Source organism: Lissotriton vulgaris, chromosome 12 (genome assembly GCF_964263255.1).
Source record: "Lissotriton vulgaris chromosome 12, aLisVul1.2, whole genome shotgun sequence".
NCBI classification, from domain to species: domain Eukaryota; kingdom Metazoa; phylum Chordata; class Amphibia; order Caudata; family Salamandridae; genus Lissotriton; species Lissotriton vulgaris.
The window spans coordinates 617,277,353-617,349,441 of NC_141700.1; positions in this window are offsets into that span (position 1 = coordinate 617,277,353).

Sequence of the window (72,089 nt, forward strand, 5' to 3'; positions counted from 1 at the left end):
AACACCAGTCATTGGAGTGTGCAGGCGTGCCCTGGAGTACAGGGCAGACAGCACGAGATATAAAAGTATTGAATTCACCCGTGAACGAGTAAAAGACTAAAATGACTACGCATACATACTGTTTGGGGGTGACAGCACTATCCTTGTACTAGACTTGCGCTACTCATGTTTCCCCAAAAGATAAAGGAGACTACTCACGACTGTAGAGAGAGCTTGGGGACTTTGGGGAGTGACAAAACAGGGTGTGCACAGACTCTGCTCAATAATAGCCAGAAACACTGACTTGGTTTCAGCTGCTAGTAGTGAGCAACATTGTGTATTTCTTTAGTAAAGTGCTTTCTTTCTTGAATAGATACGCCCTTAGCCGGACATTCATTGGGTTGTTGATTGATTGCTGAACTCTGAGCTCAAATACCCCCAACACTAGCTCTCTGAGAAAACTGTGACTGCTCATCCTCACTAACGTGAGAGTCAAGGGCAGAAAGGGTTGTACTTAGATTGTACATGGCTTGGATTGTAGAACCATAGTACGTCTGACCCTGGGACATCAGAGAAAAACCCCATGGTTGTGATTTGGTAGCCTCTACGTGACCCCTGGCCCTCTGAATGAGATGCGACACTGGCTGAGACATAAACATTGCAAGGACATACACTTCTTGATCCGAAAGAACCAATGAAGACAATGGAGAGCATATCAGAATTCCACTCCAAAACATGACAGTGGCATATTATTCTTCCTCTTTACAAAGCCAGTATTTCCAGTATTTCGTGCAACTTAGTCCCTTATTGTTATATCTCTATATGGCATGGCATGAAGGAATGCTCAACGATAAAAAAGGAAGTGTAGATTGAAATTGTGCCCTTTCCCATTTTAGACGGTATGATTATGAATATGACACTTTACAAAGCACGAGTAACAACGCATTTTTTACATCGCAAAATCCATTACAACGCATGTTGTTGCAGCGCATGTCATTACAACGCATAATCCATTACAACGCAATTACTATTCTAACTCCGCTGGGGCGTTACATTGGGGGATGTGTTGTAATGGATTATGGGATGTAATGACGTGTTGTAATGGATTTTGCGACGTAAAAAATGCGTTGTAATGACACGAGTTGTAACGCGTGAGTTGTAAACAATGTTTCCCGTATGAGGTTGGTTCAGTGAACCACAATGGGCTGATTGACAAAAGCATTTTGTAAGCACAGGAAGTAGTACTACAAGAGTGAGTACTCTTTAGTGTACTCCAACATGCCCTTGCAAATTGATTCGAAAACTCCAACACACTATTAGTAAAAGTGCAAAAAGGGCACACTACTTTCTACTTTTACAAATTGTATATGAAGACTCCATGAATATTATATTCCTGTTTCGATGTTTTGGGGACAATTCAAAGAGACAGTAATAGTTTGTAAAGAGCACCACAGGAGTACTATTCATTAGCAGCCCGATTCATGAAGCCAAACTGCGATCGCAATTGCTGCGAAATAGCAATTGCGATCGCAAATTGAGTTAAAGCAATTCATGACAGTGAAAGTAGCAAAAGTGCGGAATCGCTAAATAAAAATAGCGAATTCGCAAATAAATTCGCAGAATCCTGAAAAATGCCCATTTGCGATTAAGAAATAGCGAGAAACCACGGATTCTGCGAATTCATTTGCGAGATCGCTAAATAATCTCTATTGCCGTTCATGAAAAATCCCAGATTGCGAAAAACACGAAAATCGCAATTTGCGACGCGCTATTTAAGGAGAACCCAAACCAGGTGGTAACCAGCAAAAAAAAAAAAGTGAATAAAGTTAACTGCAAACAGGTGCTGGCCTGACCAAACACACTAAAGGACATGCAGCTGGAGACTGAGGACTCTCACAATGCCAGGACTCTACACGGTGGTCAGACGGCGTAGGCTGCAGCGAGCAGCACAGAACAGGCGTAGGATCCAGGAGCGGATATTCCGTCAGCGGGTCACCCTTCCGGGGCAAACCAGGGAGCAAATCTATGCTAAGTACCGCCTAAGTGGCTCAATGATCATTAAGCTGATCCAAGACCTAGACCCCCTGCTGCAGCATCCAACTAGGAGAACCAATGCCGTTCCCACCCATGTACAGGTATTGTGCAGCCTGCACCTACTGGCCTCCGGAAGCTTCCAGGGGATAGTTGCTGTCGCTGGGGGTATATCCTAGCCCACCATGTCCCGCTGCCTAAGGAGTTTCCTGGATGCAATGCTGACCCGGCTACACCACTACATTTCATTCCCCACCACCCAACAGGACCTAAATGACACCAAGCTGAAATTCTACAACATTGCACAATTTCCGCATGTTATTGGATGCATTGACTGTACCCATATCCACATCTGCCCACCAGCACAAACGGAATACATGTACCGTAACCGCAAGTCCTACCACTCCCTCAATATCCAGATGGTGTGCAACGCCAAGAATATCATCACGGACATAGTGGCACAATATCCAGGCAGCACACATGACTCCTTCATCTTCCGGCACAGCGGCATTCACACACGACTGGCAAGGGGAGACTTTGGCGAAGGACACCTACTGGGTAAGTACACATGTCCCCAAATACTACACTTTGAGCATGTATCTGCACAGAATAGGCACTCACCCTGTGCTTATTACCCACAGGTGACAGTGCCTACGGTCTACGTGAGTACCTCCTCACCCCATACCTCAACCCTGCCACACCACAGCAACGGCGTTACAATGCTGCACACATACGAACAAGAAATTGCATAGAGAGGACATTTGGCCTATTGAAGAGCCGTTTCCGCATACTGCACAAGACTGGTGGGGCCATCAAATACACACCTGAGGTCTGCTGCAGCATCGTGGCCGTGTGTGCAATACTCCACAACATTGCTACCAAGCGCAGGATATCAGTGGAGATATCTGGCAGTGAGTCTGAAGGTAACAACCGGCCGCCTCCACATGTACGTCATGCACACGGAGAAGATCCTGCTGAAGGACACAGGCGCCGCAACCACATCACTATTAACTGTTTCTAGTGCACCCATTCCCCTCTCACAACACTGCACCCATGCATGACAAATGTAATAATGACATGAGTGTGAATCAAGTTTGACCATTACACTTTATTGTTTATGCACAATAAATTGGCCTTTACTTATTCAACTGTCTGATGGAGAGAGTATTGCTCCATACCTCCCCATGCTGGGGTAGTGGGTTTGCAGGGGTTGCCTGCATGGCCTCCCTCAGAGTGTCTGAGTCCTCACAGTCAGTGACGACGAGACGCCCCAAGTCGTCTCTCCGTATCCTGAGGGACGGTGTTGGCCCTAGTTGCTGCTGTTGGCCTGCTGCTGCGGCGACGAGCAGGCATCGGTGGCAAGGATGCACTGCTGTTTGTTGACGCAGCCTCACTTGCGTCGTCAGCCCCCTCTGCTTCTCCATGGGCAGTGGCCTGGCTTCCGAGCACTGCTGCGGTGAGTAGATCTAGTGACCTGGCCACATCCTGGCAACACTGCACCATCTGGGCCTGCATGGCGAGTGACCTGCGTGCCAGCTGTGATGTAGCATTCCCAACTACATGATTGGATCTAGTGTAGGCCGATAGGCAGACCAGTAGTTGGCGGTGGCGTCGGCGGGTCATGTCCAGCTGGTTGTTCTCACGGACTGCAGCAGTCAGCTGGGCTATGTTTTGGCCGTTCGCCTGCATCTGGGTGAGCATTGCTGCCATGTGACGCGCCTGTGTGCGATGCACTGCCAGCATGCGGCGTTCGATGGCCAGGCCTGGATCTGGTGTTTCAAGTGCCCTGCCGGTGCCTGCTGGGCCCTGGCGCTGCAGGCGCCTCAGTGAGCTGGTGTGTGACCTGGCACCAGCTGTGCGCCTCGTCTGCCTCCTAGGCGCTGGTGGTGGAGCCTGTACCACTGCTGTGGCTGTTTGCTGAGGTGTTGGCTGCACGGCTGTGGCTGCAGGGGTGGCCCTGTCCGCACGGGGTGGTGGTGGTGGGAGCACTGCTGGTGGCTGTGATGGGCCGGGTCATTGGGAGGACTGGCCCTCACCCTCAGTGTCCTCCTGGCTCTCAGCGATGTGCAGGGCCTCGCTGTCTGTGCTGGCTTGCTCACCTGCACCTGTAATGTGAAAGGGTGCATGATTAATTTTATGTATCTTGCGCAAGCAACGTTGATACATGCATGCAGCCTTGCTTTCCCTGACTGGCTTTTGGATTTACTTTGCATAGAGTGCTCTGGCAGTGTTGGGCTAACTGGGGGTACATGATTACACTACAACTTCCACAATGCAATGGGGCTTTTTGGTGAGCATAGGCTGCATTGTTGGGGATGTCATATTGCTAGCTCAGAAGTTAAGGGCATTGTTGGGGGACAGGGTCGCAGTCGCATGGCACTTACCTTCAGGTTGTTGGCTGGGTCGAGATGAGTCCAGCTGAAGGACCCCCACGCAGGCTTCTGGCGCAATGGTGTCCTCTATCAGGTCCTCCAATGGGGTGTTCAGTGTGGCTACAGGTTCCCCTCCACCGGTGGCCAGTCGCTCCCCAAGCCTCTCAGCAATCCGCTCCTTAGAACGACCTCTCAGGTCGTACCAGCGCTTTTTTAGGTCGTCAATTGAGCGCTGGGCCACACCAACAGAATTGACCTTAGCGCGGATGCGCTGCCAGATCCTGCGCTTGTCTGCCTCTGGCACCCTCCGGGAGCCTTTTCCAAAGAGCCGGACATAATCCTTGCAGACCCCCTCAATTAGATGCTCCCGGTCTAGTTCAGAAAACGTAATTTTCCGCTTTCTCTCCTGCCCACTGCTCCCTGCTGCATCCTGGGACATCTTGGGAAACTTTTTTCTGGCTGGGGTGCTGCACAGTGTAGGTTTTGGTGCTCCTCAGTATCCTGCTGCCACTCCCTGGCTCTGTGTTCTGTTTGTGGGTGTGGTGAGCCTACTTCCTGGTTGTGATGTCATCAGTGGGCTCGAAATGCGACTTCCTGTTTTTGCGATCTTGCAGTTAGCGAGATAGCAAATAGCGATATCGCAATTTGCGATATCGCAATTTCAACATAGAAAATTGCCGATTCTGCGATTTATATGCGATTGCGGCAAGATCGCAATCGGCAATTGCGATCTATTGCGAATCGCTTTTTTTCATCGCATTTCTACATGAATTCCATTCTGCGATTCTCAAACTGCGATTCTCAAATTTTCGCAATTTGCTAATCGCAGAATGGTGCCTTCATGAATCTGGCTATAGGTACTGTGATAACAATACTGTTGAACTCGCTTACCACTTATTAATGATACTGAAACTCTTCTCTGAACTACTGCTTCGCCACTTTTAAAAACTAGGATATGACACCCTAATTTCTAGTGGGAGTGAAAATTGTGGCCAAGAAATCCTGCTGCCTGCACTTTTAGAGGAGGAATGACTGAGCAAGTTAACTTACTGTCATTAGAAGAACCATCACTTTAATGTACCAGTTAGTATTTTCTTTAACTGACCGGCCCTGATAAGGGAATAGTGCATGAGCTAGATACTTCTTAAAGGGACCCCATGTAGACTGTAGATCAGTGGCGTTGAAGGTTTGGAGAGAAAATTAGTCCAGCCACATCTGTATTGAAAATGCGGTCGTTTTTTTCAAAACGGTGCAAAATGGTACTTAATCTTCAGGTAATATAAGTACTTTGATTTACTTTGTGCTAGATGATGTCTCATTGAAATGGCAGCGACCTGCTCCGGGACAATTTAAGGCATGAGCAAAGTGGGCAATTGGCTTGGGCCCCCACCTTCCAAGGCTCCCCTCTTAACATGATTTTTATCTCAATCTATCTCACCTTGGTTAATTTCTCTATTAGAACCTCTTAAAGATTGTCGGGCCTCCAGACAAGATACATTTCAGCTATTTTTGTATGAAAGTTAAGGTACATTAAATGTTATTCAGCTTTAAGTAGGCGGCCCCAAAACATGTCTTCCAGGGCCCCAAAACTCCTTAAAATGACACTGGCACTGCCAGAACTATTAGTTGAACCGGAGTCATAAATAAATATATACCCACTATATTACATGTGCAATACTGCATGACAATAATATCGAATACACTTCATCTACCTGAATACTACATCACTAATGCCATGCAGTCCACATATGAATCCACCATAGGCCATCTGCATTCTATTGAAACCAAGAGTTTTCTTGGTAGGTGAAACTTAGGAAGCCTCAATGACACCTGAATGGTTCTGCTCAGTCCCACCTGCCTCTCATTGGTAACTCACGTGGGAGGCAACAGCACCATCTCTCTGCTGGTAAGTTTGCGTCTGCCAAATGGACTCTAGGGACTTGATTCATCAAGCTTTTTTGCGCTCGCAAAGGGCCAGATTCTGAGAATCCGGCCCTTTGCGAGAGCGATTTTTGCATTTGGGATTCAGCATCCCAAATGTAAAAATCGCTAATTGCGATCTCGCAATTTTGCGAGGAATGACATTTAAGGAATCTCTATTTGAGATTCCTTAAATGCAATTCAACATCCTATTTAAATTTGCGAATTCGCAATTTCTAGGCGCAATTTACCGCGAGGTCAGACCTCGCGGTAAATTGCGAAAACTCAGAAAAATGCATTTAAATGCATTTTTCTGAGTTGCATGTTACACACACACATGTCCTTTGGACATGTGTGTGTGCAACACCTGTGTCACAGATCATTTGAGGGGTGCTACAGGGTGTCCTTTGGACACCCCTGGCACCCTTCAAATCGCTATCTTATTTGCGATTAGCAAATTGCTAATCGCAAATAAGGAATGCTCACTATTCATTCCTATGGGCCTTTTGGCCCATAGGAATGCATGGGGAGTTTTTCCTTATTTGCGATTAGCAATTTGCGAATCGCAAATAAAGAATGTGTAGGAATCGCAAAAAATATTGCGATTCCTACATGAATCCCGTTTTGCGAGTCCTTAATAGCGATTCGCTATGAATCGCTATTAGGGCCTCGCAAAACGGGAGAATGATGAATCTGGCGGTAAAACACAGTCTGGTGGCAGATCCATAAATTGATTTTCTTACCCTGGAGATGCTTCATTTTGGAATATTTTTTGGATAGGTGCGCAGAAGCTGGACATGAAGAAACCCCCTGTCAAACGGTTGCCCCCGCAGCCCTGCTGCTCATTCCTGCTGCTCTGCTGCTGCTATCGATTTCCACGCTGTGTTTCTCTGAACAGTTACACTAATATGTGTCCTGTACATGCACCTTCAACAATCTCTACATAGTCTCCGGGCTTTTATAGATTTGATCTGTAATCCGATCAAAACACGCGATAAGGTTGAACACAGAGCTCGGAGAAATTGATTTAAAATGGGCAGGATCTCTTACCTGGAGATAACAAAGGCAGGTTACAAAAGATATACCGCCCCGATCCGGGGGAATGAATACCTGCCTGCACCTTAGGGACTCCTACGGGCGGACTAATGAATAATACCATAAATAAGAGACATGGAGGAGGAGAGAGCAAAGTCCGAAGCCGCCTCCCTTGAATGAAGGACTTGCTTGCACATGTGAACCCAACTATGGGGCAGATATACAAACGCTTTAGTCGCAAAACTTGCAATTCACAAAATCACAGGGTTTGTGACTGTAAAAGTGCTTTTTCCATGTTTTAACCCCCCATTTTGCGAGTCGGAAAAGCCTTTCCAGCTTGCAAAAACGGGTTTGCGATCCATGATAAATCGTAATTAGGAGGTGGTATGCAACGGGTGTCCCCTCGTAACTGGGAGTTGCAATGGTATGCATAAAAAGTGCAGTAACAAAACAGTGCTGATCACTTACTCACACCTTAAAGGAGATGGTAAATGATGCTGCCTGTTACCCCCCTCCCCCAATGTTTTCCGAAAAGAACAGTTTCAGAAAGCAAGTACCAGGTGGTTTACTTCTCCTTGCAGGTCACCATTCTAATGTTTGTAACCAAGCAAGCACAGGGGGGTCACAAATAGCGACCTGCTTAATTATTACTCACCAGGTAGGCCGTGCTGCGAGTCCTTGTCACTGGAAGCGACCTATTGGTGTATAGGTTGCATTTGCAAAATCAGAGGTAGGACTTAAAAATTCAGCACGCGATCTGCGACTTGTCTCTTACTACAGCGGGCCCTATTCCTCTTACAGGACCACCATACATTGGCAAACCTGCAGGAATCAAGTTGTCAAAGCTGAATAATAAAAATGAAACTGAAGTGTGAGCACATCTCCCTTTTCAATTTACGAGTAACCTAGACACAAGACTACTGTCAACAAAGGATATGATGTAAAACAAGATTAATGAAAATATGCACCTTTCATACAGCCCAAATCACAAGCTTAAACTCTGTGATGCATTAATAATCAATGTTTCGATTAGCAACAAAATAAATCATACCCATGTATTAACATCAGGAAGATGGAAGGGTGGGTCAGCCTTTCTAGAGGGCAAATTTGAGCCCTCTATGCTGGCAGAGACACCCACAGTGTTCACTCAGCCCATGTTAACCACTGTGTGTTGGTAGGACTCTCGGACTGATGGGCCCAGAATTACGAATACTGCGGGCAAATTACCACACAGATCGGAACTCACAAACGATGCAGGGTTTTAAGCGCCTGCAATTCCCTAGTCCCAAAAGGGCTACTCCCACATTTATTTTTAATGGGAACAAATCATCCAAATGCTACCTGGAGGATTATGTCTGTGTAAAAAGTCTGGAATTATAAGTTCACATGGAAGAATCACTGCGGAACCATCCATTCCAGAGTGCTTTTTCTCTGTTCCATACAGGGCTACACAGGATCCAGTTGTAACACCAGAACAAATGCTCTCGCTATAGGCATTACTGCTCCTTAACACCAGGAGACTCAAAATGGTGGTTTGGTGTGAAGCATTCTCTATGTAACAAAAAGAGTGGAACTGAGCAGCATTTAAAAGAGGGGGAAGATTCTAGGCTATGGATGTATATAGTGTGTCTGATTCTAGTTCAGGAATGGTTGTTATGGTAATGCGTATTCTTTAAAAGAGCTGCTGTGGGAATGAAATTAAAAGACTAATGCATAATGCTAGAATACGATCTTATAATTCAATTCTCTTCGGCCCACTAAATAGGAAACTTTTTGTCCCCATATCTGGTTATGGTGGTGTGTTATAGAAACAGCGATCTGCAGAAGACCCCTCTGAGTTAATTCAGTGGCTGGGACATTTCTTACACTGACATCTTCTTGTGACATGGGTAACTCAAAAGGGGTTTATTAGCCTTCTGATAGCAGGTACTGCTACACAGTATGAGCCAGATGGCTATAGATTGTTTAGAGAGATCTGATCAGCGGGGTCTTAGCTGAACCGACAGCCAAACATGGCGGCTGCACTGCAGTCGAGCTCCAACATACCTCAGCTGAATCCTGGCATAATCCTAGTGAACCTTGGCGGCAAGGTTGCTGAAACATTCCCCTGGCTGGATGCGGCTCCCGGGATGCCCAAAAGACCATCGCTGCCACTCTGTGGGGCTTGCTGGTGCTTGGCGTTGCCAGGAGCCAGGGCCATTAGCTGAGGCCTGCTGGATTGAGCCGGGAGTGTCTCGCAGCAAGATGTGGAGAAAGCACGGCCCCAAGAGGTGACGTGCTGCTGGCCCCGGCCAGGGGCGAGGGGGTGTCGTGTCTTTGTTGTTGAAGCACGACAGGAGTCATCAGTTTCAATCAGGTACCTTTATTGATTTCGATACAGCTCTCGATCTTGCGTCCTGCCTCCTGCCCAGTTCCTGGCTATCTGCCGTCCCCCACTCCTTGACCGGAAGTGGTGTCCGGTTCACTGCTCCATCCCACCAGTCGGGGTCCAGGGTCCTAGTGCCCTGTGCCCAGGTCAGAACATCTCCCCCATTGTTGCAGAAAAGACAGAGAGATTGTTGATGCCAAACGATTGTTGAGAGAGAGAGAGAGAGAGAGAGAGAGAGAGAGAGAGAGAGAGAGAGAGAGCGAGCATTGGTCCTCATCACATTTCTTCAATCAGTCTCTTTGGTCTTTTTCACTCTCTTCTCTGCTGTGTGTCTCCGTTGTCCATCTGTGTGTCCTCATACTGTCTCACGCCTGTGTCTCCTGTTGCGATCACTCCTCCGTCTTCATCCATGATCTTGAGTTCCTTGAAGTGTGAGCTGTTTCGCGTGATGTGGTAACGTCCTGCTGATGCTGTTATCATGGGCCCTTTCACCTTGGTCACCGTCAAAGGCTCCTTTGAGAACGGGATGTCTTATTTCCTCAGCTGCCACTGCTGCACCACCACTGTATCCCCTTGCTTAAGTTGCGCCGTAGTGGCGTGTCTCCTTGCATCTGCATATGTCTTAATTTTCTTCTTTGCCTCTTGATCTTTGGTGGCAATGCTGCTTTGCTCTGGCTTGGCTGCTGCTTCCATCTGCGGTAGCCTGGTCCTGCTTGATCTGCCCAGCATTAGCTCGGCGGGACACCGCCCTGTGGAGCTGTGAGGGGTGTTTCGATAGTCCCTTAGTACTTGGCACAGAGCCTGCCCTATTGAGATCTGCACCAGTTTTGCTCTTTGGACAGCCTTCTTAATGGTCCCCATAAATCTTTCCATCATGCCATTTGCTTGTGGTCACAGGGGCGTTATTTTCCTGTGATGGATCCCTAGATAGTCCATCAACTTTCTGAATTCTTCCCCTGAGAATGGTGGACCATTGTCTGTCTTTAGTGCTTGCGGGGAGCCCCACGCCACAAAGACGTCATCCATAGTTGGCAGCGTTTCACTTGCTGATGTCGACGATACTTGTTGCACAATGGGAAATCTGGAGAATTCATCAATTATCACAAGCAGGTAGTTTCTTGTTTCCAGGGGCCCGTAGAAGTCCGCTGCCAGTTCGGTCCACACTGCCCGCGGGAGCTCTGACATTTGTAGTGGTTCCGGTTTTGCTGGCTGCCCCGTCACTTGGCTGATGTGGCAGTTTGTGACTGTGGCCTCTACCATGTTGTCTAACCCCGGGAACCACACTTTTTCCCATAGCGGTTTCTTCGTCGCTACTATGCCTCTATGTGATTCGTGCACCAAGTTCACAGTCTGTCTCCACAGCGCTCTTGGCATCACTATTCTTGCTTCTCTAATTATTATTCCATTTTTGGTCTCTGATAGCTCTTCATGAATCTTTTTGAATGCCAGTATTTCTTCTTTGATCACTCTGTTTTCCATGATGCTGTTGTTGTTGACATGCCTCCATCTCTGAAGTCTTGTAACCATTTTGACCACCTGCATTGTGGCGTCCCTCTCTGTTTCTAGCTCCAACTCTGCCATCCTTATTGATGCCGGAGTATTTTGGTTTAGTACAAAGTTCAGGTACTCCTCCGCTATTGATGTTGCCTCAGGTGTCAGTGGCAAAGGGTGCCACGACATGTAGTCTGCCGGGTTGTGCTCTTTCCCTGGCTTGTGCACAATCTTGAAGTTGTAGTCCATCAGCCGAATGCCCCATCTCTCTATTCTAGGTGGTATTTTTGCGTTGGGATTTCCATAGATGGTTACTAGGGCCTGATGATCTGTTATGATGGTGAATGGTTTCCCATATATTAACATGTGATAGTGCTCACATGCCCATACTACTGCGAGGCTTTCCTTCTCCGGCTGTGAGTATGCCCTCTCAACGTCGGACACGCTTTTGCTTGCGTATGCCACTATATGTCTTGGCGACTCTTTGCCTGGCCTATGCTGTGCCAAGATCGCTCCTAACCCCACGGGCTCGCATCCACTGTCAGTTCTGTGCCTAGCAGAGGATCAAAGTACGAAAGGTGGTCTACCGCCATCACTACATGTCTGATGGCCTCAAACGCTTTGTTGCATTCTTCTGTCCACATGAATGTCTGGCCCTGTTTCGTCCGTTCTCTCAGCAGGGTGCTTACCATGGCAAAATATTTTATGTATCTCGCGCAGTAACTGGCAAGCCCAAGGAATTACTTCTCTTCTGCAACGTCGCTTGGAGGTTTTGCTTTTTCTAGCATTTCCACTTTGCTGCGAACTGGTCGCATCCCTTTTTTTTAAAAAGATGTGCCTGAAGAACACCAGTTCGTCTCTCCCTATTTTGCACTTGTCTTCATTCAGTGTTAGACCTGCTTGTTCCAGCTGGGAGCACACGTCTCGCAATGCTTTGTCTTGCTCGTCATCTGATCGACCAAATACCAGAATCTCGTCACTGTAGTTGAGGCTGTTCTTTACCGACCTTATCACTTGCCGTATTGTCTCTTGAAATATTTCTGCAGCCGATGAGATGCCAAAACTCAGTCGTTTGTAGCGAAAGAGACCCATGTGCGCGGAAAATGTTGTAATATATCTTGACTGAGGGTCAAGCTCTAGCTGATGATATCCTTTGCACAGGTCCAGTTTTGAGAATCGGCATGTGCCAGTTAGGCAGCTGATCATGTCGTTGAGGTATGGTCCAGGGTGTCTTCCACGTTCAATTGCTGTGTTTGGTATCCTCATGTCGACACAGATGCGAATTTTCGATGTGTTTTTCTTTGGCACTGCCACTATTGGCGACACCCATGGTGTCGGTCCCTCTGCCGGCTCTATGATGTCCTGGCTTAGCAATGCTTGTATTTCCTCCTCCACTTGCGGCTGTAAGTGTATCAGCACTCACCTGTGATGTTGAGCCACTGGTTTTACTGCTTCATTGATGTGCAGTGTTATTTGCCGTCCTTTTTGCTGCCCTAATCCATGGATAATTCCTGGATACTCTCGCAGGATGTTCTTCTTCTCTGACATGTGATATGTCATTGCTAGGAGGCCCATTACCTGCGCTGTGACGTTACTCAGTAGGCATGGTGCTGGAATGTCACCCTTTAGTACATGTATCTCTTCCTTTCTTGTTTGGTCTTTGTACTTCACTGTTTCTGTGAATTTTCCCATGTTTGTTACTGGTTTTCTTGATCCCCACGTGAATACATCAACTCTGGATGGCGCTAGTACTGGCTTTATTATCATTTTTTCATATTCGAATACACACATGATGTTGCATGTAGCGCCGCTGTCTAGCACAAAACGTGTTTTGTGTTGCCCCATATCTATGGTCACAGCCTCAGTCTTTTTTACTTGATGCTTCTCCATTAGGTGGATGTTTTCTCGCCCCGTGTCTTTTTCCGCAGCCACAGCATCGGAAATCAAGAATAGCCGATCCACGTTCTCTTGCACCGCTTCTCCCTTAGATTCAGCCGATGAGCTGCGGTTTCCATGTGCCTGGCATATCTGTTTGTCATCATTTGCGGTCTTCCAGGTCTTCCTCTCTTACTTCTGAATTGGGTGCCCAGACATGCGCTTGCGAAGTGATTGCTCCTGTTGCATTTCCTGCATGTCTGACCCATTGCCCGACACGCCCCCGTGTGTGGGAATTCCAGTCCGCATCTGTAACATGTTTTTTCTTGTTGTTTCCTTGTCAGTTGCTTACTGTTCTCCTTCTTCCAGGGGTTCGTGTGGCTGCTTCCGATCATGCTTTTTGCTTGTTCCATTCGCCTCTCCTTGCCCAGCTCCATCGCTTTGCTTGCGCCGTCGCCCTCGCTTCTGCCCTGGCCATCGTTAGAATTTTCTCCAGCGAGGTCGGTTCTTTCAGAATTAGTGTGCGAAATTCCATTGACCGACATTCCTCAATGATGCGCAGTCGAATCGCTTGTTCGTTGTCGAACTTGTCAAATTCGCAGTGTGTGACCAGTTTGCGCAGTCTTGTCGCAAAGTCATCAAGGGATTTGTCTGTGTGTTGAAATGCAATTGCAAAGGTGTATCTCTCAAAGTCAATGTTTCTTTGTGGATCAAATTTGTCTGAGAGGCACTTTATTAGCCCTTTGTATGTTGTGTTTGGTCATCTGGGAATGTCACTAGGTTGTCTACTTCATCACCTACAAGGTTTAAGAACAGATCCAGCTGCTTGGCGTCTGGTTACATCCGTGGCATGCATGTATCGTTCAAATTTGCGTATCTATCCCTACCATCTGATGCCTACTGGTGGTTCAGATAGGTTGAATGGAAGTGGTCTGCGGTATTGGGCGCTCTGCTTGTCACTCACTTGTTCTGTCATTTTTGGGCTTGCGGTGCCTCTTTCTTTTCTTCTCTTTTCCTTCCCTTTGTTTGTCTATATTTTCTTTTCTTTGTTCTTCGTCTTTTGTCTTAATTAGCTCTATTTCCACTAGTTCCTGTGTTCTCACTTTCTTCTTTGACCTTTATTTCTGCTGTTTCTTTGTTTTCTGTCTTTTGTCACATTTACTTATTGTCAGCCCACTTTATCGCTTCTTTTTGTCTTCTTGCTTTCTTTCTGTTCTGTGTTTTTGCCACTTTTTAGTCATTGTCAGCTCACTTTGGCCTTTATTGAACTTCTTTGGTCCTTGTTGCTCCTTTTTCACTTTTTTTCTTGTATTTCCTTTTTTTTGCCTGACCTAACAATGGCTGCCGGGGTTCTCCCGCTTCCGATTGGCTGGAAACGCCTGATCCTAAAATGGCCGCCCAAATCTCGCGAGATCGCGGACCTTTTCAGTTCACGCCTGACCTCAAAATGGCCGCCTGGTCTTCTGCGACTCTGATTGGCCGCTTTGCCTGATTTCAAGATGGCCGCTGGTGCTCTCGCGAGATCTCGCTCGTGATTTCTTTAAAGTCTCCCACACGCTCTCACTTGTTACTCGGGAAGTCGGGGGCTTCTTACCTGCTTTCTGATGCGGCCGGATGATTTCTTCCTTTCTTCACTCGCTGGTCCTGTTGCGGCCGGGGTGGGCTCCCGCGCCGTACTTCGCTCAGTCACTCGAACCAGGGTGGGCTCCTGACTCTGTGTTTCTCTGCAGCTGGGCACTGGACACACGCACAATCCCGTTCCACAGACGCTCGTCGCCAGTTGTCGTGTCTTTGTTGTTGAAGCACGACAGGAGTCATCAGTTTCAATCAGGTACCTTTATTGATTTCGATACACCTCTCGATCTTGCGTCCTGCCTCCTGTCCAGTTCCTGGCTAACTGCAGTCCCCCACTCCTTGACCTGAAGTGGTGTCTGGTTCACTGCTCCCTCCCACCAGTTGGGGTCCAGGGTCCTAGTGCCTTGTGCCCAGGTCACGACAGGGGGCTGGTTTTGCCTGGAGCAGGAGCCGCCACTTCTGGCCTGTTGGGGTCAAGCGGTGGGAGCTGTGGCTGTGAGGGCACGGGAGCCGCTAGGTCCTCAAAGGTTCTGCCCACGATCATCAGAGCAGCAATGGATCATTTTCTGCTTCCAGGCAGTGAGTGAGGGGTCTTTCCTACACCCCCCTTGAGTGAGGTAGCAGGGTGCGGCTTGCAAGAGCTGGATGTGGCAGCATTGGTGGCCGCAGAACGGGTTGGCCCATCCAGGACTGGAGAACCATTTATAGTGTCAAAAGCGAACAATTTAAGGTAAAAAAATATCTTGACAATTAAACAATTGAGAATCAGTGCCATGTATGTTTTACATACTCTGATATTAGCAGTCCCCAGCCACCCCAGCCAAATAACTATGCAATTGTGCAGCAATATAACTCTCCACCGCCCTTTCATCTCAACAATTCTGTATCTGTTATTGTATGGGGGATGAGCTCGTACAGACCAAAAGTCGGCGAATTTGCGGATTTTCCCGCAAAATCGCGGATTTTTTTGCGATTTCCAGCTACTCAACTGGAGTACTTTCTACTGGCTAATCAGTAAGTGCTACCTTGTTGGGTAAATGTATAGTGCTTTTCCTACACTGCAGCTGCGTAAAGTGCCAGAAAATTTGTCTCTACTGACCATGTGTGCCTGTAATTTTGCCACCGCGCCAAAAGGCGCCGAGGTCCCTTGAGTGAGCTGTCCATCATAGTTGGGAAAGGGCAGGAAGACATTTGATACTGCTAGTGTGTGGTGCGGGGCTTCTATGCGGGTAAGCATGCCTCTTGTGTATAAAGGGTCAGAGAGCGAGCACAGCAGATATGGGGTTAAAGCACACTTGCCCAGCCTCGACCGTGCTCACTAATGTTTTGGGCTGATTAAAACGTTACTGAATTTGAGCTTTAACTCGGGCACCTTCTTTATTTATATCTGTAAGTGCTTCCTGTTGAGGTTTATTTTTTGTGACAGGAGCCTCGTGCCAGAATGAATCCTGCCCTGCATAGTTATCCACGAAGATGCCACCGTTTTGTGCAATACCTCTACTCAACTGGAGTACTTTCTACTGGCTAATCAGTAAGTGCTACCTCGTTGGGTAAATGATAGTGCTTTTCCTACACTGCAGCTGCGTAAAGGGCCAGAAGATTTGTCTCCACCTACCATGTGTGCCTGTAACTTGCCACCACGCCAAAATGCGCCAAGGTCCCTTGAGTGAGCTGTCCATCATAGTTGGGATTGGGAAAGGGCGGGAAGACGTTTGATACCGCTAGTGTGTGGTGCGGGGCTTCTATGCGTGTTCACATGCCTCTTGTGTATAAAGGGTCAGAGAGCGAGCAGGGCAGCAGGTGAGGAGAAAGCAGCCTCCTGGTCAAAGGAACGAGGATTGCGCTCGAGAAACTGAGGGATGCAAAGACCTCCCTCGGGTATTACAGCTAATTTTCGATGGCAGATATGGGGTTAAAGCACACTTGCCCAGCCTCAACCGTGCTCACTAATGCTTTTGGGCTGACTAAAACATTACAGAATTTGAGCTTCAACTCGGGCACCTGCTTTATTTATATCTGTAAGTGCTTCCTGTTGAGGTTTAATTTTTGTGACAGGAGCCTCGTGACAGAATGAATCCTGCCCTGCATATTTATCCACGAAGATGCCACTGATTTGTGCAATACCTCTACTCAACTGGAGTACTTTCTACTTGCTAATCCAGTAAGTGCTACCTAGTTGGGTAAATGATAGTGCTTTTCCTACACTGCAGCTGCGTAGGGCCAGAAGATTTGTCTCCACTGACCATGTGTGCCTGTAACTTTGCCACAGCTCCAAAAGGCGCCGAGGTCCCTTGATTGAGCTGTCCATCATAGTTGGGAAAGGGTGGGAAGATGTTTGATACCGTTAGTGTATGTTGCGGGGCTTCTATGCGTGTTCACATGCCTCTTGTGTATAAAGGGTCAGAGAGCGAGCAGGGCAGCAGGTGAGGAGGAAGCAGCCTCCTGGACACAGGAACGGGGATTGCGCTCGAGAAACTCAGGAATGCAAAGACCTCCCTCGGGAATTACAGCTAATTTTCGACGGCAGATATGGTGTTAAAGCACACTTGCCCAGCCTCGACCGTGTTCACTAATGTTTTGGGCTGATTAAAACATTACTGAATTTGAGCTTCAACTTGGGCACCTGCTTTATTTATATCCGTAAGTGCTTCCTGTTGAGGTTTAATTTTTGTGACAGGAGCCTCGTGCCAGAATGAATCCTGCCCTGCATAGTTATCCACCAAGATGCCACCGTTTTGTGCAATACCTCTACTCAACTGGTGTACTTTCTATTGGCTAATCCAGTAAGTGCTACCTTGTTGGGTAAATGATAGTTCAGGTTCAAAAAACTTTATTTCGGCCGGAATGGCCTTAAAAGTACAACTCACAAAACATATGTTAAAATGCACAAGAAAATATATAATTATTTTAGAGCATTTCATAAGGCACAGACACCAGAATTTGGAAAATTGTCCCCCTTACTACATCGAAACATTATACTAAAAGGTGATTGCATAATAGTTTTCAAAAGGTGCTTAAAGCACACTTGCCCAGCCTCAACCGTGCTCACTAATGCTTTTGGGCTGATTAAAACGTTACTGAATTTGATCTTCAACTCGGCACCTGCTTTATTTATATCTGTAAGTGCTTCCTGTTGAGGTTTAATTTTTGCCTCACAGGAAGCACTTACAGAGTTAAGACAGGTGCCCGAGTTGAAGCTAACTTTGTAACCATTTTAGAATGGCGCCAGAAAGCACTCTGGCAGCTTGCCGGTGCCATTCTAAAATGGTTACAAAGTTAGCTTCAACTCGAGCACCTGCCTTAACTGTGCTTCCTGTGGGCCCAAAAAAAAATCCGACCACTCGCGAAATTTTCGGGAATTTTGCGAGATTCGCGGATCGCAAAATTGCCAAAAATTCGCAAATTTTACGAGCGGAGCGGATTTTACGCCCATACCTAAGAGATAATCCTCCCATCTCTTCTATATTTTGGGTGTTTTGGGGGGCATCCCTTCACCTTGAATATAGGTTTCTCTGAACCAATGCAGAAGTCCAATCCCTTCTTCCAAGCCTCTACTAGGGGACGAGATGCGGCCTTCCATGCCTTGGCAATATCTCGTTTTGCCAAGGTAAGGCCCAGAAATAATAGGTGCTGCTTGTAACTATTGCCCCCATCCCCTCAGTGATATGTAGTAGGGCCAGTCATGGCGGGAAAGGAAAATCCCACCCTAGCACCGACGAGAGGCATGTCACAACACCCCACCAGTACTTCAGGAGTGCAGTACATTACCATATTGTGTGTATTAGGGTGCCCTCAGTATTTCCACAGCGCAGACATAAAGGGGATTTGACTAGGCCGGTCCTCCATAATCTATACCTGGTGAAGTTGACCCGATGCAGGTATTTAAATTGTGTAAGTCGCAGGCATGCCGCAATAGCCACACCCCGCGGAGACGCCATCCCCTCGGCCCAGTCATCATCATCCAGAGGGCCAAGATCCCCTTGCCAGGCATCCCGGATTGTGTCTAATGTGGTGGGGCTAATAGTATTGAGTGTGCAATATATTTTAGTGATTTTATGATCCCCAAGATCTCCCATAAAAACCTTTGCCTCTATGGGGTTGAACTCAGTTATGTTCTCCTGGTGTGCCATGTAAAGGGATAGTGCATGGCAAAACTAGAGATATTTATAAAACTATGAATGGGGCATGTCGTATTTTCTCTGGAGCTCCTGGAAGGACTTTAGTGTCTGACCCCGCAGGACCACCCCAGTGTAGATATACCTATGGCCTCCCACCCCCCCAAAGCCGTGCAGCATCGAACACTGGGGTAGGAGACCTTTAAATCACAGGGGAGTCTCTGTTGTCAGTCGGCCCCACCACCCCACTCAGTGCACCGACTGCCTCCATACCACATATACTGTCCTCGTTGCTTGTGGGAGAGCTCTTATTGCAGGACCTCAGTACAAGAACATATGAATGTCGTCTCATCCATTAGCCAGCGTTCAACAGCGTATGCTGGATCTCATCTATCACCATATCAATAGTCATTGAGAACAAGGAGGTGGGAAGCCGCAAGATAGGCTTGGACATCTGAGGTCGCTATACCCCCGTAATATGTGGATTGAAAGCATATTTCTCTTGGCCAGCCAGCCAGAACCCCGCCCCAGAGGAATTGACCTAGGATCGCTTTCATTTGACGGAACCAGGTGGGCGGCATTGGAAAAGGATGGTTTTGGAGTTGGTTTTGCAAAGTAGCGGCTTCAGCGGGATCCGGAGTCCTCTAGGGATTCGTTGAGCTCGGTGGTAGCGTATTAAAGTGCTGGCGTGAAGCCTTTGACTGATTTCCTTTTTTGTGAGGTACAATAGTTGTTTGATGCAACTTTCTTTGCTTCTAGTTAATGTAGGGTGTGTAGACACTTCAGGAATCAAAGCATATATTTTATCGATGTCTTCAGAGGTGAAGGCGAAGGTATCAGCTTTTAATTCGGTCAATGCTGTAATATCCTCATAAGCCATAGTGTGGAAATGGGGTGCAGTAACCCAGTCAGGGTCAATAAATGCAAAGAATAGTTAGAGGTTACGTACTCCGCTGTTGATAACATGAACCAGTTGTGGTGTGCACCAGGGATATCACTCCCCGACAAAGGTGTGGAAATCAGAATACAGTCTGCGACACTTAGGGTAAGTGTCGACACCCTGAGCACAACCAATGTGAACGTATCTCAAGACGTTCTGTAAAAATTTCAATCAATTAAGTTCAAAGGGAAATGAATTCCATCATCATGAATTTTATTCCATGTTTCTCCACATGAAGTTATTCAATGTTCATTCGATGATAATCAATTTGACATAATTAACATTCCCATAATGTATAAATAAACGTCACTGTGAGTTCATCACCCAATGCATTTCGGACTGGTAAAGTCCTTCATCAGGGGCAGTCTGAAAACAATGTAAACAAAAATATATGTAGGATCCTGCCAAGTGTAGATCTACACAAAAACATCAATCGTGAATCATGCTCATGTGAATCATATTGGTTAGCAGTAAAAAAGCGTGCTCGAGAGATTAGAAAAAGGTAAAAAAAAGAAACACTGTGAGTGAATCACACATAGATTTGTAAGTGAAGTATTAAAATAAACGTTGAAAATTAAATCAAATGAGTATAGAAAAAATATGTGAGTTAAAAATTATATAATAGACTCCGTAGTGCACATAGCAAAGCACCGTGCTGACGCGTGTACAAGATTCTGTGATGTGAGTAAACATGGACCGTTAGCGAGATACACAGTGCGGTCGAGTGCAAACCGGTTCAAGAGAAAAGTCAATACCACTCGTCCATTGCCACGCCGCAGTGTGTTAGTTTGTGTAAGAAGTGGCGGATGTTAATATCAAGATTCAAAGTATCAACATAGAAAGAAGACGATAATCATGGCGGCCATCTTGTAAAGGTTCTCAATGAAAGTAACGAAAAGCGAGTGAAGCATAGTAAAAATTTACAATAGAAGAAGATAAATGGTGATAGATATAGTGTGAAAAATAAAGAGATTGTGTGATAGTAAAAAAGGACGGAAACATAGAAAAAAAATAAATGAAAGTGGTGAAAAATAAAGGGTGAGGGTCAAGATGCAGAGCAAAGAAGTAAACATTTTAACCACTGTATTACAGATAGCACAAAAATTCCATACGGTCATTCAGACCAAGTGGTTTGGAAGATTGCAAGTATTTGATCCAATGATTTTCTCGTTGTAAAAGAAAATTGTTGTTGTCTCTGTCATCGCGCTTTGACACTACTTCGAGAGCAGCACATCGTAGATGGCTGACGTTGTGTCTATATTCCTTGAAGTGAGCTGCTAAAGTGGATCTCAAATTCCCAGTCCTGATGTTACTTTTGTGTTCATTGATTCGTGTTTTGAGTTTGCGTGAGGTCTTCCCAGTATAAACCAATCCGAAAGGACATTTGACAATATACACCACATTTTCAGTATCGCAGGTGGCATTGAGTTTAAGGTTGATGTTTGTGCCTTTCATAGGATGTTTCATGACCGAACCTTTGATGAGATTATTCCAGTTCTTGCAGTTCAAGCATGGTTGATTACCTTTGTAAGTGGTGGGAGTTTCGTGTGTGGGTTTGGTGATTATTTCCGTGAGATTGTGGCCTCTTCTATAGGCAAATAAAGGAGGTCCTTGAAAAATCTGGTTGAAGTCAGGTTCAGTACCAATGATCGACCAATGCCTAAGTATGGATGCCATGTATGCCTTTGAGGTGAGTTGAAACTTTAGATATCGCTTCTAACTAGATTCTCAAAAATGTCAAATGACTTATGACTGACTGGTGCAATGAAAGTACTCTTAGTACGTAAGCCTTTGAGCTGATCCACTTGAACGCTGTCTGTGTCTGGAACGATGTTTTCAAAATAGTGCCTGAGGCGTAGGTTGCGCATGAATTTAAATAAACGTATTTCCAATTCAAGCTCATTAGTATGGCTGGTAGGGACAAATGACGTACCTTTTTGTAAGACCAAGATTTCTTGTTCTGTGAGCACGTGAGATGATATGTTGACTACAAGATTCATTTCTTCTTCGGTTTCTTGTTGGCCGTGGTGCTCCTGGTATCTCGTTCTGTTTCCTTTTCATTTTCCTTTTCTTTTTCCTTGGAGGAAAAAGAGGATGAACAAATCTGGTTATGTTCTATTGACGTTAAATCACTCTATACCAGCATACCACACGATCTGGGCATGGAAGCCATTGAGAGCATTCTACTGCAATCTGATTTGGATACTGATTTTCAATTTTTTTTGTTGCAACTGGTACATTTTACACTGTATCAGAGTTATTTCCAATGGGAGGGCCAGCACTACTTACAGTTGTCCGGGACTTCCATGGGCAAATGTGCCGCGCCGGTCTATGCCAACAATTTTATTAAATATTTTGAGGAGAACAATATCTTGGATCACTGACATAATATCGAGGGACATAATATCGACTATAAAAAATATCGTTGACAAAATATCTACAGACAGAATATCGAGTTTGTATCTACAAACAGGTAAGTACAAAAATATTGAGTTAAAAATATTGTTTACTAAAATATCGTTTATAAAAATATCGACTTTATTCAAAACAATGTTAAATTAAATTAATATTAAAAATTAATTACTAAAATATACTTAAAAATACTTAAATTAACTTATAATAATTAAATAATTTTTGAAAGTTATAAAATCATTTTTTACATCATATTTGTTAAAACATATATATATAGTAACATAATATAATTAAATATTATCCAATATCATTACCGTACAATAGCGTAAGTGTAAAAATTACTATTCCCACTCCAGAGAGTGCAACAGAAGGGAAAGCGTTGGATAGCGTAGGGATAAAATTTACTATTCTCACTCCAAAGAGTACAACAGTAGGGAAAGCGTTGGATAGCGTAGGGGTTAAAATTACTATTCCCACTCCAGTGGGTGCAACAGTAGGGAAAGAGTTGGATAGCGTAGGGGTAAAAATTACTATTCCCACTCCAGTGGGTGTAACAGTAGGGAAAGCGTTGGATAGCGTAGGGGTAAAAATTACAATTCCAACTCCAAAGAGTGCAACAGTAGGGAAAGCGTTGGATAGCGTAGGGGTAAAAATTACTATTCCCACTCCAAATAGTGCCACAGTAGGGAAAGCGTTGGATAGCGCAGGGGTTAAAATTACTATTCCCACTCCAAAGAGTGCAACAGTAGGGAAAGCGTTGGATAGCGTAGGGGTAAAAATTACTATTCCCACTCCAGTGGGTGCAACAGTAGGGAAAGCGTTGGATAGCGTAGGTGTAAAAATTACTATTCCAACTCCAGTGAGTGCAACAGTAGGGAAAGCATTGGATAGCGTAGAGGTAAAAATTACTATTCCCACTCCAGTGGGTGCAACAGTAGGGAAAGCGTTGGATAGCGTAGGGGTAAAAATTACTATTCCCACTCCAAAGAGTGCAACAGTAGGGAAAGCGTTGGATAGCGTAGGGGTAAGAATTACTCTTCCCACTCCAAAGAGTGCAACAGTAGGGAAAGCATTGGATAGCGTAGGGGTTAAAATTACTATTCCCACTCCCGAGAGTGCAACAGTAGGGAAAGTAAATACTTCATATATTATTTAAAAAAATATAAATTAATATCTATAAAAAATTAATTAAAAGTAATTACCAATTTAATATAATATAATAATTAACCTATTAAATTTACTAATTAACATTAATTATTACAATTAGTTACCTATTAATACAAATTATTTACAAAATAACAAATAATTATTTAACAATTAAAAATTAATTAACAATTAATTCAAATGAAATACAATCAAATAAATTTAATTATTTAATTAATTATAACTAAATTACTTCCCACCCTATTCCCCTATAAACCCACAACCCGCTACAGAAAATACATTAGTAAAATTAACATAGTTAGCAATATTTCAATTACATTAAATTAATTGCCAATTAAAATTTTATTAATTACACATAAAAACTTAATTAACAATTAATTCTAAATAAATACCAATATTTAATTTTACATATTTAATTAATTATAATTAAATCACTTCCCACCCAATTCCCCTATAAACCCACAACAGAAAATAAATTAGTAAAATTAACATAATTAGCAATTAATCAATTAATTAAAATTAATTGCCAATTAAAATTTAATTAATTACCAAATATAAATTAAATAACAATTAGTTAAAAATGAATACCAATAAATAAATTTACATATTTAATTATTTATAATTAAATTACTTCCCACCCTATTCCCCTATAAACCCACAACCCGCTACAGAATTAAATTACGCAAAAATTAAAAAACACAAAATTCATTATTTTAAAATTAATTATAACATAAATACACACTTTTCACACATAAAATAACATAAAAAACACTATTAAAAATTCGATATTATTAAAAATGCGATCATTTTAATAACCTATATTATATACTTCGATATTTTAACTTTCTATATTTTTAACATTCGATATTACATTACTTACCTTAAAAACGATATTTTTGATGTCTATATTCTGTCCATTCGATATTTTGTCCAATCTATATTCAAAACTCGATATTATGTCCAATCGATATTTTGGACTCAATATTTTGACTGTTTACCGAATATCTTGAACCTTAATACTTGGATGGCACATGCCATGATTTTCCTGAGATACATTGATGATATCTTCGTCTTATGGCGAGGAGACCATGAATCTTTGAATACAGCACTATTGCAACTAAATACCATCAATGATCGCATCCAGTTCACCCATGAGTTTAACCAGGAGTCCATCACTTTTTTGGACGTAAAAATTACCCGCGTCAAGGATCACTTAGAAACCGATCTGTACAGGAAGACCACCGATAAGAATAATACCCTGCATTATCGATCATTTCATCAAACAGCCCTTAAAAATCATTTACCGTTTTCCAGCTTCTCCGGGTGAAACGGATTGTATCTGACACCAACAAATTTGAGGAACAGGCCACCGCTATGATCAAACGATTTGAACAAAGAGGTTATCCACAAACAATTTTGAAAAACGCCAAAGAACGTTGTGACAAACTGAATCGTGAAGATCTATTGGCATTCAAGCCTAAGGACACCACTAAAAGACCTGTGGTCGTGTCTAAATACTCAGTCACCTCAAAGGCATACAGGGCATCCATACTTAGACATTGGTCTATCATTGGTACTGAACCTGACTTAAACCAGATTTTTCAAGGACCTCCTTTATTTACCTATAGAAGAGGCCACAATCTCAAGGAAATAATCACCAAACCCACACACGAAACTCCTACCACTTACAAAGGTAATCAACCATGCTTGAACTGCAAGAACTGCAATATTCTCATCAAAGGTTCGGTCATGAAACATCCTATGAAAGGCACAAACATCAACCTTAAACTCAATGCCACCTGCGATACTGAAAATGTGGTGTATATTGTCAAATGTCCTTGCGGATTGGTTTATACTGGGAAGACTTCACGCAAACTCAAAACACGAATCAATGAACACAAAAGTAACATCAGGACTGGGAATTTGAGATCCACTTTAGCAGCTCACTTCAAGGAATATAGACACAATGTCAGCCAACTACGATTTGCTGCTGTCGAAGTAGTGTCAAAGCGCGATGACAGAGACAATAACAATTTTCTTTTGCAACGAGAAAATCATTGGATCAAATACTTGCAATCTTCCAAACCACTTGGTCTGAATGACCGTATGGAATTTTTGTTCTATCTGTAATACAGTGGTTAAAATGTTTACTTCTTTGCTCTGCATCTTGACCCTCACCCTTTATTTTTCACCACTTTCATTTTTTTTTCTATGTTTCCGTCCTTTTTTACTATCACACAATCTCTCTCCTTTTGACACTATATCTATCACCATTAATCTTCTTCTATTGTAACTTTTTACTATGCTGCACCCGCTTTTCGTTACTTCATTGAGAACCTTTACAAGATGGCTGCCATGATTATCGTCCTCTTTCTTTGTTGATACTTTCAATCTTGATATTAACATCCGCCACTTCCTACACAAACCAACACACTGCGGCGTGGCAATGGACGCGTGGTTTTGAAACACAGCATTTCACTGTTTACTAGTAAGTCAGCTTCTTACAGTAAGAAACGCCTTTGCATTTCACTTTCTTTCATTCAAACTAATTCGGGTATTGATTTTTCTCTTGAACCGGTTTGCACTCGACCGCACGGCGTATCTCGCTAACGGTCCATGTTTACTCACATCACAGAATCTTGTACACGCGTCAGCACGGTGCTTTGCTATGTGCACTAGGGAGTCTATTATATAATTTTTAACTCACGTATTTTTTCTATACTCATTTGATTTAATTTTCAACGTTTATTTTAATACTTCACTTACAGATCTATGTGCGATTCACTCACAGTGTTTCTTTTTGTCACCTTTTTCTAATCTCTCGAGCACGCTTTTTTACTGCTAACCAATATGATTCACATGAGCATGATTCACAATTGATGTGTTTGCGTTGATCTATACTTGGCAGGATCCTACATATATTTTTGTTTACATTGTTTTCAGACTGCCTCTGATGAAGGACTTTACCAGTCCGAAATGCATTGGGTGATGAACTCACAGTGACGTTTATGCATACGTTATGGGAATGTTAATTATGTCAAATTGATTATCATCTAATGAACATTGAATAACTTCATGTGGAGAAACATGGAATAAAATTCATGATGATGGAATTCATTTCCCTTTGAACTTAATTGATTGACATTTTTACAGAACGTCAGGAGATACGTTCACATTGGTTGTGCTCAGGGAGTCGACACTTACCCTAAGTTTCGTTGACTGTCTTCTGTAGGGGGTGTCACTCCTTATGAGGTCCTATTTGGGATGAGAATGTGGGTACCTGACGTTGATTGTGAAGGCACAGTAGCGGATGAAAAACCTTTTGACATCCATAAACGTTTGGCTGTTTTACAGAAGCTAAATGAATCCAGAGCGCTACAAAGCAATGTCCAAGTACAAAGGACCGCCACTGGGGAAGTCAAATCAATCACGGCAAGACCTGTTGGATCCCTAAAGTAAGGGATCTGGCCAGAGAGAAAATAGCAGACAAAAAATAATTTGGGCCATCATACAGAAAGCCTGTACCTGTCATTTCCATTGAAGGAACAAGAACTGTACTTTTGCCGCCTCTTGCGGGAAAAAAGGAGAAGAGATTTGTCTCAATCGACCTAATCAAACCACACTATGTGGCCGATACTGAATAGTAGGCCTCGTGAACTCCTGAGTAGCCGAAACCCTCCTCTCGCAACCATACAAGAAGTTCAAACAGAAAGATTCATCACGTTTGAAGAGTCCCCTACACGGAATGCTGGACTATGCAATAATGCCATGGAACTCGTTCCTCTCGAAACTGAAGTTCACAATTAAAATCAAAATGAAAGACATATTTCAATTCGACCAAACACAGATATCTAAATCAACATGCCTCAACAAGAACAAGCTACAGTTTCCACAGGACTTGCAGAAATACCGAAAACTGATCGAACAGCATCTGGCTACTTCATAGACTTTGATACGTTTTCTTTGGATCCAAGTGAACTTGAAATCATGCCAGCCCAAAAAACAGACAACCAGCAAATTAAAGACTTTCTTAAAAAGACTTACCTGGTATCACCTTGGATCGAACTCTGGGTAATTACCGGGATACTTTTATTTCTTTTCTGGATAGGCTTAGTAACTGTTTTTAGCATGCTTATAAATGGAACTTACCTTCGACAAAGCTCTGCAACTCAAAAATTGAATCTGATTCTGAAACCTCACCTACCATCACCTCGAGTACAAAGAGACTTCTCATCAGTGAACATTACAGCAGTTCCTATACCCAATGGTATAGCATGGGACGAGGTTGATTATGAAATATTTGGTCCGAAAGAACTTTTAAAAATTCCACATTATTTAAAATATCATTGAGATATATCATTGCCTTCAGTACATTTTCCGATGATTGGGATTATGAAACTGTGAATAATATGTTGTCTGATTTAGAAAAATCTGCTGCGTTTTCTAATAGTGAAATGTTGGAGGACAAATCAGATTTTGAAACAATGTAGTGCTATCAACATTATTGTCATCATTTTCAGCATAAATCTGCTAATCCCAGAAATGTTTTCACATACCAGCAATGGGAACACTGCCCAACACCGCCGAAAAGCAGTTCAAAGACATTTGCACAGAAATGTCCATATTTTTCAGGGTTTAACACGTCAGACCCAGCCTCATATTATTATAAAGTTGCACCAACCCCAGCACAGAAAAATATGTTGACAAACACCAAACAGATTTATTCGGCTTCCTTTATTGCCCAGTTGTCTGAACAAGGTTTCGACTCATGGATAGACACTATAGAGTTAAAATCTGTCTGGGGTACTAGAGACTGGCAGGTCCAGGGAGAAGAGGCACTATTTTGAGCATGCCTCATTCCTCGGGCAATTCGAGTTTTTGAATGACACTGTGCAACAAACATCCTGTCTTGGAATAGCCAAGAACAAAGACTTGAATACACAACTCGGATGCCCACACCATCACACACCGAGGGTAACATAACATCACAAGAAGGGATTACATTAGATGAGATCATGCAATACAATAGATCAGACCCCAATCGGAAGGGATAGTTGATTTGGCACACAGATGCCAATAGATGTAAGGAAAGATTCATGGGTAAAACCAAAGAGTTTAATATCCACTGGCCATATCCACACTATGTACAGAGAGAATATCCAGGGGTAGTCACTTAATACAGTGTTGGGAAGATATGCCTCGACTGGCTAAAAACCTCAACACTTTCACAAGAGAAACAACACTTATCCTTACTTACAAAGGATGTGGATCTACAGGATTTTTTATTGGGTCCTAGAAAGCCACACCAGAAACGTTTTTATTATACTGTCTATAATAAAATCTGGAAAATATCCCAACAAGAGGCAGCGGAGAGATTAAGTGAAATAGATGGTATAAACCCAGAGAAAGCTCTAGCCGTGGTTGACAATGGTTTAACTAGACTAACCTCCAGGATATAATCACTGGGCAACATTGTATCTTCTGCAATGGATATATTAGAACAGGATTTGTCCATATTACAACACGGGCAATCACAATTGCGTTCTATTATGTTGTTAAGCTGGACGCTGCAATCTTTGCGCTCAGGCTATGTGTCTTGGCGTTTCATCAACAGTACATCTCTGTTTTATTCATACAATCTAGCAGAAAACCAGATAGAAATAGCACAAAGGTGAGCAAAATATACAATTCTGCGTATTGAAAAACTGGATCGATTAACCTTTACAGTGGCAGAATCACCATCCACAGAATGGTTCATCTATGGCCACATAACTTTAACGGTCACTACTTTTCAATTTTAATACTGCCTTGAGCAAAAGCAGGCAGGCAGATATGAAGAAATGGGTAGGGAATTAATCAAGGAACCTTGGGTATTACCGTACAGATTTCAATACCGGAGTGGGGATAGAGAAGTGTTTTAAGCGGCACAAACTGTGGGAACATTTTAAGTGGATTACTCATATGTCAGGATATAATGCTGCATGGGGCCTGTAACGGTTCAGTAGCAAACTTATCCTGGCACTTGAGGGGTGCCCCAAATGCCATGATCACTCCAGTGTTCAGGCTACTTTCGAATGGGAGTAACTTGATGCTGAACGATCAAGGTTGCTGTGGGATGCTTCCGGGCATCACATATCTGGTAACTGTGAGCTCCAGGGTTACTTGCTGTATGCAAGTACTGTTTCCACCAACAGATACAGTCATGGAGGCGCCGTTATGGCCTTCACTAAATGTTTCTTTAATACGGTTTGATACTTTGAGCAGAATGAAAGCCATGCCTCTACAGAAGACCATGCCCTTAACATCTGCTCAATAGACTTTTGATCTCCAGATCGCAAGGTCTTCAGCCGAGATACAGGCACTCATACATACGAACTGCCCCTTCCATTTCGCAGAAATGGTAAATCGTATCTTTAACATGTCTGATACGACAGGTATCGTCCACCTATTTAAGAACATAGGTTCAGGGCTGTTAAGCACCTTTCAGACAGTTCTCGGAGTTATACCAAACTTTATACACTCCGTATTCAGAAGCATTTTTGGAGGACTTCCGCTAATCCTGCTTCTGTTTCTAATAGCAAGTATCCTGATTGTCATTATTCGGCTATGCAATGGGCATCCCAGTCACCAAGGAGATGGAAAAAGCACTCCAGGAACATAAATACCGTGATCGCATGGTGCAACATCTGGACAACCAGTACTTGTGGTATTTAATGGTGTCATCTAGAAGTATGGAGAAAGTCTCGTATCGAGAACAAGGGTATTGTTATATTCTTCTTCGTTGCATTATTCGAGGGACGACTGCGAGTAGACTGCACAACACATGGGGCTTCTCAGGAATGCTTTTGTTATCACCGGATTACCAGCTGGGATGACATTAGTATTTTCTATTAGTTACTAGCATTATTCACTGTGATTACAGTATACTCGCACAGTGAACATTAGCATAGTATGATGATTGATAACTTTTACATAATAGGCATTTAGTGCGAATTATTTTGTTTATATGAGGTAACAGTTGATTCCATTTCCATTTCAAACGTGCAGAGGTATAATTACTGATGGTATCAGATTTATGCCGTATTTATATCATACTTATTTACGTAGGGACACCTTGCAGAAGTGTTCGATAGATTAGGAATTTACCACCTCTTTTCAAGAAAAAGTACTTCAGCAGTGCTCATTCCAGGTACATATATTTAGCCTCCACGTCTAAAGCATGTGATAGGTGTGTATGAGAATCTACACACTTTACTATAGCAGGTCCACCTTACATGCATTTTCCCTTACAGTACTTTTTACTTCTCTAATTTGCTGCATTAGCAGATTATACATCCCAGCATGATAAGGCACATCTTCACTGATGGTCTGACTAGTGCGTTCGTTTTCCAGTTTCTTTTTCTGACCTCTGGGATATAAGGTTTCCTGTGTTCACACTACATGGCACCCCCTGCTGCGATCTTGCATTCAGTGCGTAATCATATGTACTAGCAACGTATAATTGTTTATACTATTATCCATAGGATATTGCCCCTGATGAAGGGAATCGTCTTCCCAAAATGCATTGGGCATTGGACTGCAAGCAATGAAGACTAGTATCTACATGAAGAAGGATTTATGTTACTCAGAATTTATTGATTTCTGTAAATAGGCCAATGATTTCAATTTTTCTATATGACTGTGATTTATTACAGCACAGGAAGAGTTAACAACTATTCAAAATAATGAGAATGTATTATAGTACATAATGTATGATTTTGAATTACTCATTACAATAAGATAGTACTATATGGTTTATGAAATTCACTGCATCAATAAATGCAAATACTTTTTTGATGATAAAAAAAAAATTCTCTTTAGAATTTTTGTGAATATTGTGGAAAGTGTTTCTTTCCTCAGGTACAGTGCGCATTACGTGCAGACTTCTTCTGCACTCTCTTTGCTTGCAACATCTGGCACACCTCACCTGAGAGAACTAAGTGCATCTTGGTTCTAGTAATTTAGACCAGTCTGGATGGACTGCATCTTACCTATCCTCCGATACCTGTTTTGCAGAGAAGAATGCATGTTCGATCTCTGTCTGACACTCCTATCATGTGCTCAATCAGACGTTGATGCTTTACTGGACCTGATAACCGTCCATGTTCTACAGTGTCCCCAGCATATTCCAATGTTGATGATGGCATTCCTAGAGCCTCAAAAACACACAAAGAGATACAAGGGACTGAAGCATGACACTGCAAGGTGTGTGAGGGCAGTATTAAGATGTCTGTTGTCTTCCCTTGTCTTGTGTTAGGTAGCATTATATATTTTATTTACTGCTCTCCTTCTTTGGATCACTATAGGATCAATAATCTCAGTCTGTTGTTTGACACTGTACAGATGAGAGTGTGTTATACGGGGCTTCTCCGTTGTGTGCGTTTATATGTTGCCATCTTTTTGCCACACCAAGGGTATTTCTTGAATAAAGATGCCATTTTCTGACAGTAATGTTTTTTAACTTAGTCAGAAAAAGTGGTTAAAAGTACAGCAGGTACTAAAAGCCGTTGAGGTAAAGCAAAAAAGTTGGTTTCTGGATAGAAATGTTTGACAGGAATAAGAGCTCAGTGCTCCAGGATCCTCACAGAAGGAACCGGAAAAAGGAACTGACCCAATTGTCACCTGTGGAGCATGATGGGTTTGGAGAGGTCTTAAAGTCACGGCGCCAGTTTGCTTTGGTATGTTTTCAATGCAGCCTATTAGTTAGCAATGCCTTTTATTCCCGTGCCTTTTTCCTTTCAAATAAAGGCTATGTTCTGAAATGTAAGATGTTCATGTTCTATGCAGTAGAAATGTTAAATGTGTATGGTTATTTGAAATAAAAAATTCAATGCAATTTTTGCATTTTTAGCCTAATTTTAGGTAGGCTGCATGTATATATGGGGTTTATACCTATATATGTATGTCTTAGAGTACTTTGTACTTTTTAAGAGTTTAAACATACATATATAATGTCTTTAATATATGCTCCGGGGTCCCAGCGCTTATGCGGGACTATTCAGTGCTAATGACTAAATATGAGTAACCCATGGAAGAGAAACATATTTACCCGTAATTATGACTCTTCGCCTTTCTATTGGTATACATGTTTTTTCCACACTAACACTCTCCCTCAGCTGCTATAAGACACCCACAACCTAACCTAATTAAATCACTTATCCTTGAGCAATTTACTCTATGATACGCTATTCTTAATCTCCTTCTGTCACCAACAACCACTCACCACAATGTAATGCTCTCTCACTTGTTCCCTCTTGTAGAAAAGTAGGATTTTTCTGGCACAGATACCCTCACTTTTTGCCTGGTGTCAGTGTGTTTTGACTGTAGTTTACTGGGATCCTGCAAACTAGGACCCCAGTGACAGTAATCTCTCCTCTAAATTTACTGGTAAGTACTTTGTACGCCCTACAACTGAAACACAGGGGTACCATTTTAAGTCCCGAATATATGGTACTGAGGTACCCAGGGCATTGGTACCCCAGGGGGCTCCTATGGGCTGCAGCATGTATTGTGCCACCCATTGGAGCCCATGTAAACTCTGTCAGATGAGCTGCCATTGCAGTCTGTGTAACAGGGTGCATGTACCATTCACTTTAGATATAAGGTTTCCCTTCTATCCCTGTCACATCACTTAAAACCTAGAAGTCACTACTAAGGTAGGCCATTCAGTCTAAAGGCAAGGTTCATAATTTAAGTGTGTGGGTACCCCTGCATGAGCTGAGGTGCCTTATAAACCCTGGACTCCATTTTCTGAGCTTTGTAAGTGCGGGACAGCCATTATAAGGTATGTAGTGGACACTGACAAGTCGAGATGTCTAACTACATAATAATTCCCTGATCCTGGCCATGTTTGATATCAAACATGTTGGAATCATGCAACTACAACGATTCTAGTGTTAGTTGCATGATACCATGTACTTGGCTGCTCCTTAGAGGATCCCTCAATACCTACCTGTGTAGCCTTAAAGGGTCTCGCTGCCAGCCTTCGCTGATACCAAACAGCAAAAGTTCTGCCCCCCTGCTGAAGAGATTCACTCGGGCAGGGGACGCTGAACAAAGGATTTCCTGCAAAGTAGAGGTGTGAACACCTTTCCTATAGAATTAGGTAGGGTGAGGCAGTTTTGAGTGACAACACACTGCATTAAAGGGCACATTTTGTTCCCTTCATGAATAAACTAGTTTTGCCCAGTTAAGAGGGCCTTGGCTCCCGCTCTGGCGCAAAACTACACAAAGGACAGGGGACTGACCACCCCCCTTTCCAGCTCCTCCTTAGGGAGGTGCTCAGAGCTCCTCCAGGTGGCCACTTGATTCTGGAATGTTGAATCTTCGCCCCTGGGAGCATCTGACTAGCTAGGACAGCTGAGTAGCATCCCTGACTCCCTCTGATAGGTGGGTCAACAGGAAAGAGGTCCTTCCCCTTTTTAGGGTTACTTAAGCGATCCCTTAGGGTGGGTCCTTAGATTCGTCCTGACAACAACTTCTGGAACTGACTGCCTGTCGCTGAAGATTGTTTAAGGTTGTTCAAAGACTCTTCTTCTGGTGGACACTGGAACTCTGCTGTTCTTCAAGCCAGGACCCACAACAAGACTGCTTCCGGTAGGAAGAATCCAGTGGCATCTTCGTCTCTGTGCTTTTCCAAAGACCTGCAACTCCATGGCCATGCATCCTGCTAGTTGCCATGGACTCAGCCTGCATCCTAGGCCGTACAGGCGAAAAACGCCACCTTCTACCATAATAAGTGGGAGGAGATGCAGGGAATTATCCTCTCCATGCATCAGCAAAGGTTTTGGGTAAAAGTTAAGAAGTTTAGTGCTCCAAATAGGAACACCCTTGTTTGTGTGATCCCGGAAGAGCAGTGGGCTACTTATTTGACAGCCCTGTATAGGGGTTCTTCTGGTTCAGATAGATCCCAGAGAATTCCTTGGCAAAAACTCTCTGTCACTTAGTTTTCAGTTACAGAAGTAAAAGTTGTCAATGAGAGAGTAAAGCTCTCCCAAGCTGCTGGCCCCGATAATATACTGGCAGTGATAATTAAGACGAATAGTGTTTGGTGGGCCACTGTTTATTCGTCCCTGTTTAGTTGGATTGCCACGTCCGGCTTTTACATATTTTCTTGGAAAGGGTCTACAGTAAAACCTATTTTAAAAAAGGAGTGGTACAGACCCAAAACATTATAGGCTTATTTGCCTCCTGGATATCTCACTAAACATCTTCTCTAGGATTATTTTATCCAAACTAGAAGACTAGGCCTTTGAAACCAAGAAAATACCAAAAGAACATGGGGGTTTTCAGGAGGGTCACTCCACTATAGATCACTGTTTTGCATTATGGGCCATTATCCGGAGGTGTTAAAAGGGGTTCAAAGACAACCAGTAACCAAAGACCCCTTTATGTTGCCCGGCGGTGTCGCCTCTATGACCCACCAATATTAATCAATGAAGAAGCAGGCGCTGGAGACTGGAAGGCAGGAAACGAGGATTTTATTCTCTCCGGAGGAGAACACATCAATTCAGACAGCAAGTATCGTCACGAGGTGCTCTAACCACATCTCTGAGGCCTGGCCTCTTATACTAGGGTTTATGACCTTTATTACACGTAACACATTCTCGCAACACTTTGATATTTGAAAGAACATCCTCGGAATCTCCCCTTCAGGCCCGTTCCCACATACATTTACAGTTGAATTCCCCACCCCGGTCACAGCAGGTGATGATTGTCGCGCAGCAGGGCATTCCGCCGATTCACGGAATGCGTGGAGTTGATCGGATCTCATAGGGTGGGGGCTTTGATCGGCTCGAGGGTCTTTTGATAGGGAGGGGAAGCTTCCTACTGTACGGGGTAATAAACAGTATCCGCAGGGCCAGGTGGCGGCCTGGGAACAAGGAAGACAAACGGGGAAACAGGGAAAGGGGGTTTGCATCAAAAGGATCTGAGACCATGAAAGGAATGAGGGGAGGTGTCGCGCTGGGAACAGGATGGGATTCTGTGGTGAAGCTGCGCTGAAGAGGGGTTTATGGCCCAAGGCATGTGAGAGCGAGGGGGTTGTCAGCGTGCGGGGGATACCTGCGAGGATAGGGGAGAGAGAGAGAGACGCGCTGGCTACCAGCGAGGGGCAGGGAGGCCATGGTGTTTAAAATGGCTGCCGCTTACGCGCACAAATGGGCTCGAGAGGGGCAAGATGGCGCCGATAATGTTGACGTTTGCAGTCTAATCTTTAACAGTCCTCCCTTTTCAACATATCTTAGCCAACTTGCTTACTCAATGTCAATCTTCATCAAATTCCTAACCTCGGCATCATATATTGCTCTCATATGTTCGTTTCCAAAGTCCACAGTCTTAGGGCAAATACAATTTACGCATAATGTACACAGAGGTGGCAGACATTGGATTCCTAAGCATAAACCGCATATTACAACTACAGGAATCAGGATAATGGTGAATAGTCTCCAGCCCCAGTTCTTAACGGTGCTCCAGAACCAACCACCAAGCGACCATTCTTCTTGTTCTTGGTGGACTTCTGAAGAGAGTCTATGAAGATGTTCGATGGCTTTGTACACTGAGGGTGAGTTGTCCGGTATGTACGTACAGCAGCTGGACTCAATAATGCGGCATGCTCCACCACGATCCGCAAGAACCACATCTAGGACAAGGCGGTTCTGGAGGGCCACCAAGCGGACTGCTTGAAGTTCAGCGGTGTTGTTAGCAAGGATACCAGCCGTGATGTTCATTGTTGTCTCAACTGCTTGAGTCAGATGTCGGATGGCACGGCTGTTTGCCATCGGGCCCCAGAGGGGGACAAGTCCCTTCATAGCATCGAGGAACTGCGCTCCTGTTGAGTCGGCTTGTTCAATGTCCTTGGCTCGTTTTTGTCTGTGATGATTTGCTGGTGCCACATAAGTCGGAGGAAGGATGAAGGAAATGAAACAAGTGCCCCCCCAGCCTTTGGGGAGCCAGGTGTAAGCTTTCGTGCCGCAGACGAAATACGTGTTTGGAGATGCCACAAAGGAAGGTGGGTCGGTGGAGTCCAGAGTTCTGGAAAACCGGCAAGCACTGTGGCCTACCAGCTGAGTCCCAAGCCCTTCCATGCACATGTGGCCGGTGACGTTGATGACTGACAGGGCCACAGTCAGAGTGGCAGCCGTTCGTTTTCGCAGGTAGGAGAAGGTGGTTCTGGTTGGATTATTGAACACTTGCATTTCAATTTGTTCTTTAGCAGGGATGTCCAAGTGGATTGTGTTGTTGGTGGTCTGCGGGCAGAAGTGTGTCTTTGTTCTGTTCCGCCAGACCCCGTGGTAGAAATGCGTTACGGTTTTGCTGGAGGTGGCATTGTCCTTAAAGCTTTCTTGCAGAAGCATCAGCCAAGCAAGACAGGAGCCGTGAACTGAGAAAGGCGAAGGGATGAATGGTATCGAGTGTCCAGTGGCGTGGGGTAGCAACCCACAGATCCAACAGTTGGTGGCATTGGTGGCAAGGTTGTGCTGGTGAAGTAGTTGTACGAAAGAGTTATTCCAAAATTCCTTTCGCCTCTCTCTGAGTTGGGGAGAGAGCGAAATCAGATAATGTTCCTTCATGGTGGTAGGCTGAGCAGTGGTCAGGAATGTTTCGTGAGCAGGTGCATTTTCTTCCACAATCCAGAGTGTGGTCATGAGGAGAAAGCAGAAAAGGATTGTGATGAAGAGTGCAATTGTCTTTGAGCTGTGGAGTCTGTCTGCTTTTGGGTTTCTGTGGTGGGTATTTCCTGTTGCCTCCATCATCTTCTTATTTGGCGCTTCCATCATCTTCTTATCTGGCGCTTCCATCATCTTCAAGGTGCTCGGTAGCGGGCAGAACCACAGACTTTGTTTTGCTTCTCTCCGGGTAACCCTTGGTAGTGTTTAGGTCACCGTTCTGAGATTTAACTCAGTCCGTGGTCTACTTAGCCGAAGCTCCCTCCTTTCGACGCAGGAAATACCCTTCTCTCGATGGCACAGTGGGATCAGAGAATTTTGAAAGTTCAAGTGTTTCGGTATCAGGATAGCAGGTTAGTGACGGTCGGTCCTTGTTCAGGAGCTCTTCTTGGTTGTCGATGTTTTCGGTCGAGGTCAGGGTCGAGGAGACCTTCTTACAGTGGTGCGCATGCAGCCAGTTGCGTTTTCCCTCCACTCGAAGTGCTGTTCGGGTGGTGATGAGGACTTGCCAGGGGCCCGTCCACCGGGGTTCCAGACTCTTGGCACGCTGGAAGTTCCGGATCAGGACGAAATCCCCAGGCTGGATGGTGTGTCCGGGACCCCTGGAAGTGTCAGGGATGGCATGCAGCACCTGTTGATGGATAACAGACAGTGTTTTAGTCAACTGGCATAAGTAATCAGACATTAGGACGTCCGGGACGTCATGAATGGAAGTTGGTTTCGGTGCAGACCAGACATTCATAGGCCGGCCGAATACAACCTCGTATGGTGTCAAGTGGTGTTTGGTAGGGGTGGAACGCATTGAGAGCAATGCCAGGGGAAGTGCGTCTGGCCATTTCAGTCCTGTGGTAGCCACTATTTTGGCCAATTTTAGTTTCAGTGTGGCGTTATGTCGTTCAACTAGTCCAGCAGATTGGGGGTGGAAGACTGCGTGGAACTTTTGTTTTACACCCAACCCCTTCAAAATGAGTTGGATAACTTCGGCTACGAAGTGGGGGCCATTGTCGCTCCACAAAATTCGACAAAGGCCGTAACGGGGGAAAAACTCCTTTAACAGTACTTTTGCTGTGGCCATAGCAGTGTTGTCACGGGTTGGGTATGCTTCCACCCATTTGCTAAATGCGCATACCACAACAAGTACATATTTCAGGCCTTGACATCTGTCTAGTTGGATGTAGTCCATCTGCAGGACTTCAAACGGGTGATTTGGGACCCCAAACCCTCCCCGGGGTACTACAGTTCCTTTCCCGGGGTTGTGTTGCAGGCATATCAAGCATTGTTGGACCAGACGCTTGGCGGACTCTGTGATCTTATCATTGTGCCAAACTCTGGACACAAGTTCAATCATGGGGGCTGATCCTATGTGGGCAGGGGAGTGTGCCATAGTCAGTATGGGAACCAGATACGAGTCAGGTAGCAACCATTTGTTTGTGTCTTTTGTCCGCCAGCAGCCTTCGTCATCTTTCAATCCCACCCGTGTCCATTCAGTCAGTTCGTGTTGTGTGCTAGCCATTTGAATGTCTCTAATAGTGTCCCTAGCGTCAGACCATTTTTCTGCTTGTGACCTGGTCACGTACATGCGTGTTGTCGTCCTATTTTCAGCTGTCGTTCGGGCAGTGATGTCAGCTAGTGCATTTCCCTGTCCAATAATGTCTGTCACCTTTTTGTGTGCCTGGCATTTGATGACTGCAAGCTTTTTGGGGAGAAGGACGGCTTCGATCAAGGCGGAGACTAGATCCCCGTGCAAAATGGGGGTGCCGTGTGAGGTCAAGAATCCCCTCTCCCTCCAAAGGAGCCCAAAATGGTGAACCACCCCGAAGGCATACTGGCTGTCGGTGTAAATGTTTGCTGTGGTTCCTGCTGCTAGAATACAGGCTCGTGTCAGGGCAATCAGTTCCGCTGCCTGGGCAGATCGTTGCGTTATGCGGGCTGTCTCGACTACAGTTCGAGCCGTGGTGACTGCATAGGCAGCTGAAGTGGTGCCATCGGGGAGTTTGATGCAAGAACCGTCCACCCACAGCTCTCCGTCGGGGTCGGGAAAGGCCGTGTCTCTGAGGTCAACCCTACTTCTGGTCTGTTCGTCTGTGAGGGTCACACAGTCGTGTACAGGGTGCGCATTGGGATCGTTTTCTGGTAAGGGCAGCAGGGTTGCTGGGTTCAGTGTGGTGCATCTCTTCAGAGTGATGTGGGGTGCGAGCAGAGTCAGTTCGTATCCAGTCAGTCGTGCACTTGTCAGGTGTTGCGTTTTGGTTTGGTTTAGGAGGGTGTCAACTGCATGGGGTACCAGTACTGTGAGGGAATTCGAGAGCACGATCCCCTCACTCTGTCGGATAGAGATCGCAGCAGCAGCTACAGCTCGAAGGCAAGAAGGCAGGGCTCTGGCTACAGGATCAAGGGTGGCTGAGAAGTAAGCGCATGGTCGTTGCTTTGAGCCGATGGACTGGGTCAGGACAGATAAAGCGCACCCCTCCCTTTCGTGAGTGTAAAGGGAGAAGGGCTTTGTGTAATCGGGGGTACCCAACACAGGGGCCGAGCAAAGGGCATCTCGTAGTTGCATGAAGGAAGCCTGACACTCAGGGGTCCAAGGGAGTGGGAAAGGGATATCCTTAGCTAGCAGTGAAAGCAGTGGTTTTACTACGAGGCTAAAGTTGGGTAACCACTGTCGGCAGAAGGAGGTGAGGCCTAGTAAGGAGCGGACCTGTTTCTGGGTCCTAGGGATGGGGGTGTCGAGAATGGTTTGGATCCGGTCAGGAGTCAGTTTCCTTCCGTCTTTGGACAAAAGGTGGCCTAGGTAAGTGACCTGGGGTTGGCAGAATTGCAACTTCTTCTTAGAGACCTTGTGGCCATTTTCTGCAAGGAAGTGCAGGAGTTGAATGGTGGCTGTGACAGCTAGTGGAGCGGTGTCGGCTGCCAAGAGGATGTCGTCGACATATTGCACTAACACCACTCCATTGGGTAACTGGACTTGATCCAGTTGTCTCTTGAGGGCCTGGCTGTAGATGCTAGGGCTTTCTGTGTAGCCCTGGGGTGCTCGGCAGAACCTATATGAGCGGGCTTTTAGGGTGAAACCGAAGAGATATCGGCTGTCTGGGTGGATGGGGATGGAAAAGAATGCGTTTTTGAGGTCAATGACAGTGAAGGTGGTGGCAGTGGAGGGAATCAAAGTCAGGATGGTGGTAATGTCCGAGACCACAGGGTACTGGGGTACCACCACTTTGTTGATCTCTCGAAGGTCAATGATGAAGCGGTATGCTTTCTCATCTCCTTCTCCCTGTTTCTTAATGATGGGCAAGATTGGGCTGTTGCAAACGTTGCTAACCACTTCCTCTACCACTCCTGCGTCTATCAGTGATTGGATGATTTCTACCAATGCCTTCTAGCCCTCGGGCGATATCCGATATTGTGGAAGTTTTGGGAGTGTTGCATCTGGTCGAACAGTAATGTGCACTGGGTCGATCATCATGCGCCCTACATCCGAATCCGTTTTGGCCCACAGATACGGAGGCAGAGTGTCAAGCAGGGAAGTGTCAGCGTCGGTGATGGAAAACATGTGTCTGGGGGGGCAATGTCTAAGCAGAACGGGATTGTCGTAAAGGAAAACTCGGACTCCATCTTGGGAACATCTAATCGTTGCTCGGAAGTGTTTCAATAAGTCGAGTCCCATAATTGCGTCAGGGCTATTGGAGGAAAGCAAAAACGTGGTGTCAGTGGTGTTGTTTTCTAAGTCAAAGAGGATCGGGGCGGACAAAGGGTTAGTGGAGGGCGTTCCATCGAAACCTGTCGATGTTATTAGTGAGCCAGACAAGGGTGCCCTTGGAATCAGTCGTTTAGATAATGCACTACGTGTTGCGCCAGTGTCTACCAGGAATGGTGACTTTGTACCCAAGACCTTAGCAGTGACATAAGGGCCTTGCTGGTCAACATGGAGCTCGACTGGATCCCTCCCTTGCCCTAGGCAGTCCTATGCAAAGTCATGAACATCATCGTAGTCAGATTGCTGGCATTGGTTCTGTCGGGGTCGGTCAAATGTGTTTGGCCTACCTGATCTATCATTAGTTGCGTCGTTTGGGGGCCCTCGCTGTGGTCCCCTATTTCTTGGCCCACTTGCTGTATCCCTAGGATCTCTATTTCTGATGAGTTCCAAAAGAACTGGGCACTGAGATTTCCAGTGGCCCGTTCCTTTACAGAAAGCACACTGGTCCTCTCTAATGTCTGTACGTCCAATGTGGGGAGTCGAAATACGGTCCTTGGGAGGTGCAGTTTTAGGGGCGTTCATCTGATGGTTTCCCCGGTATGGGTCTCGTCCCATAGTCACCCCTTGCAGTTGAGCCATCATCACCCTCTCTTTTAAGTCTTTCTTCTTTCTCTCTGTTGTTCTATCGTTTTCGTTTTTCTGATGTTCATAATATTGGGCCATCTGGAGGATAGCCGTGGGTTTGGAGGCTGCCCAACTACTTTCGCTGGCCTGCAGTTTCTGCGAGACCTCCGGTGATAAACCCTTAACGTAATTCTGGACAAACAGATGGTGTCCGGTTGCAGTGGTCAAGTCCTGGCCGCTGTAATCGGAGAACACCGTTTCAAACCGGGAGAAGTATTCCGATACATCCTCCTGAGGTTTCTGGCGACAGGCCGTTACTATCGACCAGTCCACTTTCTTTTCTGGGATCAGGGTTTTTAATTTCTGTACGATTTTATCCGGGAGGTCTAAAATGGCTTTCAAAGGCTTTTGTCCGGGTTCTCGTTGTCTGTCTATGCCATCGAGTTGTGACCAGTTATGTCCAAACAGCTCAGAGTGGTCGACTTTCCGGATTTGCTTCCACACATCAGCTGGTAGACATAACCCGAAAAACAAGTCGATGTCAGCCAGAGTCATAATCGTCGATCCTAGGGCTGTACCCAACTCAGTATAGAAGGCAGTGGGGTTTTTACGTAGGTCAGGCAGAGATTTCCGGAAGGTCAGAATCTCTTGCCGGTCCCATGGTTGGTAGACCCAATTGTACACTACCCTTCCCTTTGCATCTTTGTTGTTTGCGTCATCGTGAGTCCCTTCACCTCGTGGAGGAACCCAGTAAGGGGCAGCCTCTCGTATCGGCATCATGGTGTTAGATCGTTCAGTTTGTGGTTCGGTTGCTACAGATGTTGTGGATTCGATTTTCAGCTTTTGTTCAGTGAGGTGGCGGAAAACCTCAAGCGTACGCGTAAGGAGGTCCGTCACATCACTCTCACTCTCATCCCCGATATCGACCTTCCGGTACAGAGTCGTTAGGCTCTGGGGACCTTTTTCTCGATATCGGTCCTCGTATGCGTTTAAGACGTGGTAACACAGTTGTACAGTAAAGTGTCGTCTGTGACTCCCTGTATAAGAATTAAACACATCCGTGAAGGACTCTTCATCTTCCCTCTTCTCTACCAGTATCTTTGCTATCTTGTCGACCCCTGCTCGCTCATTTTTGCTTAGTCTGTATGTTCTTGCAGGACCAACCCTTCGGGCCTCTGGGTCGCCCAACGTTGTCGTTTGCGTAGCATCTAATACAAGGAGTTCAGCCGGCACAGAGGCCATGGGGGCTGAAGCCGTGGTGCTACTCTCGCTTGTACCTGGGGGTAGTGGGTGCTGTGCTAAGGGTTGGGAAGGGGCATATGGAGGGGGCATGTGGATGATCGGAGGACCTAGCAGCAGATCATCGTTGGTTCGCTGTTTCGAGTGTAATTCAGGGTAGAGCGTGGAGGGTGTTCTAACCAGACACTGGCTTGACGTTTCTATTTCTAGTTTCTGTTTGGTATCCTCTCTTTCTTTTATCTCTTTCTCTAGTTTCTGGGCCGCTAGGTGGGCTGCTTTCCGCAGCTCTTTTCCCAACCTACTCTCAGTTCTCTTTTTACGTTGTTCGGCTTCTTTTCGCCACATGCCGAAGCTGTCAAGCATAGTGGGCGTCGTCTTGTTTTTACCAAGGGCTGTTTCTAGTGCGTTTATTTTATCGTCTTCGAAGGATCCTATCAGTGGCCACTGACTTTCTCGACCCTTTTTCGTATATTTATGCCACAGCTGGCTATAGGCTATAGCGATTAATCCATGCTTCATGAACATGTCCTTATTAGGGGTGCCTTCCAGCGGAGCCGGATGGTTCATCTCTAATAAGTGGTCCGGGCTAAACAGGCTACTAACCAGTGGGGAGAAGACAGGCATGACGGATCACAATGGGGATAATAGTCAGCACTACCTATCTTATCACTGCGTGCAAAGACTAGACAGAATATTTCTATTCTACGTTGTTTGCAGGCAGTGAATACCTCATGAACCAATCTTGAGCAATCAATGTTAGGTCAAAAATAAAAAATCAATATGGTCAATGGGGAGAATAAGTAGGTTCGCAAAGGTCCGCGTCACCTACCCTTTCACTATCTGCAAAGAGGGGACCTATTCTTCCCTGTTTGCAGACAGAGAATCTCCAGAAAACAATCTATAACAGTTAATCAATGGGGGAGGGGCAATTGTTCAGTGGGGGAGAAAGATAGGTCCGACGGGTGCGTACCTATCCTTCACTGTTTATAAAGGGAGAGCCTGTTGTTTCTCCGTTTGCAGACAGTGAATCTCCAAATAAATTAACAAAAAGTAATACTAGTATTTTCTCATCAATTATCAATCACTTTCGCAATTCGTCGTGTTTACACGACCTTACCCGGACCGCATGGACAGTTTCTTGTCTTCCGAATCCAGCGCCCGATCGTCCTCTTCTCTTCGTACTCCTTGCGGCACTCCTGATGGTTCCCAGTCAGGACCGCAGATCACTCGAGAGAGGTCTGTTCGGAACCAGTGAAGTTCGGATGATCGGCTGTCAGACGAGGGTCTATCGGACAGGGTACCTTCCGATCGTTGCAGTCGTTCACTCTGTCGTCAGGACCTCTCCCACTGGATCCACGAGTCACTGATGGGCCCCACGCTTGGGACGCCAATTGTTAAAAGGGGTTCAAAGACAACCAGTAACCAAAGACCCCTTTATGTTGCCCGGCGGTGTCGCCTCTATGACCCACCAATATTAATCAATGAAGAAGCAGGCGCTGGAGACTGGAAGGCAGGAAACGAGGATTTTATTCTCTCCGGAGGAGAACACATCAATTCAGACAGCAAGTATCGTCACGAGGTGCTCTAACCACATCTCTGAGGCCTGGCCTCTTATACTAGGGTTTATGACCTTTATTACACGTAACACATTCTCGCAACACTTTGATATTTGAAAGAACATCCTCGGAATCTCCCCTTCAGGCCCGTTCCCACATACATTTACAGTTGAATTCCCCACCCCGGTCACAACAGGTGATGATTGTCGCGCAGCAGGGCATTCCGCCGATTCACGGAATGCGTGGAGTTGATCGGATCTCATAGGGTGGGGGCTTTGATCGGCTCGAGGGTCTTTTGATGGGGAGGGGAAGCTTCCTACTGTACGGGGTAATAAACAGTATCCGCAGGGCCAGGTGGCGGCCTGGGAACAAGGAAGACAAACGGGGAAACAGGGAAAGGGGGTTTGCATCAAAAGGATCTGAGACCATGAAAGGAATGAGGGGAGGTGTCGCGCTGGGAACAGGATGGGATTCTGTGGTGAAGCTGCGCTGAAGAGGGGTTTATGGCCCAAGGCATGTGAGAGCGAGGGGGTTGTCAGCGTGCGGGGGATACCTGCGAGGATAGGGGAGAGAGAGAGAGACGCGCTGGCTACCAGCGAGGGGCAGGGAGGCCATGGTGTTTAAAATGGCTGCCGCTTACGCGCACGAATGGGCTCGAGAGGGGCAAGATGGCGCCGATAATGTTGACGTTTGCAGTCTAATCTTTAACAGAGGTAAATCAAATGCTGTGCTGTTGTTTTGTAGACTTCAGGGCATCTTTTAACTCTGTGGAAAGGGATATCCTTTGAGGGAAACTTGTTGCTTGGGAGCTTCCGTTAAACCTTCTGAGTGTACTCCAATCCTTGCATTTTGGTAATTAGGCTTAGTTGAAGCTAGACAAGTCAGGTCGGTTATCCCAAAGAATCTCCGTCAAGAATGGCCTTCGGCAAATGTGCGTTTTAGCACCCCTACTTTTTAGTTCATTTTTAGTTGACCTTCACGCCATTTTCTCCCAATCCAAGTCTTTTTTCCCGAAAGTTGGGAAACATCATATTGACTGACTGCTATAGGCAGATGATTCGGTATTTCTGGATTGTACTCCATTTGGTTTGCAGAGGAAATGAGATGCTTTAGCAACTTATAGTAAGCAGAACCAGCTTTGCATCAACTTGGGAAAGACCTACATTTCGGTTTTTGAGATAAAAGTAAAGAAATTTAGTTGGCACTTAGATACACAGGAGGTGGAGCAAGTTGACCTATATAAATATCTGAGTCTGACTTTTAGGAGGAACCTGAACTGGGACATGCATCAGGATTATATTAAGCAGAAGGCCCTATTGGAAGCCAGTTGCCTATCAAGATTTAATAGTAGGTTGGGGGGGCTTCTGTCATACTCCACTACTAAAGGCTTATGAAGGGAAGATTCCCATGTTGGGTCTGTATGGGGTAGAGGTCTTTTCCCTTGATTCGACATATAAATGGGATAGATTAGAAGGGGCAGTGCTTGGAGGGCTTTTATCACTCCCCCTAGTGCACCATGGTACAAGCCGTAAGGAGAGAGTGTAAGTTGGTTTCCTGGAACCTGATGGCCTTTACTCGGGCCCTAAGATATCTTAATATGCTCTCTGATGATGCTGAAGTGTCCAAAGTTTCCATATTGTGTTGGGAAGAAATTCAATGTAGTGAAAGAAGGTGGGCAAAGGATGTAAGAACCAGATTATTTGCCCTTAGGAACCTCCATACAGATAGTGGTACAATTACATCGTGGTACCTCTTTTCAGCCAAGCAGGTATTTAAAGAGTCTGTTGCTTTGGTGTCCGAAACCAACAACTTATCTTACCTGAGCAAGAAACAATCAGCTTTTCACTTTCTACTCTGGATCAGGGCACTGCGTTTCCCTATTTGCCACAGTTACCAGATCCAGGGTTGCGAAATGAAATATTAAGGGTCAAGGTTGGATGTAATCAAATTTACTCGTTCCACCCAAACCAGGTCTGGGTGCAGGACCATAGTGACCTCTGCCCCTTGAATGTAAAATTTTCCTTACTACATATAATAATGGACTATGTTTTTTATTCCGCAAATCAAATTAAGTTTTTAAGACCTCTGTTTTAAAAATACGGTACCCTTCATAGGGGTAAAGCTGTGGAGTTGTTATCAGCAATGCGCTATTTAGCTCTGGCAGTTGAAATTGCTCGGTTTTTACAGTCAGTTAAATAGAATTTTATGATGAATTATAATGTGAGGGAGTTGTTGGGTAGTAAGAAGGGATGTTTTTATTGATTTTAATTGTTAATTGTGCTTTTAAGAATGTTTTATGGACAATTGTCTAAATAAACGTATTTTCTACCTACCTAGAGGGACGGAATCTCTCTTGAAGTGAAGGAGTCACTTCCCTGCATCTGCAGGCAACTCGACGTTGATGACCAGTTTGCTGAACCTGTTGTCCCATGGACATTGCCCGGCTCTGCACCACAGGTGGTGGTTTGTTGGTTCTTTAGACACCTGACCAGTCTTCCATGCAAGTTGGGAGACTGTAATCCCTCTCCAGCCAACGTAGTCCGCCTCCCTGTGCACCGCATCTGTTTGGTGTTTACTAAGGCTTGTTGAGTACTTCCACCAAAAATCTTCAAGCTCCAAGTAGTCCCTGCCTCCAGCACTGCACAGCTCCAAGTAAATCGTCCTGCCTGCATCCTCTGCATCGTGCGCCTTCGTCTTTTGTGGGCTGCTGGGGCTTCCTTGCGACCTCCTGTGCCAGCTGCTAGAGGGTCCTCAAGGGGGCTCTATTGATTCCTGTTGGCTTCTCCTGCGAACCATTGTTTGCATTTGTCAAGGCTTGTTGGTGGTCCTGCCTGCCACTGACCTTTCTGCACTTTTCAAACAGCATGGGACAGCTTGTTAAAGGCTCCTGTGCATCTAGAACTTCACCTGGTCTCCACAGCTGCTGTTTATTCTACTCTCTGCTACACCTAGAAGCCTCAACCAGGGCTGGTACTGTGCTCCTGTGCCTCCTGGTTACTTCCGGGTGGTTTGGACTCTGTTCCCTCTGCCTTCAGGTTCTTCTCGTCTGGATTCTCCGTCCTGGTTCCACCGGCCTGGTCCACAAGACGCTGAAGCTGCTGTACTTCCACAATCCACCTTTGGTGTCTACGGAGGTTTCTAACAACACTTCACTACTATGCACTTGGGCTCCTTGGTGCAGGTATCTGTATCTTCTGGGTTTCCACAGGTGGATGACTCTCCAACCTTCCTTTATCCAAGTAGTTCCTTTGGGGTCCTTTAGGAAGGGTTCTAGAACTCTAATTTTCCAACCGCAACTTACCCTGTCTTGTCCTACGGACGTCTGACCCGGTGTAACCACTCTGCACCCGGGTGGCTTGGGATCCCTGGTTACTTACCTTGGGTGGTTCCCTGCTTCCCCGGGGGTCCTCCAACCTTAGATACTAGTCCAGTTATGGTAATCACCACGCATCCCACTCTTTTAACCCCTTGCGTGCTCCCGTCGGCCGTTGGCTGACAGGAGCACTACCTTCCTAGTGCTGCCGTCGGCCGACGGAGTCCCGCCTACCCTTTAGAATGCCCGGACCGTGGCAGAAAAACCGCTGCGATTAAGGCGTTAGTATATGGTTTGCTCCCCCCCCCCCACCCAAGCTGGACCCTATGTGTTTTTCTATGATACTTACCTCTTTTCTAAATATTCTTTGCGTGTAATTGATATCTCCGGGTAGGAGATATACCAAGTTAGTGTTTAGTAATAAATATAAAGTATTTATCTACTCACATGGTGTGGTTCTTTCTTGTGTGAAAAGCTTACTGACTGACATAATGGTACATGCAACTGCTTTACATCCTCCTGGATAAGCCTTAGCTGCTCTCCGCAGCTTCCCCTTGAGAGCTTTGATTTTCAGGGACCTAAATACTACTACTAAGGGTTGTCTGTACACATTGCCTCAACATAAGTGGATGCTATATACTGAGTCAGCCTCCTACTCCTCTCAGTCATCCTCACCATTTTCTATTTCACCCTATATGTGGCACACAACCACCATCTCATCCACTTTCTCTTCAGCTGTTATCCTTATAGGATCCTTGTGAGAAGCTGGCCTGGTATATGATGTCCACTTATGTAAGTGGGCACCTTGCACCAGTCCAGACATCCCTTATGGTGATTTAAGAGGTTTTAGACAATCTTAGAAAGCTCTCTAAGTAGTAGCTGTGCACAGTAGCCTTCAGGCTTAGTCCACAAGGAGTGTAAAGCAGCTTGTTTTACCAGAATGCAATCTTATAGTATAGATGAAGTGAAAAAGAACCACACCAAGTATTTATAAAAATATGTATTTGTTATATAATACGCTTGAGTATGTGCCAACATGGAGATAAATACAATGCACACAATACGTTAGCAAAGAAACACAGTAAATAGCACGAAATACACAGTGGCCCCGGGGAGGGGGGGAGGGGTGGGGGGGGGGGTACCAAACCCTGTACTAAGAAAGTGGTTTAAGAACCATGACTCGAGTTAAAATAGTGTTGTGTGGACTTAGAAGTAACCAAAGGAGCCACCCAGGGTGAGTAGATAGGAACCCCACGGAGAGCGTGTGCCGTGTGGAAACACGACTGCATGCTTTGTAAAACTCTATGTGCAAGTCGCAATTGGATTTTTAAAGATTAAGGACCCTTCCTAGTGGACCCTGAAGAAACCCTGTGGAAGACAGAAGGTTGGAGAGCCATCCCACCCATGGATACCCTAGTAACCATGTTACCTACACCATGAAAGCTGGGTGCAAACGTGTGAAGTGGTGTCAGAAGCCGCTGTTGAACTCAATGGAGGACTTCCGTAAAGTGCCGCTGGCAAAGAAGGAGAAAGTGTCCGGTGGAATCTAAGGATGGATTCTTGATGCAAGGTACCTGCAAGCAGAGGGGACAGAGTCTATGTCACTCAGGGGTGACCAGGAGACTTGGAAGACAAATGTCCTCCGATGTCGGGTGTTGCAGGATCAATGACGATGACGTTGACTCTGCAGCTGTGAGGACCAGGCGATGCTGAGGAGAACAGGAGCCATGAACGAGCTAGCGGTCCCATAAAGGATGCAGAGTGCTGAGGGGTCGGTATCCGGTGGGAGCACCAACAAGCCTTGGCAAAGGCAAGTCATGAGGGAATCAAAGAAGGAGCAAGTCGGGACCAGCAAGGTCAAGGGGACTCACCAAAGGCACTGGAGTCAGGGCAGGCCAAGCAATTAGGGGAGACTCTAAAAAAACAAGTGTGACCTTCAAGTGGACCCACAGACCAGAGACACTGGAGTCGCAAGAGGACCTCAAGCAGTTCACCAAAAGTTGCAGGCCACAATGCACATGATGCAGTGTGGCTAAAGATTCTGGTCACTGGAGGTGCTCGAGGTTGGGGCTACTTGAAGCCCAAAGATCTTCTTGCAAAGAAGCTAACAAGCCTTTGCAACTGCAAGCAGGACGAGGTACACAGGGGGATACTGGCCTAGAACTTGGTGAGAGCTAGGACATGCCTCGGGAGCTGGGAAAACCACCACCTGTGTTGCAGAGCCCACAGAGTCCGGAGGAGCTAAGGATCTGCAGACCGGTCTAGTTGCTGACTTAGTTGCGGTGCCTGCAAAGGCAGGGGAGTGGCTCCTTCACTCCAAGGGAGATTATTTCAGGTGTCTCTGATGCTTCATAGGCCTTGGCAGGTTCCTGAATGATGCACAGACACAAACAATGCAGCAGACTGGAAGGGAGACGAAGACAGGCCCAAACGAAGTCCAGAGTGCCCAGAGGGTAAAAATGCAGTAGTGTCTGATCTGAATCTTATCTCACGACGAATCTAGGGACCTACACCCAGGTAAGCCCTTAAGTACCCTAGGGAAAGGGTTGGGAAGATTCAGGGGTCACTCCCAGTAGAGGTTCTGGACACGGGGGAGGTTACTCCCATGTCCTTTGTCCAGTTTCACATCAGAGCAGGAGCCAACGGCTCCCAGGACTGGTCTGAACTGGACTATGCACAGGGACATCAAATGTGCCCCTCGTGTAGACTGAGTGGCGCTGGCAAGCCCACACATTGCATCCCAATATACTAAATCCTATCTTGAAGGTGGTTACACCTCCCTGGGACAGGATGCCAATTGTTTTGCTTTCCTCTGCTCGAGCTTGGCTCAGCAGCAGAAGGGCACAATCGTGTCTCTGGGTGCCAGCAACCATTTTGTGCTGTCGGGGTCAAGAAGGCAGGTACTGGGAACACTGAGAGCCTAACGGAGGGCTCTTCCCGTATTTGGAATAATACCGCCCACACCGTTTACGGTGTGGCTCTATGATTCCAACATTGTTTGATACCAAACATGATAGGATTCGTTGCATCCGTTTTCGAGATGGTTATCGTATAATTACGCAATGCCCCTCTATATAGTATTTGGCTGTTTCACTGACAACCCGTGAGAATGGACTCTGAAGGCTGCAGGGGTGTCCTGTTCATGCAGGGGCTCCATCCCACTTAGAAACAAGCACCTTGCCTTCAGGATTGGAAAGGGTGATGATAGGTTTTAAGTGCAGTGACCCTAGATATAGGAAACCCATATCTTAAGTAAATGTAAATGTGTGTGTACTTGTAAAGTGCAACTGTCACCCCATTTCAGGGTCTCCTGGCGCTGTACGTATACCGCTGTGGAACCCTTCCTGGCTTTCCTGTGAGATGTCCACTCCTGGGCACCCCCAAGGTGAAGCCGGGCATCCAAGCACTGCTGGGGCCGTTGTGGAGATTAAGCAAGCTATTGCCCAGAATCACAGAGTGGGACTCATGATTAGACTAGGCACCGAGGTGAGAATTATCAGGTCCGGGGAGATTGAGTCCAAGAGCCGCCGAGGCGGGAATTGAACCCTGGTCCCGGGCCAGACCTCTGCATCAGGGTCTGCCACTCTAACCATTGAGCCACGCTTCTCCACAAGCACCAACTTACACTGGCTGCAATGGCAGGCCTCTAGTTCCATTTTGCCTGGTCTCTCGTGGGTGGGATAATGCATGTTTCAGCACATGAGAGACCTCTGGCGTACCTATGTCCTGGGTACCTTAGTACCATACACTGGGGACTGATATGGGTACCACAGTATCCAACCTGGAATGTACCTAAGTACTCAACACAACAATTTTAGTGAGAAAGCAGATAGACTGGGGTCCTGATTAGCAGAATCCCAGTCAGACTAGCCAAAATACAGCTTAGCACCAGGCAAAAAGTGGGGGTAGCCATGCAAAAGGATCCTACCTTCCTGCACTCCTCCTCGCTTCTTCACTGTTTAACTGTGTTCTTACCCCACGTACCATTCGAACTGACACGGCATTCTGTACTCTTTCACAGGACCCTTAGAAGGGGGCGTGGCCTATGTAATTAAGGGCATGGCTTAAACAAGGCACTCAACATTTGTGCTTCCCATAGTGTGCTGATTGATTGGTATTTTGCTGCTTCTCTGTGCTTTATGTTAATCCTTTCAGATAACACAACAACCTACATACACCTAAAACAAGCCAGGAAAATTGGCTCTGTTCGTTGTTGTTAGCTGTATGAGATAAATGATTTAACAACAACGATTTTGTTCTATAGGATGCTGAAAATGTTTCATACTGAAATTATGAGTCTATGAAATCAAAATTACTTAGGTCTGTGGAGGGAGTAGTGGTCTTCAGAGTGTCTCAAACCCACCTATTCCTCCCTTTTTTTGTTTGTTTGCAGTTTTATATATCGCAAACTTGACTAAAAGGTATTGGAGCGCTTTACATGAGCACCAGTTACATTACGCAGGTTTCATTATGTTTCTCTTCACACCACATTCCTCTGCAGTCTATGGTAGACATGAGAGCCCTTTTACTCTTGACATCTTTCTGAAATACTCCATCTGCATATTTCATACCTCATATCTTTACTCTTATGCACCGTCTTTTCCTTCTGACCTGTACATACTTCCTTGCATCTCGTCCACCTCACCACCCCATCATGAGCCCACTCACCTCTAAGCACTGCATTTTCTTTTAATTACTCCTTGTCAATATTTTGATCATTGTTTATCTCCTTCACACACATCTACATAGAATCCCAGTTGCAACTTGACCATTACTTTGAGTTCCCTGCAGAGAGGACAAGGATTGCTGAGCACCTTTTTGACCCAGTAACAGCCATTGTGAGAAAGTCGCACTTCCTTCATCCTCAACTCTGGAAATCTCAGTCGTAGTCAATTATAAACACGTGGATTCAACTGAGTTGAAAATATTCACTATACAAAATGAATATGCTACATAATAAACTACAGAAACATAGCATCCAAGAAATAACAAACACTCTTAGGAAACGGAAGATTAAGTAAAACGAAATATAAATGAAAATTATCTTATATCGTCAGACTTTGATGCAGGGGAAGGGAAGATAATAAGGCAACAAAGGGAGAAAGAAGATGAAAGAAAAGGAGAGGAAAACAGTGAAAAAGAAAGAAATCAGTGATGAAAATAATTCCAGGAGACATAGGAAGTGTATCATGGTGGAAGAAAGAGATATAGAATGGCGTGAAAATGTTGCATCCTATGTATTCAGAAAATCTGGCATTCACCAGTGCCAGCAACAAACCGATAACTAAGAAAAACGTTGGGCCACTTCACTTTGTTTTTTATTAACAAATTAAGCACTACTCTCCATCGGTCTAACTCACACATTACCCACGCACTCCGACTCACTACATTTCTCAGGTTCATTCTTCCCTGTCTGGCTTGCCTCAGCCAATTACACTTCAATATCCTCGCTCTCCTCACTCCTTTCTCTGTCTCTGCTGGCTTCCCCATCTCTCTCTCCTTGCCTGGAGTAGGGCGCGGGGTTGTTTGGTATTCAAGGCCCGTACACCATGGAAGAGAGGAGAGAAAAATGCATGGGTTATTTTCATAATCTGATTTGCGGGCAGGCCTCCTCCCAAACTGCTGGGAATCATCCGACGCCAGGCAGGAAGCGCACAGCCCATCGGACGCAGGAACCTGAGGCAACAAAGAAAGGAGGCGAACAGGCGATGGGAGCGTGCCGGCAGGACCTGTATTACCATATCAATTAAAGCCAAGCCTGGCGGAGGGCGGCCTCCCCCGGGGGACACGCGTGAGGACCATAGGATGGGGATCGGGGCGAGGGCAGCAAGGCGGGGGTTGAGGCACTCTCGCTGCCTCTCTTTATGTTTAATAGAGGTCACCCAGGCTGAAAAGCAGAAAAAAAAACGAAATGAAAAGGCTCTTGGCTGTGGTTGATATAACGGGCGCAGGGCAGGGTCAGGCGGGGGCTCGGACGGCCTCATCAAAAATACATAACCAGACAGCATAATCATGTGTCTCCCCGTTAGCTGTGGAGTGGTGGGCCTGTGGAGAGAGGGGAATAGGAAATAAAAGACATCTGCATTTACAAGGCATGTACAGCTCCTCCCGCAGCCTTCGTACTCTGAGATTCAGCACCATCACCACAAATATACAGGTTATGAATAGGGAGATCTTCCACACTGAAATAAACAATAAACAGAGATGCTAAAAAACCAAGGACAACTCTTGTGCAAAAAAAAAAAAAAAAAATAGTAACGCTTGAGGATTGCGAAATAGGAGCGCGTCAAGCGGCAGATTGACTATGCCAGCAAGTTGTCCCCTGTGTTATGCGCATGTAAGCATCTTTACAATCTGAAACTTGAACTCGTGGCTACCAGTACACCAGCACCAAGAGGAATAGTTTTTTTTGCTGTTGCAGATTTATATAGCGAACTGGCCCCGAAGGCAATGGAGCGCTTTACATAAGCACCAGTTACGCTAGACGAGGAAACATTCATCTTTTTGGTGGGTACGGGGAGATTAAGTGATTTGCCCAGAATGACAGGATGTGGAGTCCACCCCGTGGTTCGAACCTTGGATTCCTAGCTCCAAGTTCGGCAGTCCAGCCGTGAGACCACATCCTCCCCCATAAACTCCTCTAGGTTTGAAGGGGCTGTTCACAACAAGCACAGTAAACCTCACTGAGTTTATTAAACGTGTGACGAATTTGGGTGCCATGAGCAGCACCGGCATGTTGAGGCTTAATTGGCATATTTTGCAACACGTTTGCACCGCAGTCTCAATAAGCACGATTGTACTGGCCTGAGGGAGCCTCTGTCTTGGTGAAGGAGTTAGGCAAATATCCCATACAGTGATCCACACCTAAATAAGTAATTTAGCAGCACTAAATAATGACAATACATCTCTTCCAAGTATCTCATATACTACTTCACATACATTTGCATAGAATCCCAGTTGCAAATGTCAAATAATCTGACCATTGTTCGGTGCGCTCTGCAGAGAGGCCAAGGATTAGTTGGCCAAGAATTCTCAGCACCTTTTTGACGCAGTAACGGCGACTGTGAGAAACCTTCTCTCCCACCCTAGAAGACGTGATGTGTAACCTTAGAATCCTATTAAATGCACAAATATCTTTCAACGCTCAAATTCAAATGACCATCAAATCTACAAACCACTGCTTATAAGCCACATCTAAAATTAGCGCTCTCCTATCCATCCAAGATTTAAAAAATCTATTGGTCCAAGAAGATGTCCTATAAAGATTATACAACTGTATTGCAATATACCTAAACTTCCAGAACAACAACAATGCAAAACTTCAACATGTTCAAAACCGAGCCATACGGATCATTTTTGGACTAAAGAAAAATGACCACATTCCCTCCTTCAGGACACGGCTATCTTGTTAAACAATTGCACACCAAATACAGGGTCCTCTGTCTTACGTGAAAAACAAGCAACACAAAAACTTCCAGATAACTATCAGACCTCATACAGTTCCATCAAACATCAACAGTGCTATGCTCCAACTCTGAACGCAAGGTGATCATTCAAAAATGGAGACCATCAAGATTCAGAGGCAAAACCCTAAAAGTGGCTGGAGAAAAACTCTGGAACAACCTTCCCCTAGAAATCTAGTCACTGAATCTCTAAACGTCCATCAAACACGCCCTAAATAAGAACAAATGTTACTTACCTGTAAACTGTGGTTCTCCAGTATTGGTGTCTTTCATACATTCACATGCTTGAATATTCCCCGTCGTCGAAGTGGGAGTCCCACGGTAAATAACATAGCAATGTAGCCATAACAAAAGCATATATACATAGAGAAAGCACAACCATAGATTTCTTTCTAGATAGACAACATATCACTTCTATGATATATCTTAGTCATTATGTTTTGGTCCAAATTCGAGCCAATCAGGCTTCAGCACCCTCTTAGAATGTTCTCCTCAGAGGCTCAGGCCCTCAGGTTTTTGTAGCACAGAGTAATATAGAGCCAAGAGATAAAGAGAGAGAGCCTCTGAGGGGAGGAGGGTGGGTCGCATGTGAATCTATGAAAGACACCAATACTGGAGAACCACAGTTTACAGGTAAGTAACTTTTGTTCTTCGCAAGTATTGGGGTGTCTTTCATAGATTCACATGCTTGAATAAGAGTAGTGAGCAGTATAGTTAGAATAAAACAAGGTACTTATCATTCAACTTAATGATAACTATAACCATACATAGTACAAAAGACTGAAGTATATATCAAAGAAAAAGAAAGTACCTTGTATGCAGGAGGAGGGAAGCAACAGAGGCTCACCTTATTTAAAGAGATTTCGAAGGACTGCTTGTCCCACGGCTGAGTCAGCGTTGTCCGCAGCATCTAGACAGTAATGCCTCGTAAAGGTGTGCCTGCTGGACCATGTTGCAGCTCTGAAAATGTGATGAAGAGGCACACTAGCAAACAGTGCTGTAGACGAGGAAACTTTTCTAGTAGAATGCGCTCTAACAGATGCAGTAAGTGGTTTTCCCGCTTGCTGATGGCAAAAGGTAACTGCAGTAGATATCCAGCGTGCAATTGTTTGTTTGGTGACTGGATGTCCTTTCCGCATTCGCCCATAGGCCACAAAAATCTGTTAAGATTTACGTATAGTAGCCGGCTTTTGAAGGTAGAATTTTAGGCACCTCTTAATATCCAAAGAATGAAGTGCTCTCTCTGCTGGTGTCTGAGGATTAGGATAAAATGTCTTTAAAACAACTGTTTCATTGAGGTGGAAGTCCGACGGCACCTTAGGACTGAATGCTGGATTGGTGCGGAGCAAGACTGAGTCCTTAGTAAACTGAAGAAAAGGCGGTTTAGTAGTAAACGCCTGAATGTCACTGACTCGACGTGAGGAAGTGAGAGCCAGAAGTAGAGAAGTTTTCCAGGTAATGTATTTAAGATCAGGTGTATGGTTGGCTCAAATGGGTGTCTCATTAGTTGTGCCACAACAATGTTTAAATGCCAAGGAGGAGGTGGTCGACAAATTAGTGGGAACATCCGAAAAAGACCTTTAAAAAATTGTTGAATGACTCTGGAAGAGTAAAGAGATTTAGAGCCATCTTGACGGAATCATAAGATTGCTGCTAGAAAAAACCTTTAAGGTAGCAAACGAGACGCCTGACTTTGCCAAGTGTAAAAAGAAAGGCAAAAGTTGCTCCAGCTTGGAATGTATAGGATGCACCTGGGCACCATTGCACCATAGACAGAATCTTTTCCATTTAAGTTTGTATGTCTTTACAGTTGAAGGTGCTCTTGCCTTTGCCAGGACCTCCCTACAATCCGCAGGAATGTTCAAATTCAGAAATTCATACTGCTCAGGTTCCAAGCCGCTAAGCTCGGAGATGCTGGGTCGGGATGACAAACTTGGCACTGATCCATAGTTAGCAGATTTGGAAGAGGGCGAAAGAATGATCGGGTCGCACTGTGACAGGAGTAGGAGTTCCGTTAACCATACTTGTCTCGGCCATCTGGGAGCTATTAGACTAATGTGACATGGTTCTTTCCTCATTTTCTGAAGATCTCTGGGAACTAGAGGTATTGGTGGAAAAGTGTAGGCATATATTGTCGACCAATTCATCAAAAAGGTATTTCCGCATGACTCTGGTTGGGGAAGCCAACTTGCATAGGACAGGTATTTGCGGTTCAGATGTGTTGCGAATAGATCCAGATTCGGGCGATCTCATACCCGAAAAATGTGATCCAGTTTGGGTTGATGTAACTCCCACTCGTGGCTGGTTGTAGAAGACCTGCTCAGAGAATCTGCAAGATTGTTTGACGTTCGAAGAACATGCACTGCTGAAAGGATGACCTGATGCTGAATCGCCCAATCCCAAATCTGCTTAGCCTGATGGGACAGTAGGAGGGATCTTGTGCCTCCTTGATTGTTTATGTAGAGCATACACATTGTGTTGTCCGTTCGAACCACCACTGATGCTCCTTGTATGATGGAACGGAACACTTTTAGAGCTAGATAAATGGTCAGCAATTCTAGTAGATTGATGTGCCAGGTCTTTTGCTGAATGTTCCACTGTCCTTTTACTGTTAATCCCTGAAGATGCGCCCCCCAGCCTTCTAGAGATGCATCTGTTGTGAGAGTGTAGCTTGGAGCGTCCATCAGGAACGAACGACCTGAAGAGACGCTCTTTTCGAGAGTCCACCACGAGACCTTTTTTCATTCACGATTTGTCTCTGACTACATCGTTGAAGGTTCCTGAAATTGGAGCCCATTGTTTGTCCAACTTCTTCTGAATAGGTCTCATTTTCAGCCAACAGTGAGGGACGAGAGGGATGCAAGAGGACAACATCCCTAGGAAAGATTTCAACTGTCGGACAGAAGCGGACTCTTTTAATAGAAAGGAGCCTGCTAAGTTGTGAAGACGCAGACGTCTTTCATGCGACACAAAGGCTTTTGCTAGCTTAGTGTCTAGAATGGCTCCCAAGAACAGTCTGTTTTGAGCAGGGAGAAATTGAGACTTTCCCATGTTGAATGTGAGGCCCAGGTACTGAAAGAGGGACTTGCAGATTTGAGTGTGTTTGAAAGTCTGCTGGAATGACCGTGCCTTTAGCAGGCAGTTGTCCAGGTATGTAAAGATTCGTAATCCTTGCAGGCGAAGGTAAGCTGCCACCGGTGCGAGGACCTTGGTGAACACACGGGGAGCGGAACGAAGTCCGAAAGGAAGAACTTTGAATTGGAAGTCCTTTCCGGCTACTCTGAATCTAAGAAATTTTCTGTGCCTTTGCAGAATTGGTAGATGAAAATAAGCATCCTGGAGATCCAAAGTTGTCATATATTCTCCTTGAGAAAGTAAAGGAAGTACCTCCTGAAGGGACAACATGCAAAACTTTTGTTTTTTGATGTATTTGTTTAAGGCACGTAGATCCAGAATATGACGCCATTCTCCCGACTTCTTCTGTATGAGGAAGAACCTCTAATAAAAACCCCTCCCCCTTTGGAGTTTTGGCACCACTACGATCGCACCTTTCCTTATTAGAATTGTGAGTTGGTTTAAAAGTTCCTTCAGATGGGCAGGAGGTGGGCCTCTCGGTGGAGAATTGGGAAGAATTTTTAGGAATTCTAATGCATGACCCCTGCGTACAATATCCAGGACCCACTGATCTGTAGTAATTAGTGACAATTTTGAGTAAAAGTGTGAGGCAGGGCTAGAAAGGGTTTGTGATGAAAGTCATGGTTTCTTGGAAGAGTCCTTTCCACTGTAAGAGGATTTCCCTCTGTACTGTCTGTAAGATGAAGAGTGTTGCTGCCTGTATGAGGGCTGACTCTGGGAGGAATGTCATTGTTGTTCTTGTTTATATTGACTGGAAGTACCTCGAAAGGAGGAAGAGGACCCACGACCTCTTGCGCCTCGAAAAGTTTGCCTTTTAAATTGGAGAGTTCAGAGAGCACGGGTCATGTCGGTGTCTTTCTTTATTGTCTGAAGGGCATCATCTATATGTTGGCCAAAGATTTCGCATCATAAGGCATGTCTAATATTTTTGTTTGTACATCTTGACGAAAAGACGTGGCCTTTAGACAGCCCTGTCTTCTGAGAACCGCAGCCCCAGCCAAAAGGTGGAAACCAGTGAACGAGACGTAGATGCAACAGTCAATCATCTCAGCAGAAATCTTTTCTCCCTCATGAAGAATTTTCAATGCCTCTGCCTTTGAAGATTCTGGTATTAATTGAACTAGAGCAGAAATGTCCGACCACATTTGCTGGTCGTACCTGGCGAGAATGGCCATTGAATTGGCTGCACGTACTGTTGTTGCTGCCATTGTTGAAAATGTCTTGCCTATAGCATCAAGGCGCCTACCTTCACGGTCAGGTGGTGAGGATATTGGAGATGAAGGATTTCTTGATCGGCGCTGTGCTGCCTGAGTAATGATGGAATCAGTCTTTGTCTGAGAAATTAAACAAGCAGGTGTTTTTGCGGGTGCCTTGTACTTTTTGTCCAGCCTCGGTAGAATGGCTGGAATGGAATTAGGATTTTGCATGATTTTAAGTCCTTCTTGCCAAATGAAATCGATGATGGGAACAGAGCGCACTTGTTTTTTGAGGCTGCTCTTCAAAATCATTTAAGAAGCAATCTTCTTCGGTTATCGTCATGGGAAGTTGGAATCTTTTCGCTGCTCTTTCCATGAGCGCATGAAAACTGCCAATGTCTACTGGTGGGGAATCTAGAGGAGCTGGAGTGGGGGATGGCGTTTGAATTTGGTAGTTGTCCCATTCTGAAAGTATGGATCTATCATCCAGCTCACCCTCTTCTGTCTCACCACCATCATTATCATCATCGTCATCATCATTGCTCTCCTCCAAAATGTGAGGGGTCTGTTGTTGTTGTGTTCTGGTTGTCGACTCAGAAGGTGTCACCAATGGGTCTTTAGTGGCTTGACTAGGTGGTTGAGGTGCTGGAGAGGTCTGTACTGACCTTGTAAAAGAGCGATTATAATCATCCAGCATATACTATAGATTAGAGATAAGAGTCAAAGGCATCTGTGCCATGAGAGGTTCAGGCTCAGGTTGTGTTACGTATGTAGGATAATCTTCCTCTTTTTCTTCTTCTTCTAGGTCTTCCTCCTCATCTGAGTCCTGACATTGTATAAGCAAGCAGTTCCGAAGGACTTCGAGCCGCCCTTAATCCACCATCAGCATCAGAATCTTTATCATCTGAAGAAAATAACTCTGCTGGAGGCTGAGAAGGGGTTTGAATCGGCATTAGAGCCTGTAAAGATGAATGGCGTCATTGAAGAAGAGAAATTGAAGACTTCAGTGGAACTAAAGCCACCGTCGACGAAGCCACCGCCGACAAAGCCACCGTCGATGAAGCCACCGCCAACGGAGCCACCACTGACAAGACTGCAGCCGACGACAAAGCCTTCGCTGACGGAGCCATCGTCGACGAAGCCACCGTTGACGAGGCTGCCGTCGACGACAAAGCAAGCGTCGACGAAGCCTTCCTCTTCTTCTGCTTAGATGATATCGTCGACGATGTCAAAGGTATAGTCGACGAGATAGGCCTCACCTTCACAGATACAATCGTCGACAGCGAAGATGCCAATGACAGGATCATAGCCGTCTTCATAGATGATGATGCCGAAGTCGTTGACGTAGACTCGACGACGGCAGCTCTCGTCGACGGGGGAAGCGTTGAAGAAGTCGTCAATGAGATGAGCAGTTTTTAAGGTAAAAACTGTGTAGATGGAGTCTTAGACGCCTGAGAGTCAGATCTTGAGGGTCTAACAGGTGCAGGAAGACTCTGAGGGGGAGCACTCACCCCTTTTGAAGTGGAAGGTTGATCCTTGTGATGTTTCTTCATCACTTTAGGTTTAGGAGATGTCTTCTGATGTTCACTGGTTCTCTTCATAGATGAAGAAGTTTTGATGGAAGACACACTTTCCACCTCAGAGGCAGGTTTCTTTGAAGTCTTAAACTTCTGTAGACACAGAAGGAGACGGCCTTCTCTGTCTTTCAAGGTCTTCTGAGAGAAGGTTCTATATATCTTGCAATCCTTAACTTGATGTTCAGGATACAGGCAATATATACACTTTTTATGAGGGTCTTCAGAATGAAGTCTCTGCTTTCCACAGGAACCACAAGGTCTGAAGAGGGACTTTTTGGTGGTAGACATTCCAAAAACTGAAATCCTGAGAGAAAAAGAGAAGAAAACCGAGCAGAGCTCAGTGAGACTCCCTTCACACGACGTGCGGTAGAAAATCTGAGGGCCTGAGCCTCTGAGGAGAACATTCTAAGAGGGTGCTGACGCCTGATTGACCGGAATTTGGACCAAAACATAATGACTAAGATATATCATAGAAGTGATATGTTGACTATCTAGGAAAAACTCTATGGTTTTGCTTTCTCTATGTATATATGCTTGTTTTATGGCTACATTGCTATGTTATTTACCGTGGGACTCCCACTTCGACGATGGGGAATATTCAAGCATGTGAATCTATGAAAGACACCCCAATACTGGAGAAACTGCTATTCGACATAATAATTATTTATCAGTGCTACTTCAGAAAAACAAGCAACTCTAACTAGTCCACCAACATCCTTTCAAACACACTCATGAGATCTCAACCTTATGACCCCTCGGTCTCTCCAACCTTATCTGAATCGAATAACATTCATCTAGTGATTATTAATATCTCGCAATCACCTTTTAATTCTGTTAGGACGTCCCAACACCCTTCTCATTCACCATCTATGCCTTCAGTTATCTCCCCTCTATCACTGCGCTCCCTCCTTTAAACAGATTGTCACAATGATATTTGTATTGTTAATCAATATTTAACTTACAATGTTTACCTCCTCTCTGTCCATGCTCCTCGCTGTTTTAAAAAGATAGCTACGAGCATACTTGTTTTGATTATTACTGTCAATATATAACTTGCTACCATAAATGTTTTCTTTGTCAAATATTTGTGCTGCACCTACAAGTCGCACCCCTGATATTTGCTGCACATTACAAATTGTATTTAAAAAAAGAGGAGTTGTGGTATCTATGTGGGTGCTGCTCATCTCATGCCAACCTTCCGAATACAATCAGAAGATATAGGCCCTTGTTTCTTCATACCTAAAAACCTCCATGAAACGATGGATACCATGATCCAGCCTGGGCTTTCCTTTACAAATCATTATCGTCCAGTAATGTAGTTCAATCTGTTTCACTGATGTGAATCAAGACTACAACTATCAGAATGCACTGGGCTATACAATGAAGGGCCACAGCTGTAGCATAGTGCATTTGATGACACAGCCCTCTGGTAATGTTATCAACTGCCTTCCTGTTAAGGTCTGATGGCATAGCCCACTACTAAAGCATCCCTCACCCTGCTCACTACTATATGAATAGTATACCCACTACTGGTATCCTCTTTTAGATTAGAGACAAGGGCCCCCGCTGTGGCAAGACCTGGTTTAGAAGGTGACTTATAATAACACAGCTTCGCTTTGTTGCATCTCATTTGGTATACTCTGGAGGCAGCCACAACAATACTGTCTGGTCACAGCCAGAAATTATTAAAAGCACGCACCTCACCTACACTGAGCAACAACTATAATCTTTAGAGGATAAATGACTCACAAGCGTTAAAAATAATAACAGTAATACGCATTTGTACTGGCTTCCTCACTCTACCCTCGGCAACAACGTTAAACTCAGAGGTGATGGGCAAATTTATCATGAGGGTGACAGGAAGGAGGCCTTAGCAATCATAGTGCAGACATCAGCAGAAAGATGCTCTCGCTTTTAGACGAATCATAAATGGCAGTCCTAACCTTAGCTGAAGTCTCAGCCCCACCTCAGATTCCTCCTTTGGTGTGGTGCCAGAGAAGTACAATACATGAAGTGCCAGCCACTTTGGAGTCATTAGCGGACTAGATTTTAGTGCCCTGAACGTGATTCAAAGGGAAGATAATATTTGTATTTTTCAGGATTTGTGATTGCTCCAAGTGTGTGGTGAGACCTTAGTGCGACGTTGTTCCTCTAGTGCCAAAAGCCACCTATGCATGAAGGCTATAGGCTAATTTGCAAAAAGAATAATTGATGGACAGAATGCAGAACAATGTTATACATTCACCCCAGTACAGAGATCTGGCCCTAAATCCATATTTTTTTTGCTCACCATGCAATTCCAGTATGGACCCAGCCATATGCAAATCAGTCTTGACCCTGCGCCCAATGGAACAGTCCAGCCCGAACTGCCAGGCCAGGGTCAGACGTCAGCATGATTTGCATATGGCCATGTCTGAACTGGGGTGGCAGAGCGAGTTAAAGAATGATGATGCATCAAGTTGACTAGGGGTGAGTGCTTGCAATGTTCAACACTCCGTCCATCATCGCCTTTGGTTTTGCTTTGTTCGCCCTAAGTTGGCAGGGTATGCCCAGACGTGGGTCCCTTGCTCACTTTGCCATTGGATTCAAGCTAGCCTGGCTGATGACGGCTGATTAGCCAGAAACCGGTCCAGGGTGCTTGTTTCGGTCCAGGGAAGACATGGCTTGGCAGTTCGATCTGGACTGTTCCCATGAGGCACAGGGTCAGACTGATTTGCATATGGCCATGTCTGAACTGGGGTGGCAGAGTGAGCTAAAAAATGATGATGGATTAAACCCAGATCAGTTGACTAGGGGTGAGTGCTTGCAATGTTCAACACTCTGTCCATCATCGCCTTTGGTTTTGCTTTATAGGCTAATTTAGCACTGATATTCTCTCCCAAGGACAGAGGCTAAAAGAAGGGAAGGGGTTCCTCTCTTGAGGAGTGACAACGGTCTGAGAGTTTTAGTACCAGAGGGAAACAGGACGTGGTCACACATCTGAAGATTGAGACAGAGATACCAGATTAGCTACATGAGTGTGAGACGTAAAACCGAAACATCACTTAAGACTAGTGCTGAGAAGAGGGGGCAGCACTTCCATGCAATGAGATGTAGAGAAATAGCGGCCATTCACATGAGGGAAATTCAAGAGGGGACTTGCCTGTCCTTGGGAAGAGAATTTTGCCAGGTGTGTCTTCGTTGTTTGGGGGGCTTGTGGGAGGAGATGGTAGGAGAGGGAGGGTAAGGCCTGGGCACGACTGGGGTAAGATGTAGATGTAGATGTAATGGTACTTGTATAGCGCACGAATCACCATGAGGCATCTCGGCGCTTGTACGAATACCGCTGAGGTACCCTTCCTGGCCTATCCCTGTGAAGTGCCCACTCCTAGGCACCCCCAAGGTGAAGCCAGGCATCCTAGCGTTGTTGGGGCCGTTGTGGAGATTAAGCAAGAATTATCACCTAAGAATTTGCGCACCTTGTAATTTTAGGCCCAGAGGCATCGGGCCACTCTTATCTGTGAGTGGTAGTATATGCAGAGTTTGTTTTCAAAGAAGTGACTCAAAGGCAGCCAGAGACTGACCCCCTGGTGCACGAGAGAAGGGTCACAATTCTACGTAGAAAGACAAAGGCTTGATTCACATGTAGTGTAGTTCCTAGTTTCCCACTAGGCCCTGCGCATTGGAATAACATAAACAGTAGTATCGACGTGGAACTGCGGATATTCCAGGCCTCCACTGACTATGCTAAACTTAATTGGGTTGTGTTACCAACTAGCTCAGAGGTCACTGGAAACTTTCTTCTCTGCATAGGAAGTGATCAGCTTCCTTGGCACAGACAAGAAGGGATTCAGTTTTCCAACAACCGTGCAACATGACAACTTTGCTCCTCAGATCAAGAGTCGATCTCTAGGGTCGTGTGAAACAATAGACACAGATTTCACTCAGTCAGTCTAGTGCAGTTTACTTTCACAGTATGTAGAGAATAGAGAGACGGGCGTTTATCAATAAAGGGTTAACATTTATTGAACAGTCTTTCTTCTCGTACAAGAGAAATGTATTGCCACAATTGCAATAACTGTTATTATGAAAAGTACGTACAGTAAGATAAGTATTGCGAAATAGAACTGTAAAAGCATTGATATGGTTTCTTAGCCATACAATGGTTTAAAAGTAATAAAACATATATACAGTCATATATACATTAGGCTAACATACTCAACTGGTGCTTCTAACTAAGCCTACCCCAGTGTGCCTGACCTAAGCCTAACACGTGAAAAGGGGAGTAAGTAAGTAGCTTAAGTTAAGTCGGTTTTGCCAAGGTTTGTTTCAAGAATTCTCTTCTAAGGGTTTAGTCAACACCATACCTCTGAATAGAATGATGGAGGATTGGTATCTCCTTCAGGGGTCTCTCTCTCGATATCCCAGTCACCCGCGAGGGTAAACTGGAAGCGCCGGGACTGGATTTCTCTGCACGAGAAATGCAGCGGCTTCTCTCAGCGCGTCGAGGAAGGAGGGGTGAAAGCGTCCGCGGGCAGCTGGGCTGGATGTCTTCGCAGAGGACGGCTGTTTCAGCTCCTTAAGCGTACTGTACCATAGTTCGCGCTGTAGCGGCGATAATGGTAATCAGCAGCTTCACCACCACAGGATAGCAGGCTGCAGCGACAGAGTGCTAGTTTTTACCAACACAGGGTCATGCAGGCAGCTGGCATCAGCAACAGGTTCGCATTGCTTAAGGCAACGTTGGTAATATTTATACCTGACAGGTGCCGGGTTTGACGCAAGTTTGCTGGACATAAGACGTCAATTAAAGATGTCACTAGGAAGTGACAGTTATCAGTTGCTCATTAGAGTTCCATTACTAATCAAAACATAGCAAGCGGGGATTTCCAGGTTTGCTAAGTTTTTATCTTGTTGAAGAACTCGGAGTGTTATCTAGGAATATCAGATAGTGACTGCTGCTCTGTCATTGCACTAATTGGTCGCAAAGGAAGTAGCAGAGAGTCATGCTGGAATGTGGCTCTGTTCGTGTGAGGCCAGAGATGACTTTTCAGAAAATCGCACTTGAACGGTTATGCCAATATAGGGAATAAATGGATTTATAGCCGAATAGGGGCATAAGGTCACAGTATCGATCAGGAACCTAGATAAGCACGCAACACCCACTCCACGTTTTCATGTCCATCAAAATTACTAAAACTAAAGCAATTAGATGTATGTGTAACATTGCCCACCCCAAAATACATAAATGCATTCGAAATAGGCGTACTTGTAATACATGGAATTTAGGTACTGTACGTTTTTTAAAGCATAGTAATCATTCAAAAGTTATTGCATTTGAAATAAATGAACGATTATGCAAAAAGAATTACACATGAAGTATCTCTGACAGAAGAAAGGCGAGATAAATCATCACATAAAAATGCATGTGTGCTAGAGGCTGGTGTTATGTTGTTATGTCTCTAGATGTGTTCAGAAATAGAAGTGTGAAGCTTCTGTTCTCTAAGAATAGTTTTTACGTTAAGCAAAGAATTGTTCGTGCCAAAAAAGGGTCAATATTAAAAAATTGTCCAATTCAAAGAAAATAGATTTCCAAAGCTCCTGGCAGTTTTTGTTGATCAAAACTGAAGGCCGAATTCAGAGTTCATGGGAACGCTGTGTGTCAGAAAGCTTCTCAAAAGTTATTGTTTCTCTATGGGTGAGAACATCGTATCAGACAGGCTCGCAAAGAATTGGTCTACAAAATCAGGTGATAGTTCAACCAAATTAGATAGCGCTGTAACTTGGCAGGTGTGAGAATGATTGCTGTCATCGAAGGCAGGACCAGCAATGCTCACAGAACGTTGTACCTGGATGATGTTGCTTTTGTCACTCGCTCCACTGTTACCACTTGGCTGTAGTACAGGAGTCTCCACGAATGCCGTCATCAGGATTGGTAGCCGCTGGGGACAACACAATGCGTGAGCCGTTATTGGACTGAGCAAAGTATCGACGTCCATTGGTACTGCTGATGGAAGTGAAAGACAGATGTCCAACACGCATTCATCGCCGCAAAGCATACACCGTAGCACAGGTAAAATGCAATTTTGCCATATTGGTCTGAATGAAAGGAACCAGGTCATGTTTAGATCTCTCAGCCTGGCCAATCCGAGGACGTTAGTTATCCTGTCCCTGTAGCGCATTGCTAGGATTGTCTCTTCCATTCCCATGGGAGCTATGTCTGAGCCGAGGCTTGCCATAACGTAGCAGGAGGGTCAAAAATAGAATCCCTGCAAAAATAGTGGTATGCCGCCAAAAATGGAGTGTACAAAATTAGGAAAGATTCCCAAAATTGTCTGGAAGGGTGTTAGCAGTCCCGTAAAGACTGTCTTAAATATGCCTGGGATGCTTGTTGCACTAGACATGTTAAGGAGTTGGCTGAACATTTCTACGAAATGCACGGGGCAATTTGTTGATAAAAGGTCATGGACTTCAGTAGCCGTCCTTGCGACTAGAAGATCATACGTCTCTTTAGATGACGTTATAGGCACTGTTGTCTGTAAAAGCACAGATTTCATTTTGCTTAATGTATCAATTCGTATAGAATAGAGATTCAGACGAGGCCAGAGGGGAGTCACTATGTCTGGAGGCCCGCTCGGAAACAATGCTTGCATACAACATTTGACCATGGACGTTACTTGTACTAGATAACTTATTCCGGGCGCGAGGCCACAGCACCTGTGATCCGTTCTAAGAATGTAACTCCCGTTCGAAAGTTGCATAAAGAAGGGCTCTATCTGAGTTGCAGGTGTGACTAGCTGGTGGCATGAGAGGTTGTTTGAATTTCCATCACATGCTCCGTGTAAATTAATACCCTGACACAAAAGTATACCGCTTAGTGAGTGTTTACAGTTGTCACCACTAAGAAATACATTTTTGTCGCTGTCACTATAGCAAGAATGAGTGTATGGTAATTTCCATTCGGATTTTACATATCCCTTACCCAATTGTTCATATTGGCCAGCAGGTATGTACTCAAGGCACTTTTTAAATCGGAAAGTTGTTATCCGAATTGTGATAATTCCGTGTATTATCCATTCAATGACAGGGCTCTCTGACATTGTCAATGGTAATCTCTCGAGTTTCTCGATGCTCAAGATTGTATAGTCTGCTCCTTTCTGTGCCAAACTGATCTGTTTATCAGTAAGGTTAAAAATGGAAAATAATGACGTTGTGTTGATTAAACGCCAAGGCACATAGCCTGAACGAAGATTTTGCAGCGTCCAGCCTAATTCTATAATAGAGCGTAATTGAGACTGGCCATGTTGTAACATTAGCAAATCTCTGTCTATCACATCAAAGGCAGAGGATACAATATTGTCCAAAGAATATATTCTGGAAGACAGAGTCATTAACCCATTGTCTACCACAGAAAGTGATTTCTCCAAATTAATACGATCAATTTCTCGTATTTTTTCAGCAGTTTCAATTTGCTTTACTTTCCAAGCCTCGTTGTAAGCAGCATAGATGCTGGTCGCTATGAAACGCTTTTGACGCTGTTTGCGTGGTCCAAGAATGAAATCGCGCAAATCAGCACCATCTTTTAGCAAAGACAAGTGTTGCTTAATTTCAGCCAGTGTGGACGTAGCTAGCCATTCTAGGCAGAGTTTCCCTACACTGTATGTTGTTATAATCCCTGGATGTTGTCTCTGGGAGTATCTTGAGTCTAATCTGGTCATTTTTAACCCCTGTGTTTTATTCAGGAACCTATCTTGACAGCTATTTGTGTCTGTAGGCCAGATTAACCACTTTTTCCAATCAGGATGTGTTCTGTTGAAATGTAAAATGTTTGACCGGTCTGACTCAATATCAGCTGTTGTATTTTCAGGTTTTGGCTTTGGTATAGACGGTGTTTTCATTTCTTTGATCTTAGCTAGGCCAAGACAAGATGTTTGGTGTACTGTGTCATTTAAAAATAACATTTGTTCTGGTATCATGCAGGTTCTAAATAGTGCTTCTATGCCTTGCACCTGCCAATCTTTTGTACCCCAAATTGTTTTCGTTTCAATATTATTTTTCCAATAATCAAAACCAAATGTCATCATTTTGTCATAAAATGCTTCTGAATATATCAATTTAGAATTTGTCAGCATTGTTTTCATTCCTGTTTTATCTAACAGTTTATAATAAAACGTTTCTGCATCACTGGTGTTAAACCCTGAGAAGTATTTGAATTTCTCAAAAAATGCTTTAGAACTGCTTTTAGGTGGTGTAGCACAATGTTCCCATTGATTATACATAAAAACATTTCTAGGCTGTGCAGATTTATGCAAGTAATGATCCCCATAGTGGGTGTAACAGAATAACTGCTCATAACTAGATGAACCTTGTAAATAATCATGATCTGTGAATCTAGCTGACATTACTAAATCAGACATCATGTCATTAATACTGTTAAAGTCCCAATCATCAGAGAATGTACTAGGTGTCACAAAGTCACTTAAGGAAACCTTTAGTTGATGAGGATACTTCAGGATTTCGACCGGACCATAGATCTCATAGTCTGTTTTCTCTCATACTACCCCACCAGGTATTGGAATTGCTGTGACATTTACTGTTGACAGTTCTCTTTTCTTCACGTGGGATGATCTGTGTGGTTTCAGGACTAGGTTGATGTTCTGACTTGCTGTGTCCATTGTAATATATTTTCCTTCAATGAATTTTCCCAAACACAGTACCATGATGAGCCAAAGCAGGAGGAAAAATACACCTAGACCGAACCAGAACTCTAGCCAAGGGGAAATTAGGTAGATTTCCTTCAGTTGATGAAAGAGTTCCGTTGCTTTTTCTTTAAAAGACTTTTTTGTTTCTGGCATCACTTCGGGGTCGTTTAAATCTTCAGAGAAGTTGTCGAAGTTGATGAAATAACCAGAGGCAGTTCTGTCAATTGATGGGATTGTTCTTTCAATCTGTCTCTCGGTAGCACTTTCTGATGCCACATCATTGTAGACTGGTGTTGTTTCATGACGAACTGTTTCAATCTGTGTTTCAAGAGGCACGAGTTCCATGGCATTATTGCATAGTCCTTCATTGTGCACTGCAGCCTGATCGAATGTGATTAGTCTTTCAGTTTGAACCTCTTGGATTGTTGCAAGTTTGGGTATTCTGTTGTTTCTTGGGAGTCCACTGGGCCTACTGTTGATTATAGGCCACATGCTTGTGGTTTTACCAGGTCGATGGACACGACTCTGTTCTCCTTTTTACCAGCAAGGGGCGGTAGCACAACTGATCTTGTTCCGGTGACTGCTAAGACAGGTACTGCTTTTCTGTAAGAAGGCCCAAATTCCTTCTTAACCGCGATCTTTTCTCTGACTAGATCCCCAATCTTTGGAATCCAGACAGGCCTTGCTGGGGCTGTTGCGGGTGGTGCCTCGTCAGTGGTACTTGGCTGTTGCTTTAACTTTATGTTGCTTAATGATTTTCTTGTTTCATTCAGTTCCTGTAAAACAGCCAAACGGTCTTTTACTTCAAACTGCGTTTTTTCTTCTTGTACCACTGACATCTGACTATCGAGGTCCTGAACGTTCATTCTAATTCCGAACAATAGTTCGTATGGGCTGAAACCTTTTAGAGAATTTCTTGGCATGTTGTTAAGACTAGTCTGGACACTTATTAAATGTTTGACCCACCCAGCGCCTGAACCTAATACCTTCGCTGTTATAGATTGCTTTATGTCACGTTTTTTTCTTTCTACCACACTTGTGCGACGGACAAGAATACCGCAACCCAATTCCCATGCTAGCCATGGCCTCCTTATAGGCTCGAGAGCTGAAAGCAGGACCCTGGTCAGAATGGAACGTGGTAATTGCGTATGTGCCGATAAAGACTCGCAAATCTTTTATAACCATTCTAGCGTCAGCCGAGCGCTGGGGCCACATCATTTAAGTGCTTTTCGTCTTAACTTATTAATAGGACGCAGGATGGGGTGTAGGCAGCGTTACGCTCTTTCTGACTGGTAGCCGGTAGCAAGGTTCGCTACTGCGATCCCTATTACAGTTTTCACAGTTGTTTGCATATATTTGGTGTTCTACACTCATTCCCGGCCACCAGAATACTGATTGTAATTCAGTCAGTGATTCCTTGATCTCTCTGTGCCTTAGACCCAAACCCATGTGTGCGTCTGCTATTAAAAATATTCTCCTGTTCATGTTTGGAATTACTCTGTCCCCCACTCCAGGGATTCGAGCAAAAGGAACGGAGTTTGCATCGATTATGTATGCATAATTGAGTGGATAGTTTACGGGTAGTGCTGCACAGTCGCCTTTTACGGTCGTTTTTACTGCCAGCATGGTTTCCCCGTCTATGTACTTATCTGTACGCTTTCTTTTTTGTGGCTACGGAAGCCGGTTTCGTTGTTTCCGCGGTGGCTGTATTAGCCAATGAATTCCCTGCAACGTGAACGCCATCACGTTGAAGACTCTGTGCGTGAATCACGTGAGTCTTTTGTAGTTCTTTGTATAAAAGAGCTACCTCGTTCCAGAGCAATTTATGCTTTATTGTGGCACCTGTGTCATCTTTGTAGTCGTTTTCAATCCAACTCTGCAGTTTATTGTTGTAAGAGTTGACGCAAAAATGAGAATCGCACACGATAAGTGTGGGGAATTCGCGTTCTGCATTTTCGAGCGCCATCTTTAAAGATCTGATTTCAGTTCTTTGAACCGAACAGTTTCTTACAGATTCAGTTTTTGTTACTTTCGGTCTGAATTTACCGCACAGCCAACGACCTTTAATGATCGCACATGCTGCATTGTAGGATTTACTCTCTACATTAAAATGCTGTACAAAGCTATCTGTATAGATTATACAGGCGTATTGTGGGAGAGGCAGAATTTCGATTGGCAGAGGATATTCTTCTTCATATTCTAAATCATTCAGTTCTTCAAATTGCGGGGCGAAATAGTATTTCACATCTTCCGCTCCTAGAGAATCTATACACTGTATCCATTTCGGATCCAGTGACACTGTAGGCAGGTTTACTGGGCTAAATAGCGCCTCGAAGGCGGATTCCGCTGTGAGGATATTAATCCTTTTGCCGTGTGCTAGTTCTCGTTCATTTGCTAATGCGATTTGCACTGCGTTCACAGTTCTTTCTGTGTGACTGAATGTTTTTTCTGCTTGTGTGTACAAGTGAGATTTAATTGAAATGGGTACCTTTTCTCCCTCATTAGAGGTTAGGTACGTGAATCCGCATCTTCCTGGGATGACTCGGATTACAAGATCGATCGTGTTGTCACGTGTATCTAATTTAGTTTTTGCTAACATGTCTGTTTGCAGTGATCTCAAAATTTCTG